The following is a 72,089-nucleotide window of genomic DNA, read 5'->3' on the forward strand; positions in this document are numbered from 1 at the left end:
AGGCCGTAGAAGAGGGCCGGTTGCCCAAAAGGATTAGTGCCACTGTTGGAACTTCTAGTGACAGCAAGCGTAAGTGGGAAGGAAGTCAAAGCAAGGATGCTAACCCCACTCAGGCCCCAGCACAGCAAAGGAAAACTGAAAACAGCAAAGGCACCCAGCAACAGGGTGGCTACCGGGGAAGCTACCCAAAGTGCAACAAGTGTAACAGACACCACCATGGGACGTGTAACAAGGGCCAGTGTCAGCGATGCCACAAGATGGGGCACGAAGCCAAGGATTGTAGAAGTCAGTTCCCAGCTAGACAGAATCAGCAACAACCCCAACAGCAACAGCAGCAGGGAAACAACCGGGCATGTTTTAAGTGTGGAGCTGAGGGACACTTTAAGAAGGATTGCCCTGAACTGAATCAGAACCGCAACAATAATCAGGGAGCTGGGAACAACAATCAGAACAACAATGCTGGGAATGGTGCTAGAGGAAGAGCTTTCGTGATTGGAGCTGGTGAAGCAAGGAATGACCCCAATGTCGTGACGGGTAAGTTCCTACTCGATGATCGTTATGTTTCTGTGTTATTTGATTCCGGTGCCGATGCTAGTTATGTATCCCTACGTATTAGTAAGAAGCTTAAGCGTCCGCTTTCGTTACTAAGTTCTCCTCATATCGTCGAGTTAGCTAATGGAAGAAACATCGAAGCCTCACATGTTGTCAAAGGCTGCAAACTAGAGTTGTCTGGTCAGACATTTAGTATCGATCTTTTCCCTGTTACTCTTGGAAGCTTCGACGTCGTTATTGGTATGGATTGGTTATCCAAGCATCGCGCTGAGATCCTTTGTCAAGAGAAAGCAGTTCGTATTCCTCGCCGTTCTGGCAAACCCCTCATTGTACAAGGTGGCAAAGGCGGAGAAGTCTCAGGCGTTATCTCGTTCTTGAAGGCCCAGAAGTGTTTACGGAAAGGGCACACCGCTATCTTGGCACTTGTTACCAACACGCAGGAAAAGGAAAAGAGGATTGAAGACTTTCCAGTAGTACGCGACTATCCCGAGGTATTTCCTGAGGAATTACCTGGACTCCCTCCCCATCGTCAGGTCGAATTCCAAATCGAGCTAGCTCCCGGAGCAGCGCCTATAGCTCGTGCGCCTTATCGACTAGCCCCCGCAGAATTGAAGGAACTCTCTATTCAACTACAGGAACTTTTGGATAAAGGATTTATCCGTCCTAGCTCATCACCCTGGGGAGCACCGGTACTCTTTGTTAAGAAGAAGGATGGCACGTTCCGAATGTGCATAGACTATCGTGAGTTGAACAAGGTTACCATCAAGAATCGTTACCCTCTCCCGCGAATCGACGATTTGTTTGATCAACTGCAAGGATCGAGCTACTATTCTAAGATTGACCTGCGATCAGGCTACCATCAGTTAAGGGTCCGTAACGAAGACATCTCCAAAACTGCATTCAGAACTCGTTATGGTCATTATGAATTCCTCGTTATGCCCTTTGGAATGACCAACGCCCCTGCAGTGTTCATGGATCTCATGAACCGGATATGCAAACCCTACCTCGACAAATTTGTGATCGTGTTTATAGACGACATCTTGATCTACTCGAAAAGTCAGGAAGAGCATGAACAGCACCTACGCCTTATCCTCGAACTCCTTCGCAACGAGCAACTGTATGCCAAGTTCTCGAAATGCGACTTCTGGCTTCGAGAAGTCCATTTCCTTGGGCACGTGGTTAACAAGGACGGAATCCACGTCGACCCTGCAAAGATCGACTCTATAAAGAATTGGCCTACCCCTAAGACTCCCACTGAAGTTCGCCAATTCTTAGGATTGGCAGGTTACTACCGCAGATTTATTCAGGGATTCTCTAAGATTGCACAACCTCTCACGACACTCACTCAGAAAGGCATCACCTACAAGTGGAATGAAGCACAGGAATCTGCTTTTCAGAGGCTTAAGGATAACCTCTGCAGTGCTCCTATTCTCTCGTTACCTGAAGGAACGGACGACTTTGTGGTTTACTGCGATGCGTCTATTCATGGGCTCGGTTGCGTGTTGATGCAACGCGAGAAAGTTATTGCTTACGCCTCTCGACAACTTAAGACACATGAAAGGAACTACACAACGCATGATTTGGAACTGGGAGCGGTAATATTTGCGCTTAAGATATGGAGACATTACCTGTACGGTACCAAGTGCACCATTTACACCGATCACAGGAGTCTCGAGCATATCTTCAAGCAGAAGGAGTTAAACATGCGACAACGCCGATGGGTCGAACTTCTGAATGATTATGAATGCGCCATCAAGTATCATCCGGGCAAGGCCAATGTTGTGGCAGACGCCCTCAGCCGGAAAGACACTATACCAAAGCGCGTGCGAGCATTACAACTTACCATCCAGTCTAGTCTTCCTACCCAGATTCGAAATGCTCAGATTGAAGCTCTGAAACCGGAAAACATCAGGGCTGAGTCCCTGCGAGGATCGAGGCAGCAACTAGAACAGAAAGAGGACGGCGCCTACTATGTGGCAGGGCGCATTTGGGTCCCACTTTACGGAGACCTACGAGAGCTTGTGATGGACGAAGCCCATAAGTCCCGTTATTCAGTACATCCTGGTGCAGATAAGATGTACCACGACTTGAAAACCACATACTGGTGGCCTGGCATGAAAGCCCACATAGCAACCTATGTTGGCAAATGTTTGACCTGTGCAAGAGTCAAGATCGAGTATCAGAAACCAGCAGGCCTACTACAGCAACCCGAAATCCCGAAATGGAAATGGGAACAGATTTCCATGGATTTTGTTACAGGGCTACCTAGATCTCAACGCGGGAATGATACTATTTGGGTGATAGTAGATCGTTTGACTAAGTCTGCACACTTTCTGGCCATTAAGGAAACAGACAAGTTTTCTACCTTGGCAGAAATCTATTTAAAGGAAGTAGTCTCCAGGCACGGGGTGCCAACTTCTATTATTTCCGATCGAGACGCTCGTTTTACTTCCGAATTGTGGCAAGCTATGCACAAATCCTTTGGCTCACGTTTGGACATGAGCACCGCTTATCATCCGCAAACGGATGGGCAGTCTGAACGCACCATCCAAACCCTGGAAGACATGCTTAGAGCATGTGTGATCGATTTTGGCAAGAACTGGGAGAAGCATCTACCGTTGGTGGAATTCTCCTACAACAACAGCTACCACACTAGTATTCAGGCGGCACCTTTTGAGGCATTGTACGGTCGTAAATGCCGATCACCTCTTTGCTGGGCGGAAATAGGTGACAGTCAACTCACAGGCCCAGAACTAGTGGTAGACACAACAGAAAAGATTTCCCAGATCAGTCAACGCATGGCGGCAGCTCGTGACCGTCAGAAAAGCTACGCTGACAAGCGTAAGAGACCGTTAGAATTCCAGGTCGGGGACCGGGTTCTACTTAAAGTCTCACCCTGGAAGGGTGTGGTCCGTTTCGGTAAACGGGGCAAGCTGAATCCAAGATATGTTGGACCATTCGAAATTACCGAGAAGATCGGTAAGGTTGCTTATAGATTAAACCTGCCTGCAGAGCTGAGTGCAGTGCACAACGTTTTTCACGTATCTAACCTGAAGAAGTGTTTGTCGGATGAGACACTTGTAATTCCTTTTAAGGAACTGACGATTGATGAACAGCTACACTTTACTGAGGAACCGATTGAGATCATGGATCGAGAGATCAAAACCCTCAAACGTAGCCAGATACCCCTTGTACGAGTTCGTTGGAACTCACGGCGCGGCCCAGAGTTTACCTGGGAGCGGGAGGACCAGATGAAGTCCAAGTATCCCCAGTTATTCCCAAACGAAAACCCCAGCACTGAAGCTACAGCCGAATTTCGGGACGAAATTCCAAACTAACGGGGGGATGATGTGACACCCCGTTGAAACACGCTAGCTTGGCAGTGGCTGCTTCAACTTTCGGGACGAAAGTTCTTAAAACTTGGGGATAATGTGACACTCGAGGTTTTTCCGAACGATCACCTTGTAATATTTTGTGTGTATATATATATTATTAAATGGAAACGTGATTTTTGCATGATATGTGTGATATGTATGTATTATGTATATATTTATATGAGAGCCGAAACCACGACCCGAGACCATGACTCGCAACCGGGCGGTTGCGAGTGGGCCTCTTGGTTGCGAGTGGGCCTTTGGGCCGTAACCGGTTTGGGTCGAAACCCCCAAGCCCAACCCGAAACACCCTATGAATATATATCCCACCTCCTCCTCATTTCCTTCATTTGTTACACCAAACAAACACACACCTCTTCTATTTTCTCTCAACTAAAAACCCCAAGCCAACAACATCCAAACTCTTCCAAACTTTCGGTTCAAGCTCAAGGATCTCGGACAAGGAAACTCGGTCAAGACCAATTCGGACACTCCATCTTCTCGGTTCTCTTTTCTTTGTTTTCGGCTCCTCCTTTCATAACCGGTTAGTGTTATCTTTGTGTATCTTTTGTGTATAAGATTTATGTGGGTTAAATGAACTAGAAATATTATGCTTGGTTAGAAATACTATGCATGATTTTTAGGAAGATTGTGAAGTTTTGACTATGTGTGTTAAACCCTATGTATGATACTTGCTAACATGCTTAAATGGTTATGGAATAATGGTTTAAGGATGTTTAGGGCCAACCGAGTTATGTTAATGCCACTAAGTGTATGTTTTACTTGTTCTTGCATATTAATCTTGTTAGAAATAGGTGATTTTCGGTCCAAAATGTGTGATTATGTTGGCATGAAAACCCTAGAAAAACTATGAACTTGATGAACTTGTTGAAGATAGTTTGAAGATTTTAAAATGGTAATGTTTGATCTATTGTTGTATATGGTCAAAATTAGGAAAAGTGTTTGTAGAAACCCTATTGGCTGTTTCCAAATATGGGTCTGATTTCATATGTACAATTTGGACTGTCTTTTCTGCATCATCACGTGTATATGAAAGTGACAGATTCCGACTCGCAACGACAGCATTCCGACTCGCAACGACAGCATTCCGACTCGCAACGACGGCATTACGACTCGAAACCACACGGTTGCGACTCGCAACCAAAGCATGACAAGTCGAAACCACGAGATTTCGACTCGAGACTACGACGGTTGCGACTCGCAACCAACACGTGACAACTCGAGACCACGATTGCGACTCGCAACCATAACGAGACAAGCCGAGACCACCTGGTTGCGACTCGAGACAAGCTGGTTGCGAGTGGGCTGTCCATTTTGGTTATTGGGCCATTCTGTGTTAACTTGGACTATCTGTTAAATGGACTATGTGATGCGGTTGACTGTTTAATTGTTTAGGCCGGCCCAATAACCCAATGACTGTTTACTTATATGCTTGATACGTGCCTATATGTGTTTTACGTGAATGATTGTGCACCGAACCTGACCTATACCGGTAACCATGTTAGGACGTGGTGACCAACGTGATTGACAAGTAACCTAAACCTACCGAGCAACCCAAGGTGAGTTCACAACTTAAAAGCATGCGTCCCGGTGGTTTGGGACACGAGACTAAAACAATCCTATCCCCTGGTAAAAGGGGATACCATTTACATACCTTCCCTAGTCATTGGGAACAAAACTTACTTTTCCTTCCCGGGTATTGGGAAACCTTTTGGTTAATTACTGTTTATACGGATTGCAACTAACGGCACTAAACGAAACTCTATCACTCAAGTCCCTACTACAGATACCGATTAGTCGCCGGGTTAGGCGAGCGGGTTATTAGTTGATAGCGCTATTTAGGTGTTTACCAGCCTCACACCGTGCCCTGGTTTGGGACGGGCGTGAACTAATGTACTCAGATATTCGTCAATGATGATAGAACATTGACATCGGGGCATCCTGCGGATACGCAACGGTTACCTAGTGTTCGGTATTGGAAAAACAGTTTAGTCGCTAACTTTTGGGGTAGCTCCCCAGGGCATGTATAAACGGATAAATTAACCGGTGAAACAAAGTTTTTGGTAATTAAAACTGGACAACTAGTGAACTCACTCAGCATTATTGTTGACCCCTTACTGCATGCTTTGCAGGTAACCAGTGACGATGGAGCTTGCAGCTTGGGAACGTGTAGTGTCTGTTCACCCTTGTGTTGGGTGTTACCTTATTTTGAATCATGAACTTTGTTTTAAACTACCTTACTTATGCTTCCGCTACTTATTACTGTTTTGAACTTAAAACTTTAAACTCTGAACTTAATATTTGCTAAGCTTATGAATAGTAAGTATTACTTTTGTTAACAACTTAAGTATTCGGTATAATTGGTGGCTGGATCCTGGTCAGTCACGCCCCCGAAGCGGGTGTTATCCGCAGGTGGATTTTGGGGGTGTGACAGTTATTTTGGTGTTATAGTAGACTATATCTTCAATATAATAATTTGTGTCTGCCTTACTTGATTACCTCATAATGTAAATCACTCCAAGTTTATTCTTAGGTTTGTATCTCATCTATTTTATCTACTCTAATTTCAAAACCTAAAATGTTTTGCTTACTAAAGAGTTTCTACAAAATTTGATCTTGTTGGATTGTTGATTATTTCTTAAGATATGATAATCCTACTGCTCTTTTCTGATAGAAAGTATTACAAAAGAAAACTAGAGCATGACTAGTGGGATAAGTCAACCATTATATCTCTTATGATAATCAAGTACTCATTTCATTATTGCTATCATGGGAGCTATTCTAGATTCTAAATTTCCTAAGACCAATTTGTTTTCTTTGAAAGAATCAAAATAACTCCTAAGACGCATGCATTACTCTAGATTCTTACTATAAAGTTTGTGGCATATGTGAATACATCATGATGTACAATATCATGACCCATAATTAAAAGGTTTACACATGGAAATCATTACACTTTTCCGGTGCATTACATATAACTTTTCCACTAACACCATAAGTTTCCTTAAGAATCAACTATAACACTCAAGAGTACCAAAGGAAAATGAGTTTGTTGATTAGCAACATATGTACAGGAAAAGGAATGCATGAGACTGGAAAATTAGATGTTGTTCATCTCACCGCCACTAAACCTGAAAGGAGGATACTTTTAAGATTCAGAGATAGTGTATAACTACTACTTCCAGCTATAAGTTTCTTCAAAGGAAAGTCTCACAGCACGTTTATGCCATTAAACTAGGCATGAGCATCGAGACTATCCATAATTCAATGGAACAGCTGGCTAAGATAAGTAGTAAGATATTTATGATATTTAAGTCTGCTAATGGTAATATTCTAACCAACACATGACCGGTTGACTCTAGTTCTATGTGTTTCCTTAGCAGAAATCAACAAATAATTAATATGAGAGTTAGTGGCGAAATTTTATGTTAAGACTATAAGAACCATAATAAACTGTTTTATAATCGGGCTTTATGATACCTTATATATTCTGTAGATTATTCAGAATTTAGTATCAATATAAAAGCTACATTATGACAGTTGTGAGGTTTGCATGGTTAAAACAAAGTCACTCTTACCTTAAACTCTCATATTATTTGTCATCTCAATCTGGTTAGAAACCTTATAAGATATAACTAGATGATGCTACACTTTTTCACAACCTTTTGTTATCATGAAAATGAAAATTTAACAAAAGAAAAATGAGACTTACAAATTCCATCCATTAAGACCAAATTTCATGAGAAATCAAGACTAGGTTAATGAAAGATGAAATATTATCAAATCTCATTCTTAGTGATTTATGAGCATGTGTTATAAGCCTTAATATTTAAATGGCTAAGGGAATAAATTAAGTTCCATTAGAAGCTATATTTCATTGGAACTTATCCCAAAATGGAATATTCTGACATAATTCATTTATCATAATATTTACTTGTATTTAATATGTCTTATATGAATAAAGGTATTAAAGAAATTAATTCATGTATACTATGATTCCTTCTAAATATGTCCCTCAAAATTTTATAACATCTGGACATTAAGGAAATCAAGTCTGACATATATGACAGGTTCCCACAACACGTACATCATTGAAACTTATCTTGTAGCATTCCTAGAGATCGAAAAGGTTAGTGGGAGCATTAAGTGTCTTAATCTTAACTTGCGAGAGTTGCAAGAGGTAGGGGAGTGAAAACTTGTTGTTACCTCAATTTGTACCTCTTGTACAAGACATTGCTTCTTCACAACTTTTCTCTTTAAGAATCTACTGCTACTCTAACAAAAGTTTCATTGTTGCTTAAACGTGGGCACACACAGATTTCTTACCAAAATTATAATCCTCAAACTGAGAAACTACAATGAGTTACATCATTAACTTGTTTCTCTATTAGAATCTATTGGCCTTCTAATGTTGACCATAAGCATGCTAAATTTTTTAATGATTTCTAAAATTAGTGGGAGTAGTAAAAGTCCTTATCATGACTTGCAAGAAGTACAAGAGGCGGGGGGAAGAGACTTATAAATTTTACTCCGATTACACCTCTTGTACACCATACTCCACCAACTCTTACACACTTAGAATCTTGAAAATGATAGCAACTTAATCAAGAGTTAATCCATAAAACTGAAACTCATAATACAACCCAATAATCAACTACGGAGGTCATCTAGGTTTAACTTTGATGATTATGTATCCTCCTTGACTGAAGTTGAAATGGATATTAGAAAGTTTACTGATCCTACCTCTTCTAATTAAGCGATTAGCATCAATCAATTTTCTAAATGGAATAAAAATTGCTATTAGCAAATTTGATTTTATGTGTCAAAATAACGTTTGGGATTTGGTTGAATTACCTAAATCTAAATGCAAATGTTAAGACACTAAAAGCAAGATTGATTGTTAGTGGTTATGCTTAGAAGAGAATTATTTATCAAAGAATCATCTTACCTTTCTTACAAAAGGTTTCTTTGAGGATCATTGTTGTTCTAGTAGCTTATAATCTTTTGTAGCTACATTGAATGGATATTAAAATAACTTTCCCTAAACAAAGACTTACATGTTCAAAACAACCTGGAAGTTCTAAACTGAAAGGTCAAGAACACTTAGTTTCTAAGTCGATGAAATCCATATATGGGTTGATGCAAACATCAAAATGTGACGAAATCTCAATGCAATTCTTTTCATCAAGAATTAGTGGATTTATGTGTACCAACCTCAGGATGAGTGGGAGCAACTAATGTAAACTTGTCCTTATATAGATGACAATCTTTTGATAAGTTTATGTTACATAAGTCAAATAATTTCTCACACATATTTTGATATAATGAATCTCGGAAATACCACTTACGTGAGAGATGTCAAAATATACCGAGATAGACCCATTGGGGCATTAGTTTCGTGCCATAAGCTTTACTCTAAAGTGGGTCCTTACATATGTAACAAACAATATTGCTCTCATTAAGAGGATAAAATGATAAATGAGATTACTTCCTTATGCTTCATTAATTAGAAGCTTTATGAAGGTTCAAGTCTGTACTCGTTTAGATATTGCTCACATTGATGAACATTAGATCACTCTAGATAATTGTGAAGCATCTTACAATATCTTTAAGAAACGAGAAAGACTATAAGAAGAGGTTGATTATTCTTACCTTGATTTTATGATGTTCAAAAGAAACTAAAAGTCAATTTGGGGTAATCCTTATGTCTGCGGACAAATCTATCTCATGGAGGGGTCATGAGAAACTGTTAACAACAACCTAAATTATAATGACATAATATGTTGTTAATTAACAACGCAATTGTCACTAAATGTTGTGGAAATTTTATCAGTAGACTCATAAACTTATTAACTCCATATAAATACTATATTGAAGACTTACTGTGAAAAGTCAGCTACCTTATTTACTCGAACAGTAACAGTTCAAGAGGTGCTGCATTAAACTTCGATACAAAATTATTGTTAGTTTATGAACAAGAAGAGGAACCTAAATACTTGTATCGAATACATTTACATTCATGATATGCTTGCGGATCCGATAACTAAGGTCTACACCCAAAGTCTTTTTAAGAGCTCATAATAAAGACGGGTTTTACTAAAGGCCTTACATAATATCATATCGTACATATGAATGATTAGTTATTATTTTTCCTCAATTACACAATTTGTTTGTCTATAAATACGTATGTGCACCTGATGACGTATAGATAAGAATTATACAAATTAATTTCAAAGGGCTTACCTCAGTCATTTTGGTCTTAAATTTACGTATGTTTTGATTTGGGGTTGTAACATGATTAATGGGGGTCTTGAGTTGACAATAACTCAATGACTGTATTTTTCTGTTGCAATTTCAATTTGAAACATAGATTAATGTTTTAACTTGGCCAAACTTACTTATACATATCACAAATGATCACTCGGCCAAGTGGGAGAATGTTAGAAATAACCCGTTGATGTGGCCTTACGGATCATTTGGTAACATTACCAATATGACATAACTAGTCCCCGACAATTACTTGATGGTAGTAATTGTAAATATTGATTAGTTCAAGGGGCAATTATGATTTCCCTTTAGGTACCACTAATAGAGAATACATAGAGAGTTTTTATAACGGATCACTATTCATGACCATTATTCATTGATCCATTATATATTGATGATAAGTGGTGATCAAAAACTCTGACAGAACACCAATACAAAAATTCTCTCTAGTGTGATTCATCAACACAAGGTACCATAACGGGAATCATGGCTTCATTTTTATTCTCAAAGATAATCATCCCCACAAGTAAGTATCTCTATCTTAGTATCTATATTTAGATTATAATTAAATAAACATGATTAGGGTTCTATATTTTTAACCCATGTTTAAACATATAATCAACACACAAACCATACGGAGAAGATTGATGAACTAATCTTTCACATAGTAAAGCTACTCAACTTGACCAATTTTAGTTGGAACTACTTAATCATTAGCTGTAATAGCCTAACACATGGATTTACTTCATTCATTTTACATCAGCTTAATGTTGGTCAGTTTTGTTTTAGGCATAATGGAAAACATGAAAACATACCTGATTGCAGCAGTACAGGCCAACAGAGAATCCAGATGGAGACACAGAAATAAGTTTTGACATGATTGTCATCTTGATCTGGTTCCTCCTTAGGGTGCAATCTAATGATGGTGATGATAAGAAACCGACAAGGGAATCGGTTATGGAGAGAGAGGCGAGATTGATGTTATGTGCTATTAGGGTTTGTGAAATTGTCTAACCCTTTAACCTCCACATTATTCTCCTTATATATACACCCAGGAGGAAACCCTAATTAGTTAATAAGGGTAATTAGGCCCATCAACAATTACCAACTAATTATTTAATAGGATTGTTATATATTTTGATCCATATAATGTAAATGATTATAATAGCTACTAGATTAAATATAGAATAAATATATTTAATCTTACACTTAATTCTACATGTTTTAAGGAGTAATAAAAAATATTAAATTTTCAATAAAAGGATTCAACATCTGGTAGCCATAATTAATCACCAACATTGGTGGAATTTTAATTGCACCTTGCAAAGCATAATTAATAACCAATAGTGGTGACTTTTTTTCGTATGAATTCATTTTTTGGTAAGATTTCTAACTACCAAATTGAACCCCAAATGTTAGAAATTCGAGTCCGGTCAGGTCGGGAAACATAATAAACAAACTATCATAATAAAAATACATAAACATTAGAAAATACATGGCTGGTTAACCGAAAATTGTGGTTCGGTTTTGGTTATGACATGTCATAACCGAATTAAGCGAACTGAACCGACATGTTAGAGGGTGTTTGGGGTTGAGTTTTGAAGGAGATTTTTAGATTATTGAGTTTTGAAATCGTAAATAATCAGTTTTGAGTGTTTGGGTAAAATTAAAAAATTGATTATTTGCGTTTAGAAAGTTACAAAATGCAGTTTTCCAAAAGCAGGTCCCCCCTACTGCGACAAAACGTAGTTTTCCAAAAATTGGTTATTTGCGTTTAGGAAATGATTTTCACTTGTTTATTTTTTTAATATATATTTGTCAAACGCTCAAATAATTGATTATCTGATTATTGTGATATCAAACAACATTAATCAAATCCAAACACTATCTTTCAACATCACGTTTTGTTACAGTTAATTATTTGATTCTGATTATTCAAAACGCATAATCTATTTTCAAAACTCAACCCTAAACACCCTCTTAGTTGCTAGCTAATCAAATCCAATTTAACATCTTGTTATATATTTATACAACTTTCGTTGTCCATTATATACTTAAGGGAAATTGGCCTCTAATAAACTCACCTAGACCTTATTGGCCATTAATAATCCCACCTCAGAATATTCCCCCCACTAGTCCCACCTTTCACCTATTTTTCCTATAATGGTCCCCCGTTAAAAAAACTTAACGGAGTTAAGCTTTTTTCCAAATCACAAACGTATTTTTTAGGGCTTTTGATTAGAACGACGATACAAGTCCATTGATGTAAAACTTGCCTCGAAACGGTGCTCGGCCGTGAAGTTTTACATAAATTCTTCTACTTTCTTCTGGTTTCTACAAGTTTTACATAAATTCTTCATCATCTTTCACTTGGTTTCTCAGATTCGCTTGGGCAATCTGATACAAACGAACTGGAAATGAAGTTAGAACTTTTCAAAAACCTTTTTACAAACTTTCTTGATTCAAACTTAACTGCATCTGAGGTTCGTCGAGCTCACAAGCTGGGGAAATAGTTGTGGATTCAAGATGTAACCAATTCCAGTTGAGTAGGTGGTCAGTTTAAACAAAACCAAACTGATTTACCTGAGAAACAACCAAATTTGTCTGAATGACAGGCGCATTCATCCGAATGGGACATCCCCATTCATACGGATGTGACACCCCCATTCGTACGAATGCAAACTGTTCATCTAGTTCCGACGATTTTCAAGTGTTGAATGACTTTCCAGATTGCTATTTTTCATATGGTTAATTCAGGAACATCAGTGTGTGTTCTGTGGGAACCTTAGTTTCCAATCTAAAACCACCGCCTCACTTAAACTCATAAACGAACACCCAAACAACTTCCTAGACCTAGAACATGTGAACCCCGTCCAGCCTCCGACACTTAGGATTACCTTTCCATGTCATGTTGGCACACCTGGGTTGTACATTGTTCGGTTGTTTGGTTAACTTTACATTCTGTTATTTCCTTTCTGTAATCATGACCAAGCGATCAGTTAACTAAGTTAACTGATTTGTGTTTTGATGATCAATAACGAGGTTGAAACCTCCATGCATGACTTCAATGAGACTTCTGAACATTCTGGACTAGTAATATACTACTATTATAACTACGTAACTTAACAGAAACCATAGACTTAAGTGACTAATAGTTAAAACGTTCAAAACGAGATTCTATCTGTCAATAGTCCAATCGTACGGATGGCACATTCGTGCGAATGGCACATCCGTCCTAGACACACTTGTATGAAGTGTTCGTATTTCCGTTTCAGTTATTCTGATTTTGTGTTCTTGTAACTAATTCTGTTGGGCAAGCTTGGACCCGTAAAACAACAGAAATATCAATGTCAGGCAAGTGCCCGAACAGATGCACTTTCTGTTTGTTTTTACTTATTATTTTCATAATATACTAAGTAATTTAATTTATGTAACTTAATCCTCCAACTCCGACTCACACATTCGTTTGCCCTGTAGCGTAACCTCGGTGTTCCTGTACTAATTCCATCATAACCTCGGTGTTCCTGTACTACCTCCACCTACTCCTGCCAAAACTACGCTCACAGGAATTCTAACGAAAAATTAGCAAAACTGTGAGTATACTCGAACACCCTCTTTCATTTTCACACTTTGGGTGCAATATGTTATCTTATAAACTTACACTTAGACTTTTATACAAAATGCACGGACAATCCAATACATGCATGCACACGTTATACTTGATACTTTGATCTGGGTGTGTACTTTTTGTATTGAACTTGTCATTAACTTCGTACGAGCCTACCCTTGACATGTATAGCGCTATAGGAGTAACGCACCGCTTGTGAACGTTGGGTCATGTTGAGACTTTTCTTGCGTTAAACTTTGGGTTGACTTGTTTGTTCACATGCCGGTTTATTATTTATCTTGAATAACTAGTTTTCCATGTGGATTCGTTTAAACTTATTTACTTATGCTACGTATCAAAACCTGTATACTCGCCAATGCCTTGTGTGTTGATCTATACTTTATAACGTATTGCAGGATGATACTGATCATTAAATGGGCGTAGTGACGAGGCCTTAGACACACATATAGAAATTGTATATTTTAATTGTTGTATCAATTCGTACTATGCTATGTTGTACTTTGCTTTGTTGTATTGAATTATGTTGTACTTTGTTTTGTTGTATTAAATTATGTTGTACTTGAATCTCTTGTATTGTAATCCGACTTTTGAAATGAAATGAAATCAGTTTATGTTAAATCTATTGTCACTTTTAGTGTTATGTTGCAATGAGCAATCTATTTCGTCTTACTCTGATGTTTCTGCCATCGGTTGGGGTGTGCCAATTTACGTCTAATTACGCTACGTATTTGTTATGCACGTAATTAAAATTCGAAAAGTACCGGTTGTCACACCTTCCTTGCCACCGCACGGGCCATGGTGGATATGAGCGATGGAAGATTAACATTGAGGATTGGTGAAAAAGAGATCAAGTTTGAGGTGGGACAACGAGCAGAGGTTGATCCGGTCAAATACATCAAAGCGATTGACTCAAGCCTAGATAACGCCCTTCAACGATGTAACTCGGGGTGCTAGTCATCCCGTTCGGGTAACATTTGACCGACTTTGGGTTTAGCCAAGGACCCTTATAAACGTGGCACACCATGGAGGCGTTCCATGGACTATCCACTAGTTAAGTAGTTTAAATCTTAGTTTAATCTTTAGTTTAATGTTTCTTTTAAGTTTTATCTTTGTAGGAGTAAAGCACGCTCAAAAGAGGATGACAGACGTTGAAAAATGGACCCCATGCATGTAAACCAGAGCCTTCCGCTTCAAAAACTGCTGATCAGTAAAGCACGGGGTCGTGCCCACCAGGCACGCCCCCGTGCTCAACTATCTGATGTCAAAGAATTTCTGCCAAGAAGGTGGCACGGGCCGTGTCAACTCAGCACGACCCCGTGTCCACCATACTGTAAGTTTTCTGTTCAACATTGTTACTGGCGCTTTGGCCACGGGGTCGTGTCCCCATAGCACGCCCCCGTGCTGCAAGTGTCAGTAACCATTAAAATTGTTATTTTTACCCACTTTATACACATTTAATCAAAATAAATCCTATTTGGGACACATTGAGGACAATGTGTAATTTAAGTGTGGGGAGGATGTTAAAACCTTGAATCGATTGTCCTAAAATCAAGCATTACACAAAACTCGCCTTGGAAAACCGCTAATCACCCCAAACTTTTTTCAAAAAAAAAATTATTTATTTTCTTTTTACTTATTTTGGTTTAGTTGGGTAAAATAAGTTCTAAAAATTATGTTTTTACTTATTTTGATAGCGTCGTGATATTAAAGAACCGATTAAGAAAATTATAAAAACAGGTATAACAAATCTTTGTAAAATTTGATTATATATACATTGTTACACTATAACCTTTTTTCCCACAAAAGTGAGTTTTGAGCCTTTACCGAGCATATAAATACACATCTATACTAATTGCTCAATTGTCGTTTCTTGTGTGAATAGCCCGTTTGGTTCTTGCAAATCTAGAACTTGCCAAAGCGATACATTCCAAATCCTTATCGACACAAATCCAAGTAAGTACATGATGGAAACATTAAGATTAAACCCATTTTTCACTTCAAACCTTTATTTTTCTTTTCTTTACCAAAAAATCCCCCTAGATAAACCCCTTTGAGCCTTAGCCATTTCATTTCTAAACCCGCAAAAATACATACTTTTGCAAAAACAACCACCCACATTCTCAAACCTTTTTAATTTTCACCTTTTATTTTTGTAAAGAGATCAGTTATAAAATTACAAGTATGACACAGTTTCAACTTTGGTAAAAAAACAAAGTATTTTTTGCTAAGCCACAAAGTAATGGAAAAACCGATACTTTTTACACTTTTTCACCATTTTTTGCCAAACACACCTACCCGAACCACAATCTATCCTTTAAACCCCTCTTGATATCTACAAGGATTAAACATCACAAAGGAGGAGGTTTGATTATATGTCAAGCCTATAGTAGGAGTAAGTTCCAAAACCGGACACGAGCGTTTCCACTTAAACAACTTCGGCCGAGTGTTGAGTAACCACTTGTGAGGTGTCCAAGTTTGTATATAACTAAATGAAATTTTATAAAGGCATGTTATGCCCAAAACAAATAATTTTTCTTGATATGTGTTTTAAATAAATCATGACGAATAAGATTGTAAATAAAATAAAAACAAAATAAATTTAGAACCTGGATTCCTGACACTCTAAATATAAGCCTAAAAACATTCTCTTCTACCTATTCCATTTGGGTATGTAAGCCACGATATAGAGTTTTGCTTGATGACAAACAAAGATTCAAGTGTGGGGGTATTTGATGTTCGTAAAATACAACATATAAATTATATCAAATACGACGTAAAACCTACCCTTTTTCGATACTAAAGTTAGAAAAAGTGTGTTTCTTTGTTCCTTTTTAATTAATAGGGTCAAAAGAGCTTAAGCGCACAAAAGAAGCAAATTAACTGTAGAAACCAACATAAATACAAAGAAGGAAGATTGATACGACTCGCCAAGCCCCCATCCACATCCAAACCAACAAAATAAAGAGAACAGAAGCTCTGGCATGGGGCTGAGCCCAGTCAAGATTCTCTACAAAAGAAAAGAAAACGACAAAAGACAAACCAGACACACCAACACGGGGTCGTGCTAAAGCAACACGGAGCGTGGTCAACTTTAAAGATTCGCAGAATTTGAGATAGTACAGCAAGTACAATGGCCACGGGCCGTGCCGTTGACACACCGGGTCGTGTTAGTATAAGACCTGACACTGTAGTTAATGAGGAATAGAGAGAAAGAAGGCCACGGGGCCGTGCCAGGTTGGCACGGGGCCGTGTGAACTGTCTGAATTCAACTATAAATAGGGGTGCTTGGTTTCATTCCAATCCATCCCTTGGCAAACCACTTCTCTCACACTTGCCACCACTCCACCACCACTACAACACCAACACTCAGCACCCACCACCCAGCACCATCATCTATCTTCCATCATTTAGAGTGTGTAGTAGTCTCGGGATCCAAGATCGATCATAAGAGTTCTTGTCAAACAAAGGCCATGCTTGGCTAAACTCTTACATCACTTGGTGAAGATAAATCTTTTATATATTACTTTTTGATTTCCAACATTTAGCTCTTTTTTATTTGGGTATGTATTAATACTTTAATAACTAGTTTTGTATATTGAAGGTGAATTTATTTAACCATTCTTCATGTTTTGTTGATTCACTCATTCGTGTCTTTACGGTCTATATAAAGAACGTTAACTGCCTGGAAGGGGGTTAGAAAGGTGGTTGGGTAATTCTATGTCTCGTTCAGTTTATAAATCCTGCGAGAACCTGGTTCAAGCCTAGTAAGACTTCACGAGTGGGCGGTAGGGGTGAGCAGAAAACCGAAATAACCGAACCGCAAACAAAATAACCAAAAAATCGGGATCGAAAAAACCAAACCGAAACAAAAACCGACGTTTCGGTTTTCGAATTTTTAATAACCGAAAATTTCGGTTCGGTTTTCGGATAATCATTTTCAATAACCGAAAATAACCGAACCGATAAGTTTTAATAGTATACCAAATCTATATATTTTTATGTTTAAGTTGTTTAAGGTTTACCCATGCTACTAAGAATTATTAATTTTATTCTTGTTTGTTAAATATTTATAACAAGAATATTACCATGTTTATTAATCATTAAAATTATCCATTGTTTACAAGAACTAACAAAGTTTAATATAAAAATTAAATTGTTTTCAAAGTATTATGAAAGAAAACGTCTTAACAAAAACTTTGGAGAAACATTAAAATAGATTAGAAGGTTAGTTGTATGTAAATAATATTAATTTAAAAGACTAAATATATTAACTTAAATGTAAACATTTAAGAAAGATTTTTAAACTTTGAATTATACTTTTAAGTTTTGAATCTTACATAATTTGTTTCAAAAACCGAAAAAACTGAAAAACCGAACCGTTGCTAAAACCAAAATAACCGAAACCGAACGGTTTTTAAAAACCAAAAACCGATTTCGGTTACGGTTTTGGTTTTACCCAAAAACCGAACCGAACCGAACTGTGCACACCCCTAGTGGGTGGTACAATCTGCCTCGGGAGAAGTAAGAACTGCTTGAATCCCGTATCTATAAACTACTATTAAAACTTTAAACCAACCTTGCGGGACTATATCCTTGCTGACTCAGACCAATAGGTTGAGGGTAACGCTGCCTGGAAGGGGGGCCTACCACTTTTCGCATTAATAATTTACTTAATTATCTTTCAATAATCCGACCTTGTGGGATTGTATCCCTGCTGACTCAGACCAATAGGTTGAGGGTAACGCTGCTTGGAAGGAGGCCTACTGCATATAACTTAAAGAAAATCTCTTAAAATACCCAAAGTGCGGAAATCATTAAAGGATACATAAAAGAGGAGTTGGAACCAAGTGATTCCTTCATGTCTATTTGTTTTCCTTATATTTTATTTTTATTTTTTAATTTATTTTTTATAACTTTCAAAATTTTTTATCAAAAGTTGGTTAGATTAGACGTTAACGATAAGACGGTACTAAAAGCTCTTGTGTCCTTGGACGACCTCACTATCTTGCCATCACTATACTACGTCTGCGATGGGTGCACCTGCCCTAATGTGTGTAGAGTGATCGTATTATATCGTGTTTTATAAATTTGAAACTTGATTCGCGAGTAAAAAGATCTTAAAATATTTCTAAAAATTTATATACACCCGCACACACGTCAGTTTTAAAAAGAAAAAAGTACCTAAAAACGCTTGTGTTATGAATTGAACTTGTGACATTTTCTCAAAGTAGAGCGCGAGGTACCATTTTTAGTTCCAGATCCTATTAATTCAGCAATCACTATAAGGATATAAAACAAAGCTGCGTTCATTTATAATTTTTTCTAGTAAATGATAAAATGAAAATTTGAAATACTAAAACATCAAAAGAAACGCATGCCTATATCAGAATCCGAGAGTTTTCTCAATGCAACCATATGCCAATTAGCTAAATCTGACGTACATGAAGTTTATTTAAAAAACAGATCAACACCAATAAAAACAGACAGATTGCATTAGTTTCCACATTAGGCCATGGAGTATGGGGCTTGGTTGGGGCTTGGGTTTGGGCGTGACCCCTTTGGCGTGGGTTTGAAGCCGGGCGTGGGGCGGGCTAGCAAGGTGACATGGCGGGCTCTCAATGGCCATGTGTCAACTCATGCCCCCAACCCAAGCCCCATGACGTGGGTTTTTTTACCAATTCCACGTGTCAACCAATGCCCAACCCAAGGCCCACTATACCCCACGGTCTTACGTACGAATAAAAAAAGATATTGGCAGCAAAAACATACCCCCTGTTTCATCTTCTGTTGATGATCGGTCCCAAATAATTTGGGTGCAGGTAGCCTGCCAACAACTACTTGTCGGACAAAAGACGTATGATTATTTGGTGTTCCTGACCTAGAGTATCTTCACCAATATATAATGCCCCTACTGGGTTGAAATACCGTAACATTAGCGTTTTTCATTCAAAATTCGAAGCATATATATCACGAGAAATAATGGATTAAAATACATACTTATTTAGAATATGCAAGTGATTCTATAAAAACATTCAAAGAATAAACACTATTATATTGAAAATAGAACAGGACTATAAGTTATAATAGTTCAAGTCCATCATCTTATCCATTCTTTTTTTCATCATTTCTTATGTTTTAGTTTCTAATAATTTCTTCACAAGTCACAACACCAAAATTTGACCGTCGAGGACTTTATAATTTACAAAAAAAACTACATAGACAAACCATTTTTTCACACAAAAAAAGAAGAAAACACCGCAAAATTTCATATACCTTCCTATATCTGGTTTGTCAAATATGTGTGCTTGTGTTTAGTATCTTTCCTCTTCTTCATCACAAATACTAAAAAACTCTGATAGACATGATAGAGATGAGCATTTGATACCGGATACAGGTACTGAATTTCCTGTATCGAATTATTTTCGGTACCGAATCGGTACCCACTTTTTGGTGTTTTCAGTACGGTACTTTCGGTACCGAATTTTGCCTTCAAATACCGGTCCTGTACGAACATTTTTCGGTACCGATACCCATATTTGGTGAATTTTGGTACCGGTATTTTCGGTACCAGTAACTTCCGGTACCGAGTTCATCCCTAAGACACGAAACCATATACGTAAAACCTTATTATACCTTAGTGTCATCGTCGTCGGCGTCATCATCATTATCATCATAAGCTCGTCATCATCAATTATGCGCACAAACTCTCATGATCCCTAAATAAAACTCAAAATTTAATCATCTAAACAAACATGCAATAGAAACAGAGTGTGATTATAAAACTTTAAAGTCATACTTGGAAAATGGATTTTATGTGAGCTTCATCTTTTTCTTTGAGGTTTTTTTTATTGTTGCAAAAGATTTTAATGTCTACTAAATCAAGGCAAATACCACTTATCTCTGCAATGCTTCAAGCACAGAATTCAGACTTACATGTGCATGGTTAGGCTGTAAAACAAATAAAAATTACATTTTAAGATCAACACACACTTGTATAAGTAGATAAATGTTCATGATTATGTGTGTAAATAAAATAAACCTTCATGGACTTCATTTCATCGAGGCGTGTGTCTGTCCATCGTTAGTATTGATGAAATGTATCCATAAGTTATTGAATTTTTTAGGATCTGAGTTTTTCTTTTATTGTATTGTTTAACAGAAATGGAAGATGAAATAGAGAGTAATCACTACTAGAAAATTTAAAATTTTCTACACCGTTTTTCGTAGAAAATGCTTCACAAATCGCGATTTCTTACGAATTTCTGACAAAACGTATATGTAGGAAAACCCCTCGTAGGAAACTGGTTTGTTACGCATTTCCTAGGCAACTTACGATGCATTTCCGACCAAAATTTAGTGTCGGAAATTCCTACGCATTTTCTACACATTATTACTATTATTATTAATAATAATATAATTGTTATTTTTAGTTTTGTTACGCAATTCCCACACAATTTTCCGACGCATTTCCAACACTCTCCTTTTTGACGGATTTCCGACACTCTCCTTTCTGACGCATTTCTAGCACTCATTTCCTACGCATTTCTGACAATCCTTTCGTACAAATTTCTGACGACATTAAATAAAATTTAAAAAATATATAGTTATTCGTTTTGCAACTTCCTACGCATTTGTGACGAAAAAAATTAAGAAAGAAAAAAAAATTCTGTGTTTCCAGTTTTATATATTTAAAAACAGATCAAGAATAACAAATCAAACCTCTGAAATTTATTAAATTATTCAAATTCAAATTTATAACACAAATCGAAATATATATTGTGTCTAATAGTGTGAACTATGAAATATGAGGCATTCCTAAACCAATTGCATCAGATCCATTATGATTTCATGCCTCTTGCAAAAACCAATGAATATACTATGTATAGAACAAATTTACTACTGATTAATATGTTTCTTGCATGGTACATGACCACCCTTGTCCCCATAGGTAAGCACAAGCTCTGATCCTTGTAATATATTCCTCAACTTGCTTTCACTTGAACTTTCCCTTTTTTAGAGCTTCGTGTGATCCACATTGACCTATGCCATGGAAAAAATCACTTGTAATAATCAGGGATGGCTCAAGCGTATTAGAGGCCTAAAGCAAAATGGCAATTTGGGGCCCTTCCGAATTTCATTGTCATTGATTTTCCGCTTGTTTTACAAAATATCCAATAATATTAATTATTACCATGTCAATTTCATATAACTAGTGGTTTCGATGACGTGCGTTGTGCAAGGGGCATTAGTGTCTTCTCATAACATATGTATGGCAGCTCAATATGTGCATATTCCCAGACATGTACATGCATATTTTCAGCCCTCTATAGCTCATAACATTAACATATGTATGCCAGCTCAATATGGGTGTAGTCTTCGAATATAAGAAAGTAATGTAAAGATCAATCCTTAAGGAGGAAGCGATGTCTCACCATTTAGTGTCACAGTTCGGTCGCAGCTTAAGGGCGGATCTCAACCATCTTTTGCCTTATTTATAGCTCATGAGACAGCATTTTCCTCCTTGAATCATGAACATCATTTTTCAAGCCTAAAAAATCAGCCAAACTAAACAAGGAACCAATTTTCAAGCCACACTACAAACTAAATAACAAATCAACCTACGATGTTTAGTTTAGTGGATTTCAAGCCTCATTACATTACAAACTAAATAACAAATCAAGTTCCATTACAAACTAAATAAAAAAATTAAGCCTCATTCATCTATATTTCGATTGGTATATCTTATTCTATTACTAACACATTACCAGTATTATTATTATTTTACAAAACAAACCTAATAAAAAATGAAAGTTTTGCTCCTCGAGTGGGTTGTACAGTACCTATACCCCATTTATTTCTTCATCCTTTAATCCGCAAAACTCATATCAATATAATTCTTTATGATTTAGAGAGCCGATAAGCAACCCAAAACAAATCCAAACACAACATTAACAGAGAAAATGCGAGATGTATGATGAAAAATTATTAACACGACATAAAAAGAAAATAGAGTTACCGATTTCGAGATGGCAGTTAAGGCTTGTTCGACAGTGGCCGGAGTTAAATTCCAATCAGATTGTTCGCGTGTGGTCAGCGGTTGTTAGGGCATGTTATTTTAACAATGGAGAACTTAGGAGGTGAAATGGGGAATGAAATTGAGAGGGTGGATGAATTTTAGAAGTGAAAAGGTTTGAGAAGTGAAAAGGGGAAAGTGAAAGAAGATGTGCAGGAGGGAAAATGTCCCGCTTTTTGCTTTAGAGGAGCATATAAAACAGGAGCCGTTGGATCTATTGCATATGGACGGTCAGATTTAATCAAGATTGTGCACACGGATCATCATCATCATCATCATCATCATACATACATACATACATACATACATACATACATACATACATACATACATACATACATACATACATACATACATACATACATACATACATACATACATACATACATACATACATACATACATACATACATACATACATACATACATACATACATACATACATACATACATACATACATACATACATACATACATACATACATACATACATACATACATACATACATACATACATACATACATACATACATACATACATACATACATACATACATACATACATACATACATACATACATACATACATACATACATACATACATACATACATACATACATACATACATACATACATACATACATACATACATACATACATACATACATACATACATACATACATACATACATACATACATACATACATACATACATACATACATACATACATACATACATACATACATACATACATACATACATACATACATACATACATACATACATACATACATACATACATACATACATACATACATACATACATACATACATACATACATACATACATACATACATACATACATACATACATACATACATACATACATACATACATACATACATACATACATACATACATACATACATACATACATACATACATACATACATACTCACATTATACTCATATCCATACGTCCACATAGTTACGTACATTTAATATTTAAAATAAAAATAATTATATAGGTTGTTTCTTACACATTTGTGACAAATCCTTAAATGTCGTAAGAAATGTGTCACAACTTGCAATGGATTTAAGCATTTTGTCATAAATGCGTAGGAAATTGTATTCATACATGGATTGTTTCCTATGCCTTTGTGACAATTATATTTAAAAATAAGCATTTTGTCATAAATGTATAGGAATATGTTTATTTCAAAAAATAATTAACCTTTTGTAGATTATTTCCTACAGATTTGTGACGCAACTGTCAATTAATTAGGGTTTTCTTATTTTTCGTCATAAATGTGTAGGAAACGATATCATTTTCCCTTATTTTTTTTTGTTTTGTAGGTTATTTCCGATAGATTTGTTACGCAATTGTCAATTAATTAGGGTTTTCTTATTTTTCGTCATGGATGCATCGAAAATTCGTAACAAAATCTTGAAATTTTTTTTGTAGGAAATTCGTCATAAAAGTATAGTAATCTGTGACGAAATAAATTGTGTAGGAAATTTCTGTAGGAAATTGTCCCTTTTTCTAGTAGTGAATGTGCAGCGGAAATGGAAATAAACTTTATAACACAATCAAAGGATAATAGTTTTCATCATACATGGTTCCATTAGTCAAAAGATTGTATGAATGACAAAAGTTTAACTATGCATGCATTAACACTAAACTCCCCCTCAGCCTGAGCTCACTAGTTTGTTCGTACAAGATGATTAGTGCAGAAGAGCTAATAGAACAATACAGGTACTGTTCTATTTATAGTACAATCCTAACCACTGAGCATCTAATGCTGACGTCACCTAGATAGTGACATCTAACAGACTAACAAACTCTAACCACTGATACATGCAAAACACCGATATAATAACTGATTACATACACACTGATGCAGCTTCCCACTGTTGTTGCCTAAGCACTGATGCTGGAGATCAGTGCTTTCTTCAAAGGGTGATCAAACCTTGAGTCAGCAATGCTTTAGTCTTCATCAGTACTTGAGAAACATCAGTTGTTAGGACTTTAGTCTTTATACCTCAGCAATTCTTTGATTAACAGTTGTTGTGAAAATCAACACTTAGGAATCATCAGCTGATAGAAAACACTGTCATTGAGAAGAATCTAGGACAAGCACTGCTTATTGTGATCAACTGTTGAGAACCAGTTTTGGCTTTTCATATCATCTGTTCTTCTGGGCTTGATTACGTGGACCAACAATCTCCCCCTAGACCAGATGATGCCAAAACACTTCCTTATTCTTGATCTTTATTCTCTCATCAGTTTTTCCCTAACTTGCCCTTTGAATTGCAGCTCAAAGTTAAGGGAATCTTCATCATCTTCATCTGTGTAGAGTTGAAGTTCTAAAAGATCTAAGAGGTCAGCTGCATTCAGACCTAATGCATCCTCTCTTGAAATATGTCCAACTCTTCCATTGGACTTGAGCAAAGTCAATACATGGGTCTTTTTATCAGACTTCCACTTTAGTATTTTTTAGTTCAATGGATTTCTTGGGTGAGATTTTATTTGTGATGAGTTTGGTGATGGAGGCCTGCTCATTAACCTTTTGGCAGTTTCTTGTTGCTTTAGTGAGGCAGGATCCTCTCCAATCATTTGCTTGATGGCCTCTTTCATGATTTCAGCTTCTCTCTTTGCATTTTCCTCGTCTATCTGCTTTTGTCTTTTTCTTTGATCTAAGATAATGATGGATAAGTCAGATGATGTGAACAGTGTTTTCAGAGATAGGGTCTGCTGCTTTGCTCATCAGTGGTTTTGCTCTTGTATGCTGGTTTCTTTGGTGCTGTAGGATCTGTTTCTCTTTGTTTCTCCAGCTTATCATAAGTTTGATCAATGTACTGCCTTGACCATTTTGATATGGCCTTTGCTAATCCATACTTAGCTGCAACCAACTCAGATCTCTTCCTCTTGTATTCTAAAGTGAGTTATGCACTGGATTCTTGAACTTGCTCCAGTTTGGTGCAGATCTCTTCATCTGAGGATCATTCTTTACACTTTCAATTCTGTTAACTTCAGCTTTGAGTGCAATGAGTGGCCAGTCTTTAAATTGTTCTACCTTGGCAGGATAGAATTTGTCTCTCATAAGAAGCTCAAAGAGATCTTTCCTCAGCTTCTTTTGCAAATCAGCATTTGGTGGTAAGTTCGACATCTCTTTGCTTAAGTCTCTTGCATAGTATGCCAATTTCTTGACTTAACTAAGCCCATGCTGCATTCGACTTGAGATGTTGTTATCACCTTGCCCTTTACCTTCATACTTAGCAACATATTCAGCTTGCTTGACTTTGAGTTTCAGATACTCATCCATGTTCTTTGGAGGTCTGAAAACATGAAGGGATGGGAACTTTCTTTCAGATGGATCATCCTCTGTATAGAATTGCCTCATTTCATCTTTCACTGTATGCAATTCCAAAGGATAATTTACTGCTAATGGAATGGCTCTTGAAGGATCTTCCCCTTCAAGTGTTCTTGGTTGAACAAGTGGATTTGATGTTGGTGATGGTGGAGGATTGAATGGTTCAGGGTTAGTTTGAATGAAAGGTGTAGATGATAGAGGAGTAGGTACATATATATCATCATCATGCACTTGAAACTTTCTTTTTCTTGAATAAACATTTTTACGAGAAGGGGTTTTTGTTGGAGATTTGGAAATAGGAATGAGAATAGCTTTGGAAGGAAATTGAAAAGTGGTGGATGGTTGACTAACAACTATTGAAACAACTGGTGTTTCAACCGCTGTTGTCATAACAACTGTTGAAGTATCAACATTTGTTGCAGTGTTGGATGGTATTGGTGAGGATGGTTTTGTTTTCTGCTTTTTGGCAGGTTGTTTTTGTGGTGGTGGTGGTGTTGATTTGGGTGTAGCAGTGGATGGCCTTTTAGTACCAGCAGTGGTTTGTTTTTCAGGTGTTTGGTTTTGTGGTTTTGGTTTTGAGAAAGTGGCAAGTGGTGGTTTATTGTGTTTGAAAGATTTCTTTGTAACGCTTCGCGTTTTCATAACTTCCCATATTTAGAAACCGTTGTTCATATTCCTATTTTTTTAAACTTGGTAACCTTGTATTCGTCGTTTCGTTTTAATCGTCGAAAAATCTTTATCTTAAATTTAATTCGTTATAAATATGATTATTTATTCATTGTTTAATTAATTAAATAAATTACTTTTGCAAATTTAAAAGTTTTGTTTTAATCTGGTTGGTCTCGTTAGATTTGAAAGTTAGAAAATAATACAACTAACATAGTTAATTTAATGGTAAAGTTAGTTTTTTTTTTAAAACAAGAAAAAAAATAAATAAAACAAACTGATGACCACGGGACTTGAACCCGGGTCACAAGCTTCCCCACACACGCACATAACCAACTGAGCTGCACCTTCACATCGAACAAAACCTGGTTTATAATTCACTTACACTCTCGTTAAATCCAACCTGAAACCCAACCCACTAACTAAACCTACCGTTATAAGATATCTTTAAACCCTAATTCTAAACAAAAAGGAGCAGCCACCTCCTTCACCTCTCACTCAGCCGACATCCCCCTTTCTTCTCCTTCTCTCTGTGAAATCCGGTCACCGGAGCAACTCCTTGGTCGGCAAGCTCACCCACCTCCATGGCACCTCGCTTGTGCCATCTAACACCTACTCACCCCCCCCCCCATGCTCGATTGAACGATGACGACAGACGAAGAGCCGACGACGCAGTTGTCGTCGTCTGCGGTGGCTCGGGTTCCGGCAAAGGCCCCTGGTGCGAAGAAAGAAGAGGAAGACGGCAGCGCCGTCATCGACGACGGCAGCGGGCTGTATTGGTTTGGGTCACGGGCTTCCGGAGAACATGCCTGCGAAGCCGTTATTCCGGTTCAGGTTAGTTTTGGATTCAAGCTTTGTGTTGATTTTTTTTATTCGATTCGACTTCCGTTCGTCTCAGCTCCAGTTTGGGTTCAGATTCGGGTTCGGTCAACGCAAGTCAACAACAATCAAGGTTTGATTCAGCTCGGGTTCGGGCACAGACAACTGGTTTGACAGGTTATGTTTCAGATTCGAGCTTCTCGGGTCAGCAGGTGCGGCTCAGTTCAGTTTTCTCGGTTCGGGTTTAGCCTCGGTCATGTTCGGGTCCTCATGTAACTTTGGTCAGCGGCTCAACCTACGGGACAGCTTGCTTCGGGTCAGTTTCGGTTCGGTCAACTGTAGTCAACATCGGTCAAACAGTCGACTATCGAGTCAACGACTCATTTGAGATTGGTACAATTTAAACAAACGCCCATTTCTATTATTGGTTTGTATTATATATCGCTTTAAACGTCGAACCGACACAATTAGTAAATATTCACATTTTTGTATTTAACGAAAATTCTTATATGTGTTGTTTACAAAGTTACTTGTTGAATTTTGACAAATATATCGACAACTCGTATTGTCGGGATCGTTCAAAAACAGAGGAAACTCTGCCCGTTTTTCGTAAAAATCGATAACATGAAACGTGTTAAAGTCATAAAACGAAACGTATCAAATTCGATTAATTTTTATAAAATGGATATAAATGTATACTTATTTTTATTTTTTGACAACACTTCAACTATATTTTTGAAAGAATTAATTTAGAAATATTACTTAAACTATATAAGATACATATAAATATATATTTTTATATATATTTACCTTTATATCAACTAGATATACTTTAGTATCCACTTCAAATCCACCTTCGTAATTTCGTTTACTCATGCGCCATCGTTTGCCCATATAGGGTGACATCGGCGTTCCATCCTTCTAATCTCCTCAACTCGTCCTACTTGGATAATTGGAAGACTTAGAAATTGTGTGAGTATACTCGTATTCCCCTCTTTACTTTTACCACTTTTTGGGGTGTAACATGTTTACTTATCAAAACTTACACATGAAGATTTTTCTTAAACACATGAACATTCCTATAACATGCATGTACACGTGATTGCTTGATACTTTAAACTTGGGTTGAGGACATTATGTGTTAAACTTATCATTAACTTCGTACGAGCCTAACCATGACATATGTAGCGCTATAGGATTAATCACCCGCCCGTAGACTTGTGGTTATGTCATGAGCATATTGCGTTTCATCATTGGCTTGATATGTTAGACACATGCCAAATTTATTGCTTATCTTGAATCACATGCTTGCTATAAGGAATTGTTTAAAACATATCTTTTGTTATGTATGTACCAAACTTGTATACTCGCCTTTGCTTTTGCATTGAATTGTATTTTAAACATGTTACAGGTTGATGATGACGATGTTATGAAAAGAAGTAGCGTTGATGCCTAGATACACATATAGACGTTTAGGTTTAATATGTTGTATCAATTTTGCTTATGTTGTTATGTACTTCTTTTGAACTTGTTGTATTTGAATTTCTTGTAATGTTGAAAATTTACTTTATGAAATGAAATCGGTTTATTAAATATTGTCACAAATAGCGTTATGATGTCTCTAGCAATCTTCACACTCCATTGGTTGGGGTGTGACAGATTGGTATCAGAGCCATAACTATAGGGAATTAGGAAAAGTAGGAATGGTTTTACCTAGTCTATAGTTTTAGAGCCTTATTCTTATACTTTGCTTGAAACTACTTGCATGCTACTGTATTTGCTTCTTAATTATTCTCTTTTTATCTTTTAAACATATATGTCACTTATGTGTTGATACTTGATTTATTATGTGTTGATACTTGCTTTATTGTTCTATTCTTTATGTGTTATTCTCGTCATGCCTTCTTACGTGTTTATACTTGTTCGTTTATTCCCTTAACATACGATCTTTCTAAGACTTTTGCTTTATTATTATAATTCCGACAACACTCATATTATACAAACGACTCTCATTCCGTTTAAATTCTATTTTTTTTGCACGAAATTACACCATTAAGTTAGGGGTGAAACCCACATCTTAATGGAAATTTCAAATTCTAGTGGACCCTCGTCAACATGTCGAAATTTAATTTTGACCCGACGAGTACCAACCACATCTAGGGTACAAAGTCGTCAAGTTAGGGGTGAAACCCGCACCTCGTCGACTAGTCCCACTCCTTGATTTTATAGATCCCGCCAAGTCTCGAATTTTTCGATTGAATTGGGGCATGTAGTAACCGGAAGGGTGAATACCGTTAACCGACTTGTCGGCGAGAGTATACCACCTATTAGGCCAAAGCATGCTTCTCAATTTCAAGAGACCTTTCGACCACTTTGGTTAGTCAACCTTCCATTTTGGAACCATCAAAATTTTAATCGAACTTACGCTTTATTATTTTCGAACTTTTAAGATGAAATTCTCTCTTGTCAATTTTGAACCATTTTTGAGATTTCACTTTTGCGCATATATCATACTATTACTTTTCATACGATTATGCATTATTAGCATGCATAATTTCTCGTAATTTTATTTACATTTTTTTTTGTAACAACAAGTGGAGACATATCATCAAGATAGGAGTGATTTCCTTACCTTGACGATTAACTTCGCTTCTTTTTCTCATCTTACAACGACCTAACCAATGGGTTAGGGGTGATTCCCTTACCTTGGTGATCGTTACCGATACTTTCTTTTAATAGACTATATTATGTAAACCCGATCATGTTTACATCTAAATCGTTTATCATTAGTCATACCTCTAATTATTTCAAAATGCATTATTTATATAAAGGAATATCTTACCCTACCATCTATTTTCATATAGCTCGCATACACAAAATTTTAACTTTTTCGTAGACGCTTGTTCTTCAATATTCAAAATTTCACGAAATGCTACTCATCAACTTAGTCGGTCTAATAAATCCATTGCCCACGAAATTTCGTATTCAACGTAATTATTAAAAACACACTCACCTCACAACATTAAACTAGAGATTTTTATTTTCAATTGGGAATCAACCAACTTTTTTTTTTTTTTTTGCACACGTCTATAAAACATTACAAATTTTATTCAAACATTTACTAAAACTTCTTTCAAAATTCAATAAAACATCTTATTAAAAGACACTTTTCCATAAACACTAAGTCCATATAACAAATTCCTTTTCTAAGGATCAACTTTTCGTAAGAATCTATAAACTTCAAATTTTTATACAAAGTTATTTAAAACGGTGCAAACTTATTAATCCCTATGACTTTTCAAAACCTCACTCGATACGTCAATTAAATTCAAAACACGTGGGCAAGGAAACTTCATAGAAACCAATAATTTTCAACTATATCAATTCTTTTAAAAACCATAGTAGCATTTACATTCTTTTACGAAGTACCCTTTCGCATAATCCAAAGATGTTTTATATTCTCTTTACATTCACAAACTAGATTCTACGTTCCATGACAACTCAATCTATTTTAACTTCACGTTTTGCTCAAACAACTATATATGCATATCATCTTATATGTTTTAGTTTATACCTCACGACAATTTCACATATACCCCTCATTTTGTTTTCGTACTCAAAACTTCTTGGTCTTTCACATGCTTAAATTCGTATATTACGACTAATACCATATACAAAAGCATTACTTATTACACTCATATCCATATTCGTATTTATGCATCTTATGTCTACACGTATATTTATACTTACACATTTATGTTTATTTACATAATCATATCCATATTCATACACTTTACATTATACTCATGTTCACAAATTATACATTTACATCATACTTATGTCCAAGCTTATATCCATACCAGTACAATTATGTTTACACTTATATTCATAGTTATACTCGCATTTATACAATTTATGTTATACCCGTACTCATATGTATGCTCTCATTTATACAATTTATTTTTTACCCACATTCATTCGTTTATGCTCAAATTTGTACTCACATTTATACTCATTTTCATATGCGTTTTGCTTATACTTGTACTAATACTCTTGACATGCGTGTTGTGATTATGCTCACATGTGTATTCATATTTAAACTTATACTATGCTCATGATTTTATTTATACTCAAAGTTTATACTTTCGCACCTATACGCGAGCGAAACCCGAGGGATTCGCTTACATTGGTCTATACTATTTGGAACGTGAACATGCTATTATGCCACATTTCTATTCGCACGCAATCCTATTTTCAAAATTTATGTATACCTTAACTCATACGCAACTAGTACAAGCTATGTGGATCATGTGACCATCAATATAATCACGGGTGCACACGGGATTATAGTGATAGGCGTATGAGAACCATAGAGTGTACTACTGTGTATGGTAAGACACGGAACGTAACATGACACCGAATACGAGACGGACGTAACATGGTCAAAACATGGTGGATACGCCGCTGGTACACCCTATATATAAGTGTTTTCACCATGTTACCAAACTTTCATAAAACGTGACATGAGAAATTCAGTGTTTGCAGACCCTTTGGACCTAAATCAAACTTTAAACAACTCACGAACGCGGTATATCCGATTATCCACGACGAGACTTCATTTTTAGCATGCTGCTTTCGTATATTTATGCCATTCTTATACTAGCATTCTTTTCAATCGTTCACTTCTATACTCATATTATTCTCCATTATTCTTTTCTTCTATATGAACCTCAAGCCTGTTTAAACGATCGAATCCTAACTTATCGCTTTACCTACATACGCAGCTACACGCTTTCGACTATGTTGGTACCTCAAATCATTTGAGCCAAACAACTTCTTTTACAAACCCATCTTGTCGCACTTCAAAATTTCATACCTTTTACGTTTCAAAATTTCCAAGCCTCAATTTTAAACAATCCTCTTCGGTTTGCCAAAAACCCTTTCGAGTCTGCCTCTTGAATAAATTTCGGGACGAAATTTCCTAAAGGAGGGGAGACTGTAACGCTTCGCGTTTTCATAACTTCCCATATTTTAGAAACCGTTGTTCATATTCCTATTTTTTTTTAACTTGGTAACCTTGTATTCGTTGTTTCGTTTTAATCGTCAAAAAATCTTTATCTTAAATTTAATTCATTATAAATATGATTATTTATTCATTGTTTAATTAATTAAATAAATTACTTTTGCAAATTTAAAAGTTTTGTTTTAATCTGGTTGGTCTCGTTAGATTTGAAAGTTATAAAATAATACAACTAACATAGTTAATTTAATGGTAAAGTTAGTTTTTTTTAAAACAAGAAAAAAAATAAATAAAACAAACTGATGACCACGGGACTTGAACCCGGGTCACAAGCTTCCCCACACACGCACATAACCAACTGAGCTGCACCTTCACATCGAACAAAACCTGGTTTATAATTCACTTACACTCTCGTTAAATCCAACCTGAAACCCAACCCACTAACTAAACCTACCGTTATAAGATATCTTTAAACCCTAATTCTAAACAAAAAGGAGCAGCCACCTCCTTCACCTCTCACTCAGCCGACATCCCCCTTTCTTCTCCTTCTCTCTGCGAAATCCGGTCACCGGAGCAACTCCTTGGTCGGCAAGCTCACCCACCCCCATGGCACATCGCTTGTGCCATCTAACACCTACTCACCCCCCTGCTCGATTGAACGATGACAACAGACGAAGAGCCGACGCCGCAGTCGTCGTCGTCTGCGGTGGCTCGTGTTCCGGCAAGGGCCCTGGTGCGAAGAAAGAAGAGGAAGACGGCAGCGCCGTCATCGACGACGGCAGCGGGCTATATTGGTTTGGGTCACGGGCTTCCGGAGAACATGCCTGCGAAGCCGTTATCCGGTTCAGGTTAGTTTTGGATTCAAGCTTTACTTCCGTTCGTCTCAGCTCCAGTTTCGGTTCAGATTCGGCTTCGGTCAACGCAAGTTAACAGCAGTCAAGGTTCGATTCAGCTCGGGTTCGGGCACAGACAACTGGTTCGACAGGTTATGTTTCAGATTCGAGCTTCTCGGGTCAGCAGGTTCGGCTCGGTTCAGTTTTCTCAGTTCGGGTTTAGCCTCGGTCATGTTCGGGTCCTCGGGTAACTTTGGTCAGTGGCTCAACCTACGGGGCAGCTTGCTTCGGGTCAGTTTCGGTTCGGTCAACTGTAGTCAACATCGGTCAAACAGTCGACTATCGAGTCAACGACTCATTTGAGATTGGTACAATTTAAACAAACCCCCATTTCTATTATTGTTTTGTATTATATATCGCTTTAAATGTCGAACCGACACAATTAGTAAATATTCACATTTTTGTATTTAACGAAAATTCTTATATGTGTTGTTTACAAAGTTACTTGTTGAATTTTGACAAATATATCGACAACTCATATTGTCGGGATCGTTCAAAAACAGAGGAAACTCTGCCCGTTTTTCGTAAAAATCGATAACATGAAACATGTTAAAGTCATAAAACGAAACGTATCAAATTCGATTAATTTTTATAAAATGGATATAAATGTATACTTATTTTTATTTTTTGACAACACTTCAACTATATTTTTGAAAGAATTAATTTAGAAATATTACTTAAACTATATAAGATACATACAAATATATATTTATATATATATTTACCTTTATATCAACTTAATATACTTTAGTATCCACTTCAAATCCATCGTCGTAATTTCGTTTACTCATGCACCATCATTTGCCCATATAGGGTGACCTCGGCGTTCCATCCTCCTAATCTCCTCAACTCGTCCTACTTGGATAATCGGAAGACTTAGAAATTGTGTGAGTATACTCGTATTCCCCTCTTTACTTTTACCACTTTTTGGGGTGTAACATGTTTACTTATCAAAACTTACACATGAACATTTTGCTTAAACACATGAACATTCCTATAACATGCTTGTACACGTGATTGCTTGATACTTTAAACTTGGGTTGAGGACATTATGTGTTAAACTTATCATTAACTTCGTACGAGCCTAACCATGACATATGTAGCGCTATAGGATTAACGACCCGCCCGTAGACTTGTGGTTATGTCATGAGCATATTGCGTTTCATCATTGGCTTGATATGTTAGACACATGCCAAATTTATTGCTTATCTTGAATCACATGCTTGCTATAAGGAATTGTTTAAAAACATATCTTTTGTTATGTACGTACCAAACTTGTATACTCGCCTTTGCTTTTGCATTGAATTGTATTTTAAACATGTTACATGTTGATGATGACGATGTTATGAAAAGAAGTAGCGTTGATGCCTAGATACACATATAGACGTTTAGGTTTAATATGTTGTATCAATTTTGCTTATGTTGTTATGTACTTCTTTTGAACTTGTTGTATTTGAATTTCTTGTAATGTTGACAATTTACTTTATGAAATGAACGGTTTATTAAATATTGTCACAAATAGCGTTATGATGTCTCTAGCAATCTTCACACTTCGTCTCATCCCGATGTTTCCGCCATTGGTTGGGGTGTGACATTCTTCCTGTTGGAAGTGCCAAGATCCTTTGTTTTGATTTCCCAATCCTTCATTGCCTTTTGTTCCTTTCTCCACACCTTTTCCTTTGTCTCATTTTGATTTTGAACAGCCTTTTTGTTTGCTTCCACTTCATCTGCTTGAATGTTCAGGGTTTCATCAATTCCTTTTTTCTTTTCTTTGGCAGATGTTTCATCGGTGGCTGCAAAAGACTTCTTCTCAGGCTCTGACTTCTGAGTTGGCTTTTGCCTAGGAGTAGGTCTGCCAAACTTCTTCGTATCATGTTTCTCCCCCTTTTTGGCATCATCTTGATCATCATCATCTCTGTATATAGGTGCAGGGGTAGTGTCAGTCATTTTTGTCAAGGCTTCTTTGATAGCCTTGATTTCAGCCTGAGTATCTTTGTACCTTGCATCAACCATATTTCTGATCAGTGCCATTTGATTATTGTGTTGAATTTCTGCGAGTTCCTTTTGAGCAGTAATGATTGGTTGAACAGCATTCCAGAGCTCTTGGGAGTATTGTTGTGGAGTGAGTTGACTTTTGGAAGCTTGAACCAAAAATTGAATAGATTCATTCATTTGTGCAACAGTGGTTTCCATGGTAGAGAGCCTCTCCGTCAATTCTTGGTATTTTAAACCATCACCCAAATGAATGGGATCATCTGATTTCCTACCAGTGGTAGTTGTATCAGCTGTTGAACTAGGAGGAGTCTCCAATGGTTCATCAACTGATACCCCTTTTTCTTGGTACTTTGGACTTCCCTCTGCAGTGGTTACCTTGGAAATCACACCAGTGGTTAACTTGAACACACCGGTGGATACCTTGATAGCATCAGCAGTGGTTGTCTTCAAGGGAGTCTTACTTATGAAACTACTATCCAGATGTAGATCAGTGGATCCAACATCTGTAGTAGCTGCTCCACTTGAACTACCAACAGGAATTTTATGAAATTCCAATGGTGTAACCTCCTCAGCTGTTTGTGGGATAACCAAATGAGGTGATTCAGACACAGCCATTGTTGAAGTTGTACTCTCTTTAATGTGTGATTGAGAGGGGCTGTTTTGGGTCTGAAGCTCAATGGTATCAAACAGAGGTACAAGGGATGGTGGAAGTTGAGAAGAAGGGATTGGTGTGGAAAGAGAGTTTGCCCAGGGAGAAGGGTTGTTAAGCATATTCTTAAGTGAGGATAATACTTCATGATGAGGTGTCCCTGTGCTTGCAACATGTTCCTTTTATGAGGAAGCATGAGGAGTTGAGGCTTTGGGTGGAGATCTTTCCATCTGTTGAGAGGAAGTAGCAACAGTGGTTGTTGGTGACATTTTTGTTGTCATTGGGTTAACTTCTGGGATCCCATCTTCCAGAAGACCCTTTTTAGTGAGTTTGGTGGCCTTTGTGGATTTTTTTTCTTGGTCTTTTTGGGAATTTTTGGTGGGGGTTACACAGCAGTGGTTATGCTGCTGTGTTCACCAAGAGCAGTGGGCTCAGCAGCTGAAGTGTGAGGAGCACATGTGGATTCATCCAATATTTGCTCAGACTCCCCTGCTTGTGTTTTGGAACCTTTTGACTCAGACAGGCGAGTAAATTTTCAGCAGACAGGCTGTTTATTTGAAAAGGTGCACCTTGTACAAGTACTTGTGCATTTTCTTTTGGTATTTTCTGCTGTAGGTAATATCTCAAAAACCTTGGAAATAATAAGAAGGCTTGTGGCTTCTTTTCTTTTATGTTTTTCACATTTTTGACAAAATCATTGAAAATTTCTTGGGAGTAATTGAAATTAGTTTTAGACATGATAGCATACCCCAAATATTGTATTTTCAGAGGAATTTCATTAAAGGTAGGTGTTTCATTAGACACACAGGTGAGCAGGGTATGAAACAGGAATTTCATAGTGGAAATTCTCCCTTTTGCATGGTTGCTTTTGTTAATTGTCCTGCATACCCTCTTTCGATCAAGTCAATTTGATACTCATCCTTAGAGAAAGAAGTTTTACTTGCTTGCTCGTTCATCTGAAATACTTCTGAGATGGTCTGTGGTGTTATTGGGACTAAAATTCCACCTACTTCTGATGAGACTGCCCATGGCTTTTTATCTTGAATTTCAAGTTTATCATGATTCCAGAAATCTCTTAGGGTATCTTGGTAGATGGGTGCATTGCAGGTCAACAAAGTTTTATACTTTGATGATGAAAGAATGTCGATGATGGAATGGAAATCTTTGTTTTTGCTTGTTTTCTCAAGTGTACAAAGGTAATTATGTGGGTGTTTGATGATGAGAGCCATGGTGATTGTGAAAAATCGCGAATGGAAGAGAAGAGATGAATATGAGATGGAAACCGCTTTAAAGAATTTTTGAATTCGATACGACAGTGAAAACTCTGTTTCGGGTTTTATCAGAGTTTTATGTGAGTAAAAAAGCAAATGCTGACGTGGTAGCGGTTTCAAAGATCGGACGGCTAAGAACTGACCACATGGCAACCGCTGATGGAAAGTAGGAGACAGTTGTTTGGAAACCACTGATAGACAATATCAGTGGTTGAGAACAGTGAATAATGAAAACAGTGGTTGAGTTTAACTATCAGTGGTTGAAACACTGATGTTTGGTCAACAGTGGTCAACAAGAAAAGTGAAGAAACAGAGGTTGTCTTTCAACAGTGGTCAATTTTCAACAATCAGATGTTTGAACCAATCAGTGGTTATGACAGACTTTTAAGGATTAATGAAAATTTTCATTTTAACTTTTTTAAGGATGAATTTTTGATTTTCTAAAAACATTTTAATGCTTTTTATTCATAGAAAAACAAGATTTTGCTTGTTATTCCATGTTAAGCATGCCAATTCTAGAGATCAAGCTTTTAAAGGTGGATGTGTCTAATGCTTTTGTTAGCACATCTACCAGCTGATCCTTAGTTGGAACATGATGCAAAGAAATCAAACCTTTTTCATAGCAATCCCTCACAAAGTGATATCTGATGTCAATGTGCTTGGTGGTTGAATGAGAGACTGGATTTTTGATGATATTTTCAGCTGCTTGACTATCCAACATGAGAGGTGTCTTTAAAGCAGTTATACCAAAATCCAGCAATTGATTTTGAAGCCACAACATTTGGGCTGTAGAGCTTGCAACAGCAATGTATTCTACTTCAGCAGTGGATTTGGAAACAGCTGCTTGCTTTTTGCTTTGCCAAGACACTAAGCAATTGACTAGGAATTGACACCCCCATTGATGTAGACTTCCTTGTTGTGTTACATCCAACAAAATCACTATTTGAGAAACTTGAAAGCTTAACATTCCCATCAGCAGGGTACCAGATACCAAGTGTGGGAGCACTTTTTATGTATCTGAATATCCTTTTTACAGCAATGAGGTTAGACTTCCTTGGGGCTGATTAGGATCTTGCACAAACACATGTTGCAAACATGATGTCTGGCCTAGATGGAGTTAGGTACAATAAAAACCCAATCATACTTCTATATAAGGTTTGATTAACCAAATCATCCTTTTCATCAGACATGACTATCTTGGTGGTTGTCATGGGTGTACTACATGGTTTACAATCATTCATCTCAAATTTGGTTAAAAGTTCTTTTGCATATTTTCTTTGATGAATGAAAGTGTCATTTTGCATTTGCTTAACTTGGAGACCAAGAAAGCACTGTAGTTCACCCATTGCACTCATCTCCAACTCAGCTGTCATGAGTTTTCTGAACTCTTCACACATTTTATTACATGTGCTTCCAAAAATGATGTCATCCACATAAATTTGGACAATCATCAAATCTTTTCCTCTCCATTTTAAAAACAATGTTTTATCAATTTTACCTCTTGTGAAACCAATAGAGATTAGAAAAGTGGAAAGAGTTCGTACCAGGCCCTTGGTGCTTGTTTCAGGCCATACAAAGCTTTGTTTAGCTTGTAGACATGATTTGGATTAAATGGATCCTCAAAACCAGGAGGTTGACAAACATATACCTCTTCTTGAATCTTACCATAGAGGAATGAACATTTGATATCCATTTGAAACACCTTGATGTTGTGGTTGACAGCAAAGGCTAAGAACAGCCTGATAGCTTCTAATCTTGCTACACGGGCAAAAGTTTCATCACAGTCAATGCCCTCTTCCTGTCTAAAGCCTTAAACCACAAGCCTAGCTTTATTCTTGACAACAATGCCCCTTTCATCAGTTTTGTTTTTGAAGACCCATTTTGTGCTAATAGGGCTTACACCCTCTGGCAGTGGTACAAGTTCCCATACTGTTGTCTCTTAAACTGCTGGAGCTCTTATTGCATAGCTTCTACCCAACTGTTGTCTTTTAGTGTCTCTTGGTACTTGACTGGTTGATGGAGTGATAGAAAGCCAGCAAAAAGACAAATGTTTTGGAATTGACTTCTGGTGAGAACCCCTTCATTGATGTTGCCAATAATTTGGTCTGGTGGATGAGATTTCAAGAAGATCAGATCTCCCTTGTATGGAACAATGGCATTAAAGGGTGAAGGCTGCAGATGGGAATCATCTGAGCTAACATCTGTTGGTAACTTTGATGATCCAACATCTGTTTGAAATGGAGGTGGGGTGTGTGGCACAATGTTGATTTTTATCCACTTGGCAGTGGTTGAGTATCCCAAGTGATAACCACAATCTGCTTTGGCTGCAAATTTTGAAATTGAGTCTTTTATGTTTAATATAAAACATGGGCAGCCAAAGATTTTGAATTATGAGATCAGTGGTTTGATTTTGAACAGAGTTTCAGCCTGTCTGATCGGATGGGAATCACCCCGTCCGATCGGATGACTATTCTAGACAAAGTTTCATGCCTGATCCGTAGCTTCATCATCTCTCCGGTGGAAATCCATTGTCGAACCGACTCCAGACTAAGGAACAAGTCCTAGGCCCGTTTTGGTTCCAGATCTCATCGGGTTTTGAGTAAAAGTTTAAGAAACTTTGAAGAAAATATGGAATCAACTGAAAAAGCTTAGATTTAGTGAAGATTCATGGTAAAACACATAGAAATCTCTTAGATCTGGACTAAATTTTGATGAGAATGACATCACACAGCCGATCTTACAACCTGCCATGATGAAGGCACCCTCAAGAGTCCAAATCTTAGTGATTTCACGGTGAAAGGTGTGATTTTGACGAAGAATCAAGTGAGAAAGTATGTGTAGGTGTAAGTTGTATAAGAATCATGAAGAAAACTTACAAGAATTGCTTGAAAATGGAAGAAAAATGCCTTAGAAGGTCGGAGAGCGTCTGGGTCGGAGGAGCCTGTCACATCAAGTGATGTGACAGGGTATTTATAGTGTCAGAGGCAAAGAGGCGGTGGGACGGCATCGATCGGATGGCTCTCCGATCGAATGGCCATCCGGTCGGATGGCCATCCGATCGGATGTCCATCCAAAGAGCCAACCTTCAGTTTTTGATTTGATTCGTGTGTTGGATAAGTGTTGTGTTATGTATCATTGTGTAATATCATTATATGACAAGATTATATAACTCACACAAAAGTTTTCATATTTCGAGTCTACAAGTTTTAGGTTTCTTGTTTAACCAAAAGTCTCAAAATTTCACGTCCCACAAGTATCAAGAGTCAAGAATCAAGTATCAAGAGTCAAGCATCAAGCCTCTAGTTTCAAGAATCAAGTATCTAGTATTAAGTATCAAGTTTCAAGATTTAAGATTCATAGTGTTTAATAAGCATCAAGCATCAAGAGTCGAGTTTCAAAGTATCAAGAGTCTAGATTCACAAAATTCAAGTATCATAAGGATCAAAGTTTCACATAGTATAGGGACTAAACTTGTCAAAAGGTGAAAGTTTAGGGACGCAGGGCGTTACAGACTTCCCTTTTTTAGGAGATTTCGTCCCCGAAATCTAAGAGGAAGACTGCTCGAAGAGCTGCGGATACTTGGCCTTCATCTTACTCTCGAGTTCCCAAGTGAATTCGGTGCCACGCTTTCCTTCCCATCGTACCTTAACTATGGAAATCTTGCTGCGCCTCAATCGCTTTCCACCTCGATCCATGATTTCGACCGGTTTCTCCATAAAGTGTAAAGCTTCATTTATTTGCAAGTCTTCGAGGGGAACTTGAAGTTCCTCGTCGGCTAAGCATTTTCGAAGATTAGATACGTGGAACACCGAATGCACATTGTTAAGTTCTTGTGGCAGGTCGAGTCGGTACGCCACCTTGCCAATCCTTTCGAGTATCGTGAAAGGACCCACATAGTGAGGGGCGAGCTTTCCCTTCTTACCAAAGCGAACTACCCCCTTTGTAGGATGGTGTGCTGACCCAAACGAGTCAATCAGAGGTGTTCTAATCCGATTCAGGTGCGGAAAACAAGAATCAGACACGGAAAACAGCTTTCTTCACTAAATATTGCCTTGTATATTGACTTCACAGCTATTACAATTCAAACGGCACTTCGACAGCAGTTCGGTACCGGAAACAAGAGCAACCTTACTGATTTCGCTCTAAAAGAACTATATATAGGGGTAGGGGTTTCGCTCCTAATGATATTATGTCATTTTGGGAGAAATCACTACCTTGTGATTTCGCTCCAAATGACATATTGTCTTTACGAGCGAAATCAACTCTAGAAGCGAAATTAACATTTTGTTAACCTAAAACAACGTATTATCTCGTACAACGCACCCTGATCTAACATATCTAATCTAAGACTCGATACAAGACGAAGTCGACAGATGTATGCACTAACAGACTCCCCCTCAGATGTTGACGAGTCTGACGTGTCGAGTCTTCTCAAACTTCAGTCTTTATCAGTCGTCGGGCTTCAAAAATTTTCTTGAACACTTTGTTCCACTCTAATTCTCTTGATCAGCTCTCTTGATTCTTTAAGTTCATCAGCATCTGCACTTTCAGGTTCAGAACCTGGCTTTTGTCAATCCGACTCCCCCTCAACTTGTACTGGGATCGTAGTCTAGCTACCAAATTCACTTGCAGAATTAGGATTGCAACCTGGCTTGCTACTCTCAATCAGAATCCAGGCTTTCCTGCAACTCCTCTACCCAAAACATAAGACTCATAACAATAAGACATTAACAAATTTAAAATTGTATGCACCAACACTGACTCACCTTTTTTTTCAAATATACAATCAGAATAACTGTGATCATTCTTAAAATCATCATTTTTTTTACAATAAATTTCTTTTCTCTGAAAAAACTTTTCAATCAAACTCTCCCAAACCTGTTCGTCATATTTAGCACTCGGAATTTTAAAAATCAGCTCTTCAACATCAGTTGTCGAAAATCTTTTTGGATTTTTTGAATGAAATACCATAAAATGTAAAAGAAAATATTTACATACAATATTTTTGTGAGTTTGTGTAAGAGGATCATATCAGTTTCTTGAGACAAATCACCAACACCGTTAAGCTTTAATCATTTTAAGTCTTAAACGATTCACTTAGATTGTCAGTATACTGATCCATTTAAATTTTCACACAAAGTTCAACTGTTTCGAGATATAAAATTAGTATTTTAGAGACTTAAACTTATTCACGTGTCCCACCTCAGAATATACTCCCGTATTCAGATCCCAATATTCAGTCTTACAGGTGAGTATACCTAGATGATATCTGTAAGGAGTTAGATGCGAAACCGTGAGAGCTCAGGTCAGAACTTCCGTTCAGCAGAGAGATGACGGCTCGACTTTTGGTGGGTCCCCTTTAGAGGATCTTTTTTCTACAACAGCAATGACTATCAATTTTATTGTTTCATCGATTTGCTGAGGGCGGCGCCTTTTCAAGCATTTGTGGAAAGTATTCTCCGGGGACTAGGTCAGTATTTCCATACAACAGAAGTCCCGGGATAATACCCCAGATATCACTAAGCATAAAGACCTAGTATCTCAGAATAAGGGGTCCCTCAAACAAGATTTCGGGGTTACCCATATATCCGAGAGATGTTACCCACGAATTAAGCAAGTTTGAAATTTAGGTTTATATCTCGTCACAATCTATTAAATGTGCAAAAACCTACTGACACATCATCAGTGAGACCGTTTATTACTATTTAATTTTCCAATTCTTTAGCATGCTGTGATCGTCCACTGATGTACTATCATTTCCTCTTTTATACAACAAAACTCATTTTTGATTTTATCATGTTTTTGGCTTTTTCAAATTTTCTAATGTTTTTGGATTTTCTGTGAAATTTTTACTCCCCATAAAATGCAAACACATTTAAAAGAAATTGAAAACAAACTATACAGAAAGTTGACAACTGATATCAAATCACTTCAAATCGCCATTCACTCTGCATAAACAACCAGAACTCCCCCTCTCAACAAACTATTTTCCCATTGATTTCAAAACACTTAAGTTTGTTTAAATAAAATGGTTTTTCCGGAAAATTAGTTTTGTTGATTTTCAAACCACTTGTAGGTTAGGGGATAAACTCATCATTTGTTCTCCAAAATACCACTTGTAAGTATGGTCCAATCAAGTTCAACTTAATGACCTTGATTAACCACTTGTCAATGAAAACCTCTTTCAACCACTTACAGGTTCACTCACCAACCATAATCACTTGTAAATCAAAATATAACAATTTAAAGATATCACCTGTAGATTTACCAAACAAACATTTCAAGAATGATGCCGATTCCTGCTCCACTCTTACCAACCTGGGAGCTCCGGCAAGTCAGGTGTTTAATCAAACATAACGTTCCCACAAGCCTGACCAGCCTTGGGTGATTTTGGAACACATCTATCCCACCAACATTTTGATTTGTAAAATTCTTTAGCACCCTTAACCTTCCAATCAACCATCTTCCCGAAAATTTGTTTGACTTTCCCGTTGAAAGCCTTCTCAACATTAAATTCTCCTTTATCAGCGAAGAATTGATTTGAGATTTCTACCTTTCCAACTTTCGACTTCCAATTTTCCTTTGACAATGGAGGAAAATTCTCATCGTTCACCTCAGGAACGGAATTCACAATCTTTTTCTCAACAAATGACTCCTCTGATTTTATGGAATTAGATTCATTGTCAGAACCATTATCTGTTTTTACAACCCATTTTTGTTTACTCAAATCACCTCTTCTTTTGTAAAAACGTTTTGAACTTTCTCCTTCCTCAGAAGTAGAATTTTTCAAATTTTTTAACATTTTTCACAGGTTGTTCTTTCTTATCAACACAAGTCTTTCTCAAAACAAAGTTAGAAGAAACTCCCTGTTTTTTATAGTTGGTCTTGAGGCAATTCCAAGCTATGTGTCCAACTTCCTGGCATTTGAAACAGGTTCTTCTGTCAACTCTTTCAGCAAACTTTTTCACATTCTTCTTCACTTCAGCAAGAAACTCTTGATTTGACTGCTTCCAGAACGGTTTCTTCTGTTCATCCTCTGAACTACCTCCTGAAACAAATTTTGTTTTTGATTTATAAGTTTTCTGATTTTTATAATTTTCTGATGAATTAAAGCCAAGACCTTTCTTTTTGAAATTACGATTATGGTTTGATTCCTTTTGGAAATTATAACCACAACTATAACCCATTTTCTTGTTAACTCTTTGTGGAATCCTTGAAGTGTAAGATTTAGGTTTTTCAGAAAGATTTAAATCTTTTATTTCAGAAATATTAATTTCTGTTAATTTGAAAACCTTTTTGATCATTTTAATTTTAATACTTCTTATTGGGAATTCCTCATCAGAAAATAATTTGTCTGAATCATTCAATGTATATGCTACTTTGACTGATCCGTCATTCAAATTAGATTTTGATAACAGGAATTCTTTATTGTAAACCCTCTTAACCGGTGAACTCGGACTCTTCTCAGACGAACTCGAACTATCTGACTTAGACTCCGACTTTAACTCTTCATCCATATCCAACACCTGATCGACAACTTTCTTAACTAACTCAGACTCATGATCAGTGTCAGAAGCTGTGAATGTAACATCAATATTGTCTGGTAATTCATCAGTGATTTCAGACTTTCGTTTGATGTTTAGATCCTTGTCTACTCGTTCCTCATTTGGTTTCCTGGGGGAATAACTCTCAAAGATAGGAGGCAGACATCTGTTATACTTGACACTTTTTGTCTTACCAGTATCCTCTTCTTTTTCTTTCTTCTTGAAAGCTTCAAGACCTGCAACAGTAGGATAAACACGATTAATCAAATAATCGCAAGTAGTATAACTCAAAAGTAATCGGTTAATCCTTTCACTCTCAATTCTCTCAAGTTCCAACTCCTTCTTCAAATTAGCACAGTCTTCAATGTAGTCATTGATGACGCTTTGCTTTGTCATTAAAGTTGCACTCATCTTGTCATTTGCTTTCTCAATTTCTGTATTTGTTCTTTTCAAACTATCAACTGTCCTATTCAGCACATCGTATAACTCCTTCATATACTTTACATCAGACAGTTGATCTTCTTTAATTTTCTCTAACTCAGTAATTTTTTTATCTTTTTCTTCACAAACTTTGCAAGATTCTGAACATTTCTCACAAGGCTTCGTGATTTCAACCACGTTTTCAACTATCTTTTCAACTTCGACAATCTTTTCGACTTCTACAAGTTTCTCGACCTTAACAATCTTTTCAATTTCGACAATTTTTTCAACAACTTTTTCAACTTCCACAAGTTTTTCAATTTCGACGATTTTCTCTACCACTTTCTCCACTTCAACAATCTTTTCTGTCACGTTTTCAGTAATTGCTTCAACTTTTGTTTCTCCAGCTTCCGTCTTTGCCTTTTCATCAACGAGTAACTTTGCTGCTTCAAGCTCTCTCTTCAACCGGGCAATCTTCTTCTGATTCATCATCTCAACTTTATCTGCATAGAAAAAATTAAAACTATCAGGATCAATACTTTTTCTACATTTATTAAGATACTCTTCCTCATCCTCAGTATCAACATCGCTTCCTAGATCTGGAAAAATCGGAATTCTTTTCTGACAAGCTTCATTGTCACCCAAAATTCTTGTAACAAGAGCCACATCAGGTCTAGTCACTCCCGGGAAGTAATTGTCCCAGCTGAATCCCTCTGCAACAAATTCATCACCTTGGTCTATTATCCCAAAATAAGCTTTCTTATTTGCTTCTTCAATCATTTTCCCATGAGCAGTTTTCTGTTCTTTTTGTTGAGGTTGTTGATCGATCTGATGAAAGATTGATTTCTGATAATAATTGCACTTATCTTGACTTCCAGTTGATTCTTGATTTTTACACTCCCGTTTAAAATGACCTTTTCCTTTACATCGAAAATAGGTAACCTTTGACTTGTCAAAACCCAGTGGAGAGGTAGCCATTCCTCGAAACTCGTCTCTTCCGGTAATTTGTTGAAACTTTTCAGCTCTCCTGCATGCACTAGCCAAACACCACTTCACATCCATCAGCTCAAGCTCTTCTGCATCGATTTGGTTGTAATCTTCTTTTGTGAGCATTGGATTACCAATTCTTCCTACAATCAAGCTTTCATACGACTCTAGCATGGCTACAAGAGATGTCATGTGTTGCTTAGCCACTTCAGGAGAAAGATTTTGACCATTTTGGATGTTCAAAGTCACATTGCACTGCAGATTTGTAGAATTTTGTTTCTGAGGGCTAGGTGTGTTGCTGTTTGGATCAAAGCTTGAGAATGATGAGGTGTACCCACCACTTTGAGTTGTAGTGCTAGCATTTGGGCTTGCAGAACCATCAGCACTGAATGCAGTACTAGTCTTTGGACTTTGACTGGGGGTGGCCTCAAACTTATTCCCTCGATAATACAAACTGACATCCTGTTTTGCATTTGGATTTGTCATGATAGCTGTCTTTTGAATATCCAACTCCTGTTCTTCAATCTTCTGGATAAACTGAGTCAAGTTCATACTTTCAGACTTCCTCATGAGTTTCACAACCCTCAAATATGTTCCCCACTTATGCTGTGGTAACGCCTCAGCTAGTTTATCGACCCACTCATCGTCTTCTTTCTTTATGTCCAACCTACCCATTTCTAGAACCAGATGACAATATCTATCAATGGTCTGTTTTGTAGTTTCATGGTCGAAAGCTTTAAACATATCGAATGATTTTTTCAATAATGCCTTTTTGTTTTTTATCATATCAGCACTACCTCTGAATTTCTGAATCAAAGCCTCCTAATTTGATCTAGCTGTCCCATTATGTTGAAGCAAGATAAAGATATCTTCTTTAATCGCTTGTTGCAGAATACTTATCATCATTTTCTCACTTGTAGACTGCAATTTGTCACTCTCAGTATAATCACTAAAAGCCTTTTCAATACCCCGTTCATTCTTTGGTTTCTCATAATATTTCAACAACGAACACCATGCATCAAACTTGTATGCTTGAACCCAATTCTCGAATCGATTTTTCCAACCTTGAAAATCTTCAATGTACATGAGTTTCGGTGGTTTCTGATGAGTTCCCGTCTCATTCTCATTATACAATGTTTCAGCAGCAGTCACAGGTGCAACGGGCGTCGTGAATGCATTGTAGAATTCTTCAGCCATGATTTGATAACACGTTTTTCAAAATCAGTCAATTTCAAATGAAATAACAAATTGGGGTGAAATCTCAGATAACTTGGAGCGAAATCACAGAATTCTTTTGGAGCGAAATCTCTACTTTGAATCTGGAGCGAAATCCCAACTACACTTTGGAGCGAAATTACAATTTTCGAGCGAAATCTCAAATTAACATATAGGAGCGAAATCTGATATGATATCTTGGAGCAAAATCAGATACAATTTGAAGCGAAATCAAGTTTTTGGGCGAAATCAGTGGTGATTCTCAAGCGAAATCAGGCACCCTCGAGCGAAATCAGACTATGTGTTTACGAGCGAAATCACTTCACGAGTCCATTTTTGCTATTTTAGTCCGAATTTTGTTCTGGTTCTTTCAAGGCTTTGTCTATGTCCAATTTTAAACAATCTGTGAAAATTTGGTCCGATTTTAACCGTAAAATCTTCCTGAACAGATGAAAGAAGGTGTAGAATACAGAAAATGATGTTGTTTTGGCAAGAACTCCTCGTCCTGAGCTCTGATACCACTTGTAGGATCGCGTGCTGACCCAAACGAGTCAATCAGAGGTGTTCTAATCCGATTCAGGTGCGGAAAACAAGAATCAGACACGGAAAACAGCTTTCTTCACTAAATATTGCCTTGTATATTGATTTCACAGCTATTACAATTTAAACGGCACTTCGGCAGCAGTTCGGTACCGGAAACAAGAGCAACCTTACTGATTTCCTCTAAAAGAACTATATATAGGGGTAGGGGTTTCGCTCCTAATGACATTATGTCATTTCGGGCGAAATCACTACCTTGTGATTTCGCTCCAAATGACATATTGTCATTACGAGCGAAATCAGCTCTAGAAGCGAAATCAGCATTATGTTAACCTAAAACAACGTATTATCTCGTACAACGCGCCCTGATCTAACATATCTAATCTAAGACTCGATACAAGACGAAGTCGACAGATGTATGCACTAACACCCTTCCATGGAGATACCTTGAGCAGCACTCGATCTCCAACATCAAATTCCAGAGGCTTACACCTTTTATCAGCATAACTCTTTTGTTTGCTCCTAGCCTTGATCAAGTTATCATGGATTTGAAGAATCTTATCCGTCATCTCTTGAATGATCTCAGGGCCAGTAAGTTGCTCGTCACCGACCTCATGCCAACTGAGGGGGGATCGGCACTTGCGACCGTATAAAGCTTCGAAAGGAGCCATCTGAATACTGGAATGATAGTTGTTGTTGTACGAGAACTCAATCAATGGTAAATGTACATCCCAGTTACCACCAAAGTCGATGACACAAGAATGGAGCATATCCTCTAGGGTTTGAATAGTGCGCTCAGTCTGTCCATCCATTTGAGGATGAAAGGCTGTGCTAAGATTCAAGTGAGAACCCATAGCGGACTAGAAAGTTTGCCAAAGACGTGAGGTAAAACGACCATCACGGTCAGAGATTATGTTAAGAGGTATACCATGGCAGCATATAATCTCATCAGTGTAGATTCAAGCAAGTTTCTCCACTGTAAAATCTTCGCGAATAGGAAGAAAGTGGGCGGATTTGGTCAGACTGTCGATGATTAGCCAAATACTATCATGACCAGAAGGTGTGCGGGGTAGTTTAGTTATAAAGTCCATAGCTAGACTACCCCATTTCCATACAGGGATTTCGGGTTGTTCAACGAGACCTGAAGGACATTGATGTTCAGCCTTTACTTTCGTGCAAGTAAGGCATTTCGAAACGTACGCAGCAATGTCCTTTTTCATACCAGGCCACCAATAAGTCATACGCAAGTCATGGTACATCTTATCAGCACCTGGATGAATAGAGTATCAGGATTTATGAGCCTCATTCATAATGAGCTCACAAAGATTATCGCGATCTGGCACCCAGATGCGATTGAGATAGTATTGAAGTCCATCAGACTTAGTTTCAAGTTGGTCAATAGTAGCACCTCGTACTTTAATAAATAGACTACCTTCATTAGCTGACGAATACTGAGCTTCACGGATACAAGTATGAAGATCACTAGAGACGTGAAAACAATGGATAGTATTAACATGAGTCTTATGACTAAGAGCATCTGCCACAACATTCACCTTTCCAGGATGATAGCAAATTTCGCAGTCATAGTCGTTGAGCAATTCCACCCAACGTCTCTGTTGCATGTTCAGTTCCTTTTGGTTAAAGATATGTTGTAGGCTCTTATGGTTAGTGAAAACCGCACACTTAGTTCCATATAGGTAGTGTCGCCAAATCTTTAACGCAAACACAACTGCACCAAGCTCCAGACCGTGAGTAGTATAGTTTCTCTCATGTATTTTGAGTTGTCGGGGGCATAGGCAATGACCTTGTCCCATTGCATGAGCACACAACCCAACCCAAGCTACGGTTCGAGGCATCACAATATACCACGAAGTCGTCATTCCCATCCGGGAGGGCGAGAACAAGAGCATTACAAAGAAGAGTCTTAAGAGTCTGAAAAGATTCCTCTTGCTCGGGACCCCAAGTAAAAGGTTTCTCTTTCTGAGTCAAAGTAATGAGAGGAACGACGATCTTCGAAAAGTCCGAGATGAATCGACGGTAATAACCCGCCAATCCTAGGAAGGAACGAATCTCAGATGCAGATTTAGGCGTACTCTAATTCTTCACAGCTTCGATTTTAGAAGGGTCAACATGAATACCTTTCTTACTAACAACGTGCCCAAGAAATTGTACTTCATCAATCCAAAATTCACACTTAGAAAATTTAGCGTATAAGCGTTCACCATGTAAAAGTTCCAACATAAGACGTAGATGGCGTGCATGATCAGCTCTATTTTTCGAATAAATAAGAATATCATCAATAAAGACTATCACAAAACGATCCAAATAAGGTTTACAAACACGATTCATACGATCCATGAACACAGCGGGTGCATTGGTCAAGCCAAAAGGCATAACCACGAACTCGTAGTGTCCATATCGAGTGAGAAATGCGGTTTTGGGGATATCATCTTCGAGAACACAGAGCTGATGATAGCCAGATCAAAGGTCGATTTTTGAGAAACAATACGCGCCTTGTAGTTGGTCGAATAGATCATCGATACAAGGGAGAGGATAACGATTCTTAACGGTGAGTTTATTAAGTTCACGGTAGTCGATACATATACGAAATGAGCCATCTTTCTTCTTGACGAATAGTACGGGAGCACCCCACGGAGAGGTACTTGGACGAATGAATCCTTTGTCGAGCAGTTCTTGAAGTTGACTGGATAGTTCTTGCATCTCGGAAGGTGCAAGTCGGTAAGGAGCCTTGGCGACAGGAGTCGCACCAGGTATGAGGTCAATACGAAAGTCAACAGATCTAGGAGCAGGAAGACCAGGAAGATCCTCAGGAAAGACGTCAGGGAAATCACACACTACTGGAACATCGCTTATGTTCTTTCCTTTGCCCTTTTGTTCCACTACGTGGGCCAAGAAGGCAAAGTTCTGTTTACGTAAGCATCTGTTCGCTTGAGTGCATGACATCAACTTCAGTCCTCTAGAGGGTCGGTCTCCATAGACGTGCAAAATATCACCGGACGGGAGAGGTAAACGAACGAACTTCTCGTGACACGCGATCTCGGCATGATTCTTACGCAGCCAATCCATGCCAATTATGACATCAAAACTACCCAATTGCATGGGTATAAGATAATGGTAAAGACGTGGTCGTTAAGAGTCAAGGAACAACCACTGAGGATAGAATCAACTAGAATCGATTTACCATCGGAAATCTCAACTGAAAACGACTTAGGTAGCTTAGAGCGTGCACAGTTTAACAAGGATTCAAATTCTACGAACACAAAGCTTCTATCGGCACCAGTATCAAATAGTATCGAAGCGTAAAGGTTATCGACGAGAAACATACCATTAACGACGTCATTGTCGTTACGAGCCTGATTTGCATTAATGTTGAACGCTCGTCCACGAGCGGCTGGCTGTTGCTCCTGGTTTAGCTGCGGGCACTGGTTACGGAGATGAGTAGTGTCTCCACACTTGTAGCATGCACGAACGGCGTTGACTGGTCTAGGATTCTGCTGAGGAGCTGGGGGTGCTGGTAGAGCTGCCTGAGCCGGGGCCTGTTGAGCTTGGTTGACTTGACGGCAGTAGGGAGTTGTGTGACCATAGCGGTTGCAATTGGTACACAAACACCAAGCAGAGGTGACAGGATGATGAAAGTTACAAGTCACGCACTTAGGATGAATCCCGGTGTATGACTTCTTGTTCTCCGGTGCAGGAGGGTTAGCAGCAGCAGCAGCAGTAGGCACAACAGCCTTGCCTGCGGGGTTTGCATTTGCAGCAGGGATAATGGCATTGCAGCCAGAACCCTGAGACTTTCGCTTCTTGTTTCTACTGCCACTAGGCTGTTGGGTGACTTGGTTCGCTGATTTCGAGGGAGCAGGAGTAGCGAACTATTTGTCACGGATGCGGTTGTTGTTCAAACTCGCGGCAAGACGATAAACTTCTTCAATAGTCTCTAGTTGAGCTGCTTCAATCGACTCACACTTTGCAGGAGGTAACCCATTGATGTACTTGGTTATCATGCGTTTCGGAGTAGAAACCAAATGACGTACGATTATGCTGAGCTGTTTAAAGCGGGTAGTATAGGCCAGGCTGTCATCTCCAATCTGTTTGAGATGCCAAAACTCTTCCTCGAGCTTCAGCTGTTCATGAGGAGGACAAAATTCTAACATCATCAACTCTCGCACCTCAGGCCATGGAAGCGCATAAGCTTCTTCGTTAGAGCAGATGTTTCTCTCGTTTGACCACCACTCCAGAGCTCTGCCTTGAAACATGCCAGTTGCAATCCTTGTCTTTAAGTGTTCTGGGCACTCGCTGTTGATGAAGGTAACCTCGATGCTGTCGAACCACTCCAACATTGCAGTCACCCCATCACTGCCCGTGAAAGGCTTAGGGTTGCAAGAGAGAAAGTGTTTGTAGCTGAACTTTGTAGGCTTTGGTTTCTCTGTCTTAGAGTCAACAGAGGAGGGAGGAGTGTTTGATCCCTGGATCTCAGTGACGATCTTAGGCATGATGCGAGCGATCTGATCGGCCATGAAGGACATCATTTTCTTCTGAGATTTTTCTCTGGATCTCTTGAGAGTGTCGGATAGCTTACGGGAAGACATCTAAAGATCCAAGAAAAGGATCGTATAAGTCTAGATCACAATTAAGAGTTTCACACGTGATCGCACAAAGACCTAAGTTTCACAAAGATTCAGCACAAGTCCGCAAACCCACGACTTTCGCATGGCACGTGGTACGAAAGTTCGGTAACATGTCTAAAACACTTATATATAGGAAGTACCAGCGGCGTATCCACCATGCTTCGGGCATATCACGTCCGTCTCGTCTTCGGTGTCATGTTACGCGTCGCGTTTTGCCAATCACAACAGTACACTCCATCATTATCACATACACGTAGATCAATCAAATAGTTTCACATAGCTCAACATTCAACATCCTCACCACAGTCCACAAAACAACGAACTCCTCATAGATCATTAGGGCACACGTAGATTAGCAAGTAGTCTCTCATAGATCATTGTTTCAACATTCTTATCACCGGTCTGCAAAACGCCAAATTTCGCATTGCACGTGGTACGTGGTACGAAAGTTGGCAACATGTCGGAAACACTTATATATAGGAAGTACCAACGGCGTATCCACCATGTTTTGTCCATGTTACTTCTGTCTCGTCTTTCGGTGACATGTTACGTTTAATGTTTTGCTTCCCATAACAGCACATACCACATAGATTAATCAAATAGTCTCACGTAGTATCAGGTTTCACATAGTTTACTCAAGATTTACACATAGATTAACACGATGAGTAGAGCTTTATAAATTTAGTTTGATCCTGATTATCGTTTTAGAATGCGGAAATACGTGCGATTTGTGTCAAAGTCCCAAATGAACAAAGAATCAAGTTTAAAACCACATGAAAAATCGAGATAACATAAAAAGATAGGCTCATAAAACATAGGATTGTTCCGGGTAGAGGAACGGTGACTAACCAAAGTGAATCGAACCCCTTTCGAATTGAGGCCACGTGTCTTGACTTACTTAGACAAATACGTCATCGATGTTAGGCCTACGGTATTTATCCTTTTGGTCATTACACATCCCTAATTGATTGGGAATCTCGAGACTTTGGCGAGACAGAAAAATCAAGGAGTGGAAATAGTTATCAAGGTATGAGTTTCGCCTCTATCTTGACAACTTCGTACCCTAATAGCGTCGGTACTTATCAAAAGATAAGACCTACTAGAATATAATATGGAAATTTCCCATCAAGGTTCGGATGTCACTCCTGACTAGAGGGTAAAGTTAGTGCAAAATTACAAACACTGATCAGCAAAGTGTCCAAGTGTATATTGTGCCAGCCTTAGGAAAGGCAAGTAAGTTTAACAGGAAAATGTGCTGCTAGGAAGCAGATACGGTAGAATGCATCATCAGTCTTAAACTACAGATAAGAGTCAAGATTCCTAGAACTATAGACTAGGGCAAGTATTCCTACTTTTCCTAATTCCCTATAGTTATGGCTCTGATACCAATCTGTCACACCCCAACCGATGGCGGAACATCGGGGTGCGGCACTAAGCGATTCAGATTGTTCAGAAGTTTCCACAACACTAAATGTGTCATTATAGATTAATCAAAATTTATATCAAATTGTCTAAAACATCAACCATACATCCAAGTATCAGGTACATAACATTAAACATTGTTCAATTTCTCAAATTAACTAGGTGAGTTTCTAAGCGTCATCCTAGCTTGTTTCTTGATTCAAGTATCCTATCAGCCTGCAACATGTATTAAAATAATGTCAATACAATAATGTACTGGCGAGTATACAAGTTTGAGTATATAGTATAATAGTTTAAAAGACTCATATCCGTCATGTAAACATATAATAATTTCAGCCATGCTAATTCACGCAGTCCAAGTGATAGCCCAAGTATCCCAATGCGTTTACCACTTCCCCAAGTCTCAAGGAAAGCAAAATAGACTCCTCCTAACAATACCCCCCGAGAACAATGGGGAGGTGCATTACTCCTATAGCGCTACTATTGTTAAGGTGGTACTACACACAAGGATTAAACGTTCACATAGCATAGAATCAAGAATCCAGAAGTTTTAAGTTTCACGTTCACAGTGGATATAGTATGTTTCCAAACAAGTTTCAAGTATCAAGTTTATAGAATACATGTTGCATCCCAAAAGTGTTTAAAACAAAGAGGGATTGAGTATACTCACAGTGGGTGCTAAGTATCAACACCAACTAGTTGGATCGAGGGGAGCTCTGGGGTTAGCCTGATTACAGTTTAACAGTGTAAGCGTTGAACAGAAAGTGGAATCAGCGAATAAACGTGTCTGACAGGTGTCCGAATCGGATGGTCATCCGGTCGGATAACCATTCGTCCCCGATGGGACCCATCCGAGCGGGCGGTCATCCGTTTAGTGACGTGTTTGTGAATTGATAAGGGTTCAAGTGTCGAGATCATAGTGTCCTGTAAAACAACAAGTGTAACGATAATTAGACCTTCTGGACCATCCGGTCAGACGGTCATAGTGTCTCAACTTTTGAAGTTTTCGTTGTAGTGTAAGTCCAAGTTGTTCGACCAGATGGTCATCTGGTCGGATGACTGTTCAGCCGGATGACTGCTTGGAGTAAAAGTTTAATAGTTCAAAATCTTGATTCAAATAGTTTAAGTATTGAAGGTTATGGAAAACAGGACGTTCGGTCGGATGACCGTTCGATCGGATGACCGTCCGATCGGATGGTCATTCGACTGATGTTATCCTGTTCCTTTGCAACCTTCATAAGATTCTAAGTTTGAGTTTAACTGAGACGACGTGGTAACCTATCAAGACAATGGGAATCCATCAAGGTTTCAGCCTGTCTGATCGGATGGGAATCACCCCGTCCGATCGGATGACTGTTCTTGACAAAGTTTCATGACTGATCCGTAGCTTCATCATCTCTCCAGTGGAAATCCATTGTCGAACCGACTCCAGACTAAGGAACAAGTCCTAGGCCCGTTTTGGTTCCAGATCTCACCGGGTTTTGAGTAAAAGTTTAAGAAACTTTGAAGAAAATATGGAATCAACTGAAAACGCTTAGATTTAGTGAAGATTCGAGGTAAAACACATAGAAATCTCTTAGATCTGGACTAAATTTTGATGAGAATGACATCACACAGCCAATCGTACAACCTGCCATGATGACGTCACCCTCAAGAGTCCAAATCTTAGTGATTTCACGGTGAAAGGTGTGATTTTGACAAACAATCAAGTGAGAAAGTATGTGTAGGTGTAAGTTGTACAAGAATCATGAAGAAAACTTACAAGAATCGCTTGAAAATGGAAGAAAAGTGCCTTAGAAGGTCGGAGAGCGTCTGGGTCGGAGGAGCCTGTCACATCAAGTGATGTGACAGGGTATTTATAGTGTCAGAGACAAAGAGGTGGTGGGATGGCATCGATCGGATGGCTCTCCGATCGGATGCCATCCGGACAACCAACCTTTAGTTTTCGATTTGATTCGCGTGTTGGATTAAGTGTTGTGTTGCGTATCATTGTGTAATATCATTATATGACAAGATTATATAACTCACACAAAAGTTTTCATATTTCGAGTCTACAAGTTTCAGGTTTCTTGTTTAACCAAAAGTCTCAAAATTTCACGTCCCACAAGTATCAAGAGTCAAGAATCAAGTATCAAGAGTCAAGCATCAAGCCTCTAGTTTCAAGAATCAAGTATCTAGTATTAAGTATCAAGTTTCAAGATTCATAGTGTTTAATAAGCATCAAGAGTCGAGTTTCAAAGCATCAAGAGTCTAGATTCACAAAATTCAAGTATTATAAGGATCAAAGTTTCACATAATGCAAAGTTTCACATAATAGGGACTAAACTTGTCAAAAGGTGAACGTTTAGGGACGCAGGGGTTACAATTGTCATTTCTAAAGATTTTTACTGGCAGATCAAATTGCTTTTCAACCTGTTTGACAAAGTCTTGCAAAATGCCTGCAGTCTCATCTTTAGAATGTAAAAAGTAAGTCCATGTAAACCTAGAAAAATCATCTAGAATAACCAAACAATATCTTTTCTTTTTCAAGCTCATGATTTTTACTCGGCCAAACAAATCCATGTGCAACATTTGCAAACACATGATTGTTTTGGACTCTTCAATGGACTTGTATGAGCTTTTATGTTGTTTACCTTTAAAACTGGAAACACAATGCTCAGAACAAGTAAACATTTTTTTGTGGAAGACCTCTTACAAGGCCTTATTTTGATAAAGCAGTGATTGTCTTGAGATTTGTGTGCCCCAATCTTCTGTGCCATAGTTCTGTCTCTCTGTTAGAGGCAGCTGAGAACAGACATGCATCAGTCATAGGGCTCTGTTTTGACAAATCAACTACATAAACATTGCCACTCCTTTGAGCAACAAGTTGAGTTTTTCCATTGGCTATTATTTCTTCAATCTTTTTTACCATTTCTGGACCAACAATCTTGCAACTCTCCTTAGTAAAGAATGACCTATAGCCTTTGTCACTCATTTGTGAGACACTAAGGAGGTTGAACTTTAGATTGTCAATGAGATTGACATTTTCAAACTTGATTTTTCCTGACTGAACTGTTCCAGACCCCAACACCTTTCCCTTAGAATTGTTACCAAAAGATATATCACCCCCTCCATGATTTTTGAATTCTTTCAGTAGGGCTCTACATCCAGTTATGTGCCTGGAGCCTCCACTATCTACATACCAAAGACTATTTAAGCATGCAGAAGCTCCCTGCACATCAAGTAAACAATTAGTTCAGGAGGGTCTCTAAAGCCAATAAGGCTTTGGATGGGGTTACAACAGAGTCAGTCTCAAGTCCAGGAACATGGACAGTGGTTAGCTCAGGGATTTGAATAGTTTTTGAACAATGTTTCTCTAGCCACTGTTGTGGACCATTTCCTATCAGATGTTGAAATCCAAAAGGATGCATGTTCACTTTTGGTTTAGAAGGCCTTTTGTAAGCCTCATAAACATCTGGGACCCTTTGGTATGGAAGTTGACCTCTTCCTCTTTGGAATTGGTTGGCAGGAGGTGCATCTGTCACTTGAACATCTCTGGGAGCAGAGTTTTTGTTCAACTGTTTTGTAACAGCTGTTTGAATAGACATAAATGGTGGTTGTTTCATGATGGGTTGTTTTAATGAACTCACATGTGTTTTTGATGTGTACTCTTTTCTTTTAACCTCAAAAGTTTTGAGGTACACACATTCTTAAGTAAGATGGTTGGTTTTTCCACAAATGGTGCAACTTTCTGCAGGCTCAATTATGCTTGTTTTGTTAATGTCATAGGCTTTTAAGTGAAAACAATCCTTTGTGGAATGATTTTTCTTTTCACAAAAGTCACAAAACAAATTTTTAACTTTTTCTCCCTTCTTCCTCTTTTCAACTTCCTTTGAAACAGAGTTTTGAACCATTATTGGGATGTGTTTAAGAGGAATGACCTTGGCCTTAGGTGCTTTCACACCTTCAACTGTGGAAAATCCATGGGTTTGAAATTCTCAAGGATGTCACACTCATCTGACCAGGTGGATTTGAATTGATATTTTTCAATCTCCTCAAAGGTTGATAACCCCTCTGGTTTTTCCAAAATGATTTTGTTACCATTTTTATCAGTTATTTTAATTTCTTGACCATCCTTGTTTGTTGGAATTATCTCAACAGACCCAGACTCATTTACAACAGTGTTTTCAACTTGGTATTCCTGAAACCCATGCCAAATTTTACATTGCTTTTGATTTGTTTCTCTAACATCAGCTCATAACCTTTGCAGGATTCCACCCATTTTTCACAAGTGATTTGGGTGGATTCCAACTCCTTTTTGCAAGCATGATATTTCTCTATCATGGCTTGAAGTTGGTCCTTTGTAATGTTGTGTTCATGTTTAAGACTACAGATCTCATTATCTTTTTCAAACAAATTGTTTTTTAGTTCTTTAACAGACTTTTCAAATTGTACTTCATCTTATAAAATTTTGTCCCTAAGGTTTTCATTCACCTCTTTAACATTAGCAAATGCTATGATGCAATAAGCTCTTAACATAACCCAACGTTCACAGGCGGTGCATTAATCCTATAGCACTATACATGTTAAGCTTAGGCTCGTACGAAGTTAATGACAGTTCAACACAAAACGTACAAACCCAGATTAAAGCATCAAGTATAACTTATGCATGCATGTATAAGGATTGTTTGTGCGTTTAAGTATAAAATATGAGTTTAAGTTTAATAGATTAACATGTTACACCCCAAAACGTGGTAAAAGAAAAAGGGGGTTCAAGTATACTCACAATTTTGCTTAATTCTTCAAAGAATTCCTGTGAGCGTAGATTTGGTAGGAGTTGACGAACGTAGTATAGGAATGTCGAGGTTATGATGGAATTAGTACAGGAATGCCGAGGTTACCCTACAGGCAAATGAAGGAATGAGTTGGAGTTGGAGGAATTATGTTACGGAATTTGAAGTACTTAGTACGTTAAGAAAATAATAAGTAAAGTAACAAGAGTGTATTTTGACTATCAGTGATGAGTAACACGAAATCAGAATACAAACGGAATTACGGATAACAGCCTGTTTCGGACGGATGCACTGTTCGTGCGGATGGGCCATCCGTGCGAACGGACTGATGTCGGTCAGATTTCTGTTTTGAACTTTTAACTATTTAACAGTGACGTTCGATGATTCTGTTTAGTCTGTTAATTATGTATGTAATATGAATAAACACCAAGTATTTACGAATAATGTATAACACAAAAATATATAAAAGATAAAGTTTTCCATTATGATTCAAGTCTCAGATTACAACGTATGGAATGAAGTACAAATACAAAGGATTATAAGTTTCCATAAAAGGAAGGTACAAAGGACTTACTAAATAAAGAAAGTTGTGAAATGCGAGGCGTTACACTTTTAATGCTATTAAGGAGAATCACTACAGAGAAAGAAGTGCGTTAATGCAGTTTCACAAAAAAATCGGATTAGATACACAAAAGTAATAAAAATCGGATTAGAACACATTCACGACAAATCAAAACATACACTATAAAATTGATATTACAATTTTGTGTTATCAGATTGGGATGAAATCGTAACCCTAAATAAAATCAGTATCGATTATTACATGAAAGGACCCGAAATACAGAGCATTAGTGTCCAATCAAAGAAAAACAAACCTTTTGAATGAAGAAGGCCAAATCCTATCAATGAGGCAGATGTATTGGATAGAAGAACCGCAATTATGGAACAAACCCTAGGTGAGCGTATGATTCCCACTTTAGTCGATTAAAATCGATTTTGACTTAGGTGGCTATTTATCTAGATGATAAAATCAAAGGAATGCAAATAAAAAGAACGAAAATCAAGAATGATTAATAGATAAAAGAGGGAGTGGTACCTTGTTGATGAAGATTTGAGATCTTGAGTGATGTGATTTAGGGATGGAGGAGTGGCAGAAATACGATTGACAAAGAACACATTCGTGACCTTGATATTAAGATTGGAAGCTTAGAGAAGACGTTGAAACCCTAGAGCGAGATGAAAAGTGAACTTGTTTCCGGGTTATAACAAATATATAGTCAATAATGATTCTGGCCCATTTTTAGTAAACGGGTCCGCTTTATCCATCACACAAGGGAATAGAAGTTTGAGCGGGAAAACACTAAAATGGAGCCCTAGATGGGTGCCATGTATCCCCTAGGTATGAACTTTATTATGTAGTATATATATATATATATATATATATATATATATGTGTGTGTGTGTGTGTGTGTGTTTCACATCAAATAATATGTTAGAATTAATTATACAATAAATCGATCTAGTTTTTCAAACTTCAACTTTCTACCCTTTGTTAAATTACATATTTCATCCTACTTTTTGGATGATCATCACACTTTTAATCTCTTGTATGGTGTCTAATAGAGTTTGTCGTTAATTCTTAACAAATAACCATTTTACCCTTGTATTTAAAAAAACAGACAAATAGCTCTTGCATAACCCCCTTCCTTTATGATCATATTCTTTGTCAACACTCTCTCCAATCACCGAGATTCCTTTTGCAATCCCATAATCTCATGTAAAAATCAAAACCAAATTAGTTAGCCGGTTTATGTTTTGGAATTAACAAATTAATACGGTCAAACTGCAGGAACAAATTCATATACATTCGACTATAGGCTTCCTGATTGTGTAGTATGTTAACATTTAGTCTGTCGCAAAATTGATAAACCCAAACCAAATAAACCGAACTGACGAACACACAACTGAAAACGATCCAAATTAAAGTTCGGTTAATATTACAAATTAGCAGAAAAACAATCAAAATGATGAACCTGAAATCCAAATCCACAAACACACCACTTAGTACACATGTTGCCTCTTCGTCGCTTCTTGCAAATTTAAGCTTTTTAGCATAACCGTCTATATATGTTGGTTGATTTGTTTTATTTTGCTTAAGATATTTTGTAACGATCAACAAAATTTTTACAAAATGTATATTAAATATCACTACAAATAAAAAGTATTTCTTACCATGTGAACATAAAATATCATTACTAACGAGAGTTTATAATTGATTTTACTAAGTCACTTAAATTAATATAATTGTCTTTCTTATATCACTCTAAAATTTCATAGCTTGTTAAAACTGAGTAATATAATTACAATCGAGAAGACTTGTTGTAACAACCCTAAAAAAATTCCCGAACCATTCATAATCAAAACCCCGAATGCACGCAACGAGAACCGGCTAAAAAAAACAAAGAATGGATGCAATAGGACGAATTTTCATTTATGAAAAAATTAATGTTTGTGGTCATAGTATTTAAAAAAAAGATATTAAATAACAAACAATTAGAAAATTGGTTGTAATTAATTTATGTTTAACGTGTTTTAGTAACAGTATTAATAAAATATTTCTTTTTCATTAATATTCATAATTTTGAATTCGAATTTAATATTTAATAAATGTAAAAGTTGTAAGTTTATAAAGAATATTAAATATTCGATGCTAATTACCAATACAATAAGCTTAGAAAATCTTCTATAATCAATCTTTTTCGAAAAATAGTTAGTACTTGAAATATTTAATGTTAATCCAAATTGAATAACATTATTAAAGTAGAATCGCTTTCAGTTGTGTGTTCATCGTTTTGATTGTTTTTTTTTTTTTTTTGCTAATTAATATTATTAAAGTGATATCTTTAACAACTGTTTTGTTAGTTATTTAAGGATTTCACTATATATTTAGAATTTGTAGATCTTCCTTTTTTTTATACATTCATTTTTCTATTAAGAATGGTATGATTATAAGAATGCCAAGTTTATAAGCTGGGGTTGTAGACTGTATATAATACGTGTATACATTTATTTGTGTTGTATATAATACGTGCGTATATTTATTTGTGTAAAACATCAATCCTAATTCAAACATACTTAAAAAGACGAGCCTTAGTTTAACATGTTTATCTACATAAATCAAACGGGATGATGGACTGTAAATGAATATTGTGATAAAGTTTCAAAAATGTTAAAAATGTTGGCAATAATAAGTACATTGTAATAAAGTTATAGTCGGGTTAGGCATACACATGTTATTTTTGTGCTAATTTATCAACCAAAAATATGAAAATGAAAACTTTTGATTTAGTTTAGGCCCGTTAAACAATTGAACCCATTTACTTGACTAAACTCATTAAACCACTATTGTATTAAATTGTACTTTTAAACCCAATTAAATAAAAGTGGCAAGTAGCAAGTGGTGACAACACAAAAAGAGAGCGATTGACGATCAAAGGTTTGAATTGGGATGAAGGGCTAGGGCTAATTAAGTGACGATTGAACAAGAGAAGAGAAATAATCGTATGATTGAAGGCTTAAAGGATGACAAACTCTAAACTCAATGATCCTGTAAAGAGGAAGCTAGTTTTAAATGGTACTATTATATTACACTAGCGGTAAGACCCGTGTGCAAACACGGGTCGTTTCTTAGAAAACCATGCATAACACATATTGATAGAACATATAGATACATGTATAGATATTGAACGAAAATGTGTTATTTATTATAGCTAAAAGACAACTATAAGTAAATATAAAAGATATTTAACAAACTTAATAAAAGATGTCTAAAAGATGTCTAACAAACTTAATAAAATTCATCAGTTACATATGATTATTTCCATTCTCTTATTCAAAAAAGAGAGTATCCACCCATTCACAATGTAAATTGTTATAAACATAAGTACATATAAAAGATGTCTAACAAACTTAATAAAATTCGAATACAACTTAACTTTTACAAACATTAACTAAGAACATACGATCACCTGCCTAAACAACACACATCAAACCTCACTCAAGAATTTGTTACGCAGCAACATGTCCTTTGCTACATGTTGTGATCTGGTTAAATATGCTACTGCAAACAATGTAACAGCTGCTGATCCAACAATCTCCCTATACAACAGATGATGTGAAAACCCTTCTTTATTACTGATTTTTATTTCTCATCAATATTCCCTGATTTATCCTTTGAATTGTAGTTCAAAGTCCAGGTAGAACATGTCTTCTTCATCATCCCTCTCAAGTTGAAGGTCCAACAAATCTTGGAGATCGTATGCATTCAGATTATATGCATTATCCATTTTAATCTCTTCAACACTACCATCTAATCTGATCAAAGTCAATACTTAGGTTTTTGAGCATGACTTCCACTTTACTATTTTTGGATCAGTTGGTTTTCTTGGGCAAAGAATTATTGAAGATGAGTTTGGTGATTGTGGTCTGCTAACTAAATTTGCAATTGATTCAGACAAATCAGATGATGAGATAAGGTTTTTCAGAGTACCGATTTTTAGAGACAAAGCAGCAGTTGTAGTATAGACTGGGTTTTGAAGAACATTTGAATGTTCAGCTCTAACTTCTTCCAGCTTTTTGTAGGTCTCAACTATCTTCATTTTAGAACATCTGGCAATGGATCTAACTGGACCATAACCAGCAGCCACAAGCTCTGCTCTCTTTCTTTTAAACTTCAATACCTCATCTGAATCCACTGTTTTGACTTTCTTCTAATTAGGCGGAGTTGGCTTTACCAGAGGATCATTGTTCATTTTTGTGATTCTATCGATATGAGTTTTTCTCTTAAGTGTGGAGATGATTTCTGGTAAAGGAGAAGGTTTTGGTAGTGAAGATGAATGTATGGGAAATCTTTGTGACGTTGGAGATGGTTGGATTATGGTTGGTGTAGTGAAAATGATCATGGCAGATGTTTGACAAACTTCTGCTGATACTTTTGTGTTCCCAGCATCTATTGAGAAAATGGGTGATGATGGTGTGGAAGGTATTTTCTCCTTCTTTTGCGGTGGTTTTGTTTGGAGAAGGTTGGGATTTAGGTTGAGCAGGGGATACAATATCTGTAGGATTAGCTTTTGAATCTGGTGGCAACTTTCTCAGTGAATCTTTCTCCCCCTTTTTGGCATCATTATCATCATCATCATCATCTTTCTCAAAGATTGATGTAGAGGTGGAGCCAGTAAGTTTCAACAGATGTTCCTTAATGGTCATAATGTCTGCTTGTGTGTCTTTATACCTGGCATCAACCAAATTTCTGAAAAATTCCAAACTGAAATTGCGGTTACTTTCAGCCAAATTCCTCTGAGCTTGAAGTATGGGTTGCATAGAATTCCAAAGCTCATTGGCAATTTCCTGTCTGGTAGGTTGACTTTTAAAAAGCTCTATCATCTGCTTAATCAATTCTTTCATTTCAGCAACATCTGTTTCAATGGTAGACACTCTAACCGTCAAATCCTTATAAGTTAATTCATCACTTACTTTAATAGTATCATCTGAATTCCCACCTGTAGTGGTTGTATTTGTTTAGATAATAGGAGAAGTCTCCATATCATCAGAAACAGATGCCCCTTTTTCTTGGTTCTGGGGACTTCCCACTGAAGCAGAGATTACAGTTTTAACCTCATCAGTGGTTGCCTTCAAGGGAGTCTTAATGATGTAACCACTATCCAACTGATCACCAATGGGTTCAACAGTTGTAGTGGCTGCTCCATTTGAACTACCACCAAGAGTTTCGTAATACTCAACGGGGATAACCTCCTCAACTGTTTGTAGGATAGCAGGTTGAATTGGTTCAAACACAGTCATTTGTTGCGATCTACTCTCAGTATTGTGTACATTAGAGGAACTGTTTTCTTTCTGAAATTCAATTGCTTAAAACAGAAGTAATATTGTTGATGGAACTTGAGTCGAGGGTTATGGTGTAGAAAGCGTGATTGCCCTGGGAGAGGGACTTTTAAACATACTTTCATATGAAAGGTCTACTTCATGTTGTGGTGTTCTTGTGCTTACAACATGATCCTTTTGTGAGGATACATGAGGAGTTTGGATGGGTTGAGATCTTTCCAACAACTGTGAGGAAGTAGCAGCGGTGGTTTCAAGTGACATTTGTGTTGTCACTGCATTAACATCTGGGATCTCATCTTCCAGCGGAACCTTTTTATTTTGTTTAGTTTTGGTGGGCTTTTTGGATGTGACAACTTTCTTTTTGCGTTTTCCTGGTGTGTGTTTCACAACACCGGTTGTGGTGTCATGATCACCAGGAGCAGTTCGCTCAACAACAGAAGTTTGAGCAACTGATGCGGACGCATCTAAAACAGGCTCATCCCCCTTTGTTTCCATTGTTGAAACTTTTGATTCTTTATCCATAAGTTTAGTAAAAGTTTTACTTGTAAGACTATTTATTTGAAAAGCTACACCTTGTTCAAAATCTGTTTGTGACACTTGTTTTCGTAGGTAGTAGCTTAGAAGTCTTGGATACAACTGAAAAGCATTACTACGAACACCTTTTTTCAATTTTTTCACATTTTTCACATTATTCAACAAATCAGAAAACAGTGCTTGTGATAAATTGAAATTGTAATCAGATTTTGTTAAAATAGCATAACCCAAATACTGAATGTTCAAAGGTATCTCATTAAATGTGGTGGTCTTGGCTGAGAGACAAGTTAAAAGAGTATGAAACAAAAATTTCATTGGCGGAGGGAAGTTTGGTTTGTAGATAGTAACTTCCTTTAATTGTGCATCATACCCTCTTTCAATGAACTTTGTATGAAGTTCAAGTTTTTCAAAGTTGGTCTTACCTCCCAAGTCGTCCAATGCAAATGTAAAGGGAGAAATTCGTACCACACTTTCCCCGACCTTAGATGTGATGGAAACTGGATTATTATCTTCAGACTCTATTTCAGCATTAAACCAAAATTGTCGGAGTGTTTCTGTATGAACCGGAGCATCAGCAGTAAGAATTGATTTGTATTTTGACGACATTAAAAGGTCAATTATTGAGTAATAGCTGGTATTTTTGCTGGTTTTCTCGAAGATGGGGAGGTAGTTGTGAGGGTTTTTGATGTTCAGAGACATGATCGGAGAATATGGTGATTTGGGGATGAAACAGGGTTTAAGTTGGAGGGTTTTTAATATTTTGGAAACTGTTTTTGAGAATTTTGAATTCGAGACGGCAGTGGTAGAACCTCGATTTAGGGATGAAACAGCTTTTATATAGAGAGAAGAAGTGAATGTTGATGTGGCAGTAGTTACAAATATTTGATGGCTAAGATCTGTCCACGTTAGAACTTCTCTTGCGACAACCGATGACAGTTGTTTGGAAACCTCTGTTGGTCGTTGGGAATAGTGTGAGTCAAACAGTCGTTAGATAAACAGAAGTTATGAGAACAGATGATAACTTTCAGCAGTTGTTTTATTTTTAGCTAACATCTGTCCACGTTAGAACCTCTGTTGTCATAATGGATGACAGTCAGCAGTATAGTAAATCAATAGTCATTAGGATAAACAGAAATTACGACAACAGACGGTACCCTTTAGCAGTGGATGTATTTTTATGCAAGCAGAAGTTTCAAAAACAGTTGTTTTCAATCGGTGTAACTCAACAGTCGTAAGTCTAACATCTGCTATTAGCCCAACCACTGTTAGTATCAAATCCTCTTTTAAGCATTTTAAGATTGAATATCATCTGTTGTTCGTTAACATCTATTGACCCATAGTAGACCTTTGCATCTTCAGACATTTATTCATCAGCAGATGCTCTCTTTTGTCAGACTTTAGCTACAACACACCTTTTATAACACAAAAAATATACGGTAAATTCTTCTAAAAATTTGTTATTGATAAACAAAATTATATCATAATACTTAGGAATGACTGAAATAATTAAAATGAAGATGCGACAACAAAGATTAATACTATTAAAATTTAGTCATTTAGTCAACAGTGGTAAATCAACAGTCGTTAGCACACACAGTTGTTTCATCATCAACAGATGTTCTCTTTTACCAAACTTTAACTACAACAGACCTTTTACAACTCCAAATATTGACTCTCTGTAATTTGCAGGAGCACAGATTCTTCAAAAAACTACTATCAATGATCAAATTCTGAACATTTGTTTTATCTTTGCATTCATCTGTTCACCATCAAACCAACCCTTCATACTATTAAACCTCTGTTGACTTACCAAACAGATGTTCAAACACAATTCAACATCAACATAATCTGTTCACCATCAAACCAACCCTTAATACTATTAAACCTCTGCTTTAAACTGTTATTGATAAACAAAATTATATAATAATAATAATAATAATAATAATAATAATAATAATAATAATAATAATAATAATAATAATACTTATAGCAGACCTTATATAATAATACTTATTCATCATTAGCCCAACCACTGTTAGTATCAAATCCTCTGTTAAGCATTTTAAGATTGAATATCATCTGTTGTTCATTAACATCTATTGACCCATAGCAGACCTTTGCATCTTCAGACATTTATTCATCAGCAGATGCTCTCCTTTGTCAGACTTTAGCTACAACACACCTTTTATAACACCAAAATATACGGTAAATTCTTCCAAAATACTGTTATTGATAAACAAAATTATATAATAATACTTAGGAATGACTGAAATAATTAAAATGAAGATGCGACAACAAAGATTAATACTATTAAAATTTATTCATTTAGTCAACAGTGGTAAATCAACAGTCGTTAGCATACACAGTTGTTTCATCATCAGCAGATGTTCTCTTTTACCAAACTTTAACTACAACAGACCTTTTACAACTCCAAATATTGACTCTCTGTAATTTGCAGGAATATAGATTCTTCAAAAAAAACTACTATCAATGATCAAATTCTGAACATTGCTTTATCTTTGCACTCATCTGTTCACTATCAAACCAACCCTTCATACTATTAAACCTCTGGTGACTTACCAAACAGATGTTCAGACACAATTCAACATCAACATAATATGTTCACCATCAAACCAACCCTTGATACTATTAAACCTCTGTTGACTTACCAAACAGATGTTCAGACACAATTCAACATCAACATAATCTAAATCAAACTCAAACACTAAATAAGTAAAACTAAAACGCAACATAGATTCATAAGATTAAAATTTATTCATTTATTCATGACATTAAAAGTCCAATAATTACATAACATACTAAACAACATTAAAGTTCAAATCTAACAATAACAGCAAGAATTAAGAAACTTTAGCTTCAACTCCATCGATTGCTGAGCCTCTCGATGTATGTCCTTCAGCATCGCCATGAACTCCACGTCTCTATCACTGCACTCTATATTACTGACAACACAAAGCTCACGAACGGAAGTTGAAGGCATCCGCATAAGATTTCTGGAAACCTGCTCTCTCGTGAACAGGCCAACTTGCAATCCATCAAAACATCTCTTCAGCTCTTGAAGAGTAGCCCTATCTTCATACACATGTTCCTCGATTTGCCTGACAAAACGCTGCTTTAAATCATCTGATTTTACAGAAGTGAATGATGCCATTTGAATAAATTATATTACTCGACTTTCCTGAAAGTATAATATCTTCGTAGGTAAACGTGATGAAAAACAGGTGAAGTGACTATGAGTTTATATACTGAAATATCTAATAGTGAAAACGTGTAGATTTAATATAAACATATTAATGTATAAATTAAAACAGTAGTCTTTTAATGCAAAAACATTTTCAAACCCCAACTTTTATGGGAAAACTGTAAAATTAAATACCAAGAAACCCAAGGGACTAAATTTCGAAGTTCAAAGAACAAAAGCAGATTATCACAATTAAATTAACCTCTTCATTAGGGGTGTAAACGAGCCGAGCCGAGCCAGTGTGGGCTCGGGCTCGAAGCTAAACGAGCCGGCTCGGGCTCGGTTCGATAATTATAGCGAGCCGGATATAAGGGCTCGAGTTCGGTTCGAAATAAGTTCGAGCCAGCTCGCGGCTCGACGAGCCAGCTCGGTTTAAAAAAATGTTCAAAAACTAACACTTTTATACCTGGATAATAGTTTTATTGCTGGAAAAGAACTTGAAAAAATCAATCATTGAAACATGCTGGAATATAACATAAATGCAGGAACATAATAAAAATGCAGGAACATAATATAAATGCAGGTTACATAATATAAATGCAGGTTACAACTCAAAAATTGCTGGAACATAATACCAACTGTTGAAGTGCAGGAACATGATAATATAAATGCAGGAACATAATACCAAAATTGGTTACAACCAAGTTCAAAACATAAACAACCAAAGTAAAAAAGGAAACAGCCAAGTTCAAAACATAATTCCAAAACAGGAAATAACCAAGTTCAAAACATAATACCAAAACAGAAAACAACCAAGTTCACTTCAATTAAATGCATCGTCACTTGTCGGGATTGGAACTTCTAAATTTTCTTCTTCCATTGCCAATTGCTACGCATAAATAAAATAAAAATGTTAGTAATAAAATTATAAAATTAAAGATGAACGATAAATATAAATATAAACTTACTTGTAATGTTTGAATAGTTGTTTTTGATGTGGCCTTTATCCAATCGCCTCCACAAACTAGAAGCTCGACCATATCTTTTGTGAGAGAGCTTCGGTAGTCATCTAGTATACGTCCTCCGACACTAAATGCCGATTTCGAGGCAACCGTTGTAATTGGAATGCTAAAAATGTTACGAGCCATTTTGCTTAAAACTGGAAACTTGCTGGAATTTTGACTCCACCAGCTTAACACATCAAATTCTTTGTTTTCTAAAACTATATAATTAGGCTCCTCTAAGTACACCTCAACTTCACTTTTTTGTGTATTTTCAACTGGTCTTGACTTAAGAAAAGCATAAAAATCATCTTCAAGTCTATCGCGAACGTCTGGGGCCCCGGATGATGTGCTCATCATGTTGTTCTTAGAAGCCCTAGCCATGTGAAATGCGGTGGAGTACTTTACATAAAGAGACTGTAACCTATTTATCACATCTTCAACCCGACCATCAACTTCATTGGAAGGATATAACTTCCAAAAGTCCACGAAATTGAGACCTTCTTGAAACGTGGATCTAAAATTGAGGCAATTGCCATAAGAACCCCAATTTCCCCCCAATATTTTTCAAACTTTTCGAACATCGGCTCACTCATCTTTTTCAAAAAAACCATCATTTGAGATATAACAACTATATATCTCTTTTTTTACTTTAAAAATTTCAACAAGGAACGAATTTGTCGTCGGATATGATGTACCCGAAAACAAATTTGTTGCATCCAAAAAAACCTCAAGTACTTTGCAAACCTTTTGAGCCCTATTCCACTCGTCATCGGTGAGAGACCATTCAAAGTTAGAATCTCTCCATGCGTAACCTTGAAAGGCAAGTTTGTAATGCATAGCTGATTCAAGCATTCGATGTGTGGAGTTCCATCTAGTTTTTACATCTATGCACAAAGATCGACGGGTTTGAATACCAAGAGTTATAGCAATTTCACCAAACTTTAAAAGACGACCCGGGGACTTCCTTAAATACTTGACCCCCTCTCTAATTTTCACAAGACAACAATCAATTGTTCCTAATCCGTCTTGTACTACCAAATTCAATATGTGAGCACAACACCTCACATGAAAAAACATCCCCTCAAAATGCAATTTTCCCTTCCCCTGAAAAGTATTTTTCAAAATTGAAGCAGCCCTATCATTACTAGAAGCATTATCTAGAGTAATTGTACCAATTTTGTCTTGAATGCCCCATTTAATAAGACACTCTAAAATTGCATCCGAAATAACCTCACCACTATGTGGTGGTGCCAACTCATTGAAACCAATAATTCTTTTTTGCATTTTCCAGTTAGAGTCAATATAGTGTGCTGTCAAACACATATAACCTATTGTTTGGTTAGAAGTCCAGCAATCACTAGTAAGGGAGATCATATCAACCTTTTTAAGACTTTTTTCAACTTCTCTCATTCTAATTCAACCACCTTTATACAATCCTTCCTAATGGTTGCCCTACTCACCTTTTGATAAAGTGGGTTATTATACTTCATTAAGATATTAAACCAATGATACTCGACGAACAAAAAAGGTAGCTCATGAGCTATGATCAATTTTGCAATCAGTTCTCTACATTTCATTTGATCATAACCACCCATTGCATTAAATTCAGATGCATTTTCATTATCAGACGGCTGAAAATTAATAAAACCTTTTGTACCTTTCAAGCGTTTGACAAACACACACTTCTTCAAGTGTCGCAAGAGATGTGTCGTTGTCCGTGAACTTTGTGGCGCATATTTTTTCTTGCAGTGCATACACTCATGTTTCTTAACCATCTTCCCGTCTTCCTGCACTTCAACAGTTGTAAAATGGCTCCAAGCTCCAGATGAAGACTTTCGTTTTGAACCACCTCCTTCGTTGTCTAGAATTTCATCAGCCATATCATTTGCTTCCTCGTTTAGCTGGACATTGTCTTCATCACTTAACTCAACGAGATCAGCCATATCATTTGTTTCCTCGTTTAGCTGAACAGATTCTACGTTTGAAGACATCTTGGTTACTACAAAATCAAAACAGTAAGCATTCAGTAATTTATTATCAATCTAATGAATCGATATAACACATACATGTATCTAGCATACATATAACACAAAGAATCGATATAACAACTTTTCTAACAGTAAGGGCAGAATCGAAATCAAAACAGTAAGCAAATAAAATCAAAACAGTAAGCATTCAGTAATTTTCTAACAGTAAGGGCAGAATCGAAATCAAAACAGTAAGCAAATAAAATCAAAACAGTAAGCATTCAGTAATTTTCTAACAGTAAGGGCAGAATCGAACAGGGCATCACCACTGA

Source organism: Helianthus annuus, chromosome 16, assembly GCF_002127325.2.
Source record: "Helianthus annuus cultivar XRQ/B chromosome 16, HanXRQr2.0-SUNRISE, whole genome shotgun sequence".
Classification (NCBI taxonomy): Eukaryota; Viridiplantae; Streptophyta; class Magnoliopsida; order Asterales; family Asteraceae; genus Helianthus; species Helianthus annuus.